Raw genomic sequence first — 72,089 nt, 5'->3', positions numbered from 1 at the left:
ATCAAACTAGAGATAAAAGGGACCTTTTAAGATGCCATGATCAGTTTGGTTAAAAAAAGTTTTTAATGGGTTGGGAGTGGGGCCATCAATTACAGTTGTGTTGTTGAGCTCTCCTTTTCATAAAATGATGTAATGTGGGATTTAGCCTTGTACCTGGCAAGCTAAGATAACATTATCTCTCCTAAGAGACTCTTAATGCCTTCCAAAGAGGATAACATTACCACATAATGGCTAACTACTCTCAAATATCTTGCATTTCGCGCTCAGTTTGTTTCAATTTACACAGGTATGGCTACTCATGAAACCTGCTTTCTTTCCCTCTCCATACGAAACATTGAATAATTATGAATTCAATTTTACAAATTTTCCAAGTTTACTAAGGTGTTTGATAATCATTTTAATCAGCATCATACATTGCGCTTTATCTTTCTATGACCTGTAAGTGCAATGCAAGAACAAGATTGGTGTCAAATTGATTTTCACGAGGTGGAATCTTTGGCATTATTCTTTTCTGCAAATCAATATTGTCTTCCAACATTTTTACATAGGATGCCAAAACTGAAAGTTCTTATAGTATACAAATACAGTTCCATGCGTGCAAATATTAGTGGGTTGCCAAGATTTTCTTCACCTATTCAAATTAGGTCTTTGCTTCTTCATAAGGTGATTATTACTTCTCCTTTGTATGAGAATTGTAGGTTCTCTGAGAAGTTGGAAAATTTGTTTGTTTGCTTATGTGAGAGCCTTGGGAATAACACTCTAATGGATATGGAACTTGAGCCCTTTAACTTTCCAAACATTATCGAAATTAATATTGATCACTACATTGATTTGGGGGAATTTCCAGTCAAACTATGCAATTTTACTTCCCTCCAGAGGTTATCTGTTACTAATTGTCATTTTATCCAAAACTTACCTGATGACATGGGATGGTTAAAGTCACTTCAGGATTGTCTTCCTGTACAATCTTGTTGACGTTGCCACCTTCCATTTGCAAACTTGGTTAGCTAGAATATTTAGATATTTCACTTTGCAGGATTTTATAGAACCTTCTCACAGAATTTAATCAGCTATCAAAGTTAGAATCATTAGACATGAGGGAGTGTTCAATATTGAATAAATTCCCTACAGTAATACCAATATATTTTAAACATGTAGTCATATTTGATAGCTACAAGCAATGCGAAGCATGGTCATCCATCAAAGCATCTACCCTTCTTAACCTCACAGTTAATGAGGCTCAAGAGATATTTAGTTTGGATAGGCTTGATGATTGAACTTATTTTTCCAAGCTTGGGAATAATTTCATCATGCTTTTCTAAATGTACATTGTTCATGTATTTAAGGGAAAACTATTACTTCAATGCATGTCATCCATGTGAAGATGTAAATTTTATTATACATGGAATAGTATGTACATAATGATGTAAAGTTTATTATACATGGAATAGTCTGTATAGAAAAAAAAAGTATCTGAAGGTGACAAGCAACCTCAAATGTGTCGGGAACGGTGCAAAGGTTGTCCAGTCGAGAATGCTTGCCCATAATCCATATATTCAAGAGTACTTGATGATGTAATGTTCATAGGTTCAAAAGCACATGATGGTGGAATCTCCTTGTATTTATTAAAAATTTCCTTTGTGTTTTCTGACTATGTTATTTTAATATATGGAATTAGTTTGCTAGTAAGAAATGGGATGGCCTACAAAGATTGTCTATGGAATGTTAAAACCTACTTTCTTGCAGATATTCTTGTGCACTGCCACAACAATGACTTATGACTTTGTGTCTTTAATAACTTTTGAATTCAACGATTTAACCCTTTTAAATCAATGAAGAATATGATTGCGGTTATGATGCTTTCTTTACCATAGGCACTCCTAATTGAAACTTACGTTTCTAAAACATTCTTATTAACGAGAAAAACAAAAAATCGAAGGCAATTTTGAACGAATTCATTCATTATTTTATTATTATTATTATTATTATTATTATTATTATTATTATTATTTTAAGGTTTTATGTGCTTTACAGTTCAATGGAAGAAATATTGTCACACATCTCTATATACATGAAGTACATATATATTCAAGAGGCTTACATTACTTAGTCTATGTAGGATTTAGTTTGCATCAAGGTTCAAACTTCATGGCAATTTAGTGGAAGAAATATTGTCACACACTTCTATTTACATGAAGTACATATATATTCATGAGGTTTAGATTAATTGGTTTATGTGAGATTTAGTTCCCATAAATTTTTAGATGGCCACTTCATGGGAGTATTTCTAAGCACTAGCGAAATTGAAATTTGAATTGAGTAAATGGTTTTCCCATTCAACGTTAGGGCCTACACATAAGTGGAGAGATAATTTGAGGGAGATGAAGCTCTGATCACTAGCGAAATTGAAACGGTCTAGATCAATGCCATGGAAAATTGCCCAGGTGATGCTCACGCAGTTTTAATCTAATATTGTCACACATCTCTATATACACGAACCACATATACATTTATGACGTGTAGATTAGTTGGTTTATATGAGATTTAGTACCATCAAATTTTAGGTTCAAACTTCATAGGAGTTGAGGATAAAGCCAAAAACAACATCAAGACCTACTCATAAGTGAGAAAGAAGTTTGAGGGAGATGAAGTTCTGTTAACCAGTGAAATTGAAACAAACCAGATCGATGCCACTAAAAATTGCCCAAGTGAGGCCCACATAGATGAAACCTAAAGATCTGATAGTTTTGGCGATGTGCGGCAGAGGCTGGGTGCTCAGGCCCTTCAACAACATGGATTCTAGGTGACCCATCCAATTCATGCACCTCCAGCATTTCCTCCATGATCCATAATGAACGGACTTGAGTGTGACCACACGTAGAAGAAAGCCATTAATTGGACTACATAAAGATGAGTGAATCACATGAATATATTAATTAACTAGATTATTTCATATACGATTGAAAAACATATTGATATTCAGTTCTTCATCACCTCATCCTTTTCTCATACCTAGGTTTTCAACACAAAGACCAAATGCCAAAACGCGATCATGAAATGAAATGAAATGATATTTTAACGTCCACGAGACTAAAAATAGTCTATGATACCATCAGTTATGTGCTTTCTTCCTTTGTAATTCTATTCTTTTCTTATTCAAATTGATGATGAGTTGGCCCAACCTTCCAACAATCCCCTCACTGAAAAGACAATGCCAAGAAATTTATGGTAACATATCCCCATAACTTTCTCTGATGTCTTTGAAAGTATCACATTCCAAAATGATTTTTTTTTATGATTCCACTACCCCATACATGCAAAATGTACACACACATTCTTCCCAAGCTTCTTTAGGAATTTTCCACCGTCCTGTTTCACACCGAAGTTGATGCGAGTTGGTTCTTAACTGAGCAATAAGAACCTTTTTTGTCCATGAAATGCTAGCTCTAATGAACTCTTTTGTTGTAGATCACACGTAGGGTTGAATTATTGAATGTAGTAATTCTTCTTTCTACCCGACTCTTTTCCCCATACCCATTTATGAAAACTCTCCATAACAAAATTCTTTAGCTCTTTTCTATTTGTGGGACATGCGTTGAGGTAGATATTCCATTTTTGCATCAATGTGTGATTTTGTCTCATCCATGTTTTCTTTCTTTCACTTGTGCCTTCATTGAAGATAACATTAGGCCATCTACCTACTCCCATTTGCTCAATTCCTTTTAGATATCTTATGAGCCGCACCATAGCAATTGCTTCGATGGGAGATGCTCTTCTTTCACTTAACATTATCTCATAAAGTACTGAAATTTTTATTTTGAACTTGGTCATGTCTCTATGATACGGAATTGGATCCATAGAAATACTATCGAGAACCATGACTAAATCAGGTCAAACAATCTCTAAAGAAATCCAAAATAGTATCAAAAACACCCTGAACCAGTGGCCATGGCAGCTGATGTGGAATGACGACGACCTCGGCCAAAGCGCGCTGGCTGAGGCCCATGGAGACCGTGCAAGAGGCCAAAGTAGCCCCTGGGAGCCCCGGAATGGGAAAAGGATGGGGTTTTTGATGCGCGATTAGTGCTTAGCGCTAATCACACATCGCTAGGCGAACAGGGCCCTGAAGGGGAAGCCCGAGCACTCAGTCACATCGGGAGCCAGGAAACCGCAGGAGAAAAAAGCGAAAAATGCTAACATACGCAGGCGGGACCCACACACTAGAAAACCGGTAGTATTTATCAGGGCGCCCTTGAACGGTAAAAGGTTTTGGACAGGAGCGGAGTAATTCCATACACCGATCGACGCGTGGCAAGCGGAGGTGAGAGAAAACTGTCGTTGATCGCACGCTATCGGTCGAGCAAGTCAACCGCACGAAACATGTGTATGACGTCGGATCTGGAGGACTCAGATCAGACGGTTAAGATTGCACCCGATAGAAAGAAGCAGAATCGACAGGGAATTAAGCTGCGTTTGAAGAGATTTGGAATCTGTTTGAACACCATGGTGGAGGAAGAACGCATCCACGGTGTAACTGAAGAAACGAACTGACGAAGCATGCTGGCGCCATTTAGAGGAGGATAAGTGGCCACTCCCTAAGTGTTCATGATGACGCTAAACACAGGGAACTCCAAGCGCAACTGCAGAAGGTGAATCGGCACAGGCGGAAGAGGAACAGAATAGGCATAGGGATCGAATGGCTAAAGCCATGAACAAAGACAGTCGAATCAGTTAGAGTTGGAGTCAGAGTTGAGAAGAGTCCAAGCGACCAAGAGAGACAGTAAACAGTGAACCCTGAGAGGAGGACTGAACACAGAGAATAGTAAAGCTAAGCAAAAGAGACAGAGGGCTGAGCTGACCATAGGCAGCGTCGAGCACTAGAGAGCTTGAAGATTCAAGCCTTCCCATAGAGGAATCTGTCCGAACTGAGCATCACATTTGGCTCTTTCCACTGTAGACCAAGAGGTCACAGAGCTGGTAGGAGGAAGAAAAGTTTGTGTACTCCAAGTGGCTTGGGGAATCCAAGAACCACCCTACCAAGAAAAATCTGTTTCAGGAGAACTCATATTGAGTCCCTGTATCGTAATTTCTCTGCTCAAAGACACAATAAAAACAAGGCCACCATTGAAGGCTGGACTGGAGACGTAGCCATGGAGAATAGGGTGAACTCCTTATTAAAAGTGTTTGTGTCTTTGTGTTGCTTACTGTATTTCTCTTTTGTCTTTCCATTTTATTATTTTTGTATTGGCAATCTGATCGATCTGTTGTTTCAATAACACAGAACACACACCAGCACATGAGTCTGTAATACCTTAGTTTAATAAATCTTCAACTGATGTCACTCATAGGGTGAATATCAAATCAAGTGGTATCAGAGCTCTAGGTTGTAAGGTTAGACAAGCTTGTGTTGGTATAGCTGTGAATGCTCACAAGATCAAAGCTCAAATTAAGAGAAGGAGAGTTGGTGGAAACTAATCTTGAAATTGGGAGAGTCTATCCTCGAAAGACCATGTCAGAAGAAAGTTCTATGGGGCCAGACCCTCAATTCATAGAGAGTTTCCTAGCTTTAAAGTCTATGGTTGAAGAACTGTATAGAGACTTTAGAAAGCAAAAGGTGGAAGATGCATCAGGCTCTAAGCAAGAGAAAGAAGAAGATAAATCTCACTTCCATGACAACTCCAAAGGAAATGGGAAAGAGGAAAACTTTCTCACACCTCCTAATAGCCTTGTACATAATAAGAAAGCATCTTTGATTAAGTTAGATGTTAAATTTTATTTGCCTATATATGATGGAGAGCTAAATGTTGAAAAATTGGACAATTGGATTAGACAAATTGATGTGTATTTCAGGGTACAAAATATAAACTCGGACAAGAGTAAGATTCAACTAGTAAACCTACACCTAGGAGGCACTGCCTTGCTTTGGTGGGAAGGTAGAAACCAATCTGACATGAAAAGACATGGCAAGACCATCTCTGTGAGGAGTGACTTTTTTTCTGCAATCAAAAAGCAGTTCTATCCATTGGCCTACATGCAACAATCCATGATGAGTTGGAAAAATCTTTAGCAGTTGAAGGGGAAAAGTGTACAAGGGTATACTCAAGAGTTCAGAAAGAGAGCATTGACATTGGGTATCTCATTAGACTCACTAGAGACTCTTTTGGAGTACATTGGTGGTCTACACAGCTACATGAGGCATACCATCCTCATGTTTAATGCCACTAGTATAGATGAGGTATCTGTACAAGCTACTCATCTAGAGGCAAGAGGAAAGAATGGCAACCCAAAAGTTGGGGGACCATCCCAACCCACTGTAAGCAAGAGCAAGGAGAAAAGAAAACAGAAGTGGAAAGCAAGGAAGGCTAACATTGCACAGAGAGCCAAAGCTTCATGCACTCACTGTAAAAAGGAGGGGCATGATGATGAGCATTGTTGTATTATGCATCCAAAGCTGAGACCTAAGAAGTCCGAGGAAAGAAGAAGAAGACAGCTGCAGCTATTCAGAGAGATTTGGGGTCAAACTCAGAAGATGAAACAACTACAGCAGCCACAGGTATAAAAGATAAGAATTCTGAAGCATCTACTAGTAATTCTACTCAATCTGTTATTGATGAAGAAAATGAGAGAAAAAGACATGAGCTTTTCCGTATTTGAGTTATTTCCAAAAATCAAAAGATTGATACTTTGTTTGATAGTGGCTCTCAAGTAAATTTGATTTCTGAAGCAATTGTAAAGAAATTGGGATTAGAAACTACACCTCACAAGAAACCATACCCATTAGGATCGTTGAATGATAAAGCACAACTACAAGTGACTAGACAGTGCAAACTCAAGTTTTCTTTTGGGTTAGCATTTGTAGATGAGGTTGAGTTAGACATAATTCCTTTGGATATATGTGGAATTATTTTAGGAAGTCTTTACTTGTATGATAGAAAGGCTATTTTCTATAGAGCTGAGAACAAGTATCTACTGGTTAAAGATGGAATCGAATACTTTGTAAGAGCTCATAAGCTCAAGAATAATTATACTCTCATAAACTCAATACAGATGAAAAGAATGATTAATTCTTGCAAACAATTCTTACTGATGGTTGTAAAGGAAAAGAAACCTGATAAAACCAATGTATTTGAGGGCTGTAATGCTGAACAACAAGCTGATATAGAAAAGGTTGTTTCAGAGTATGATGTCTTGTTTCAAGAACCTAAAGGTCTGCCACCCAAAAAGGGAATATTACATGATATTATTTTGCAGCAAGATGTTCCATTGCCTAACATTGGGATGTACAGGTTGTCTACTTTAGAAATGTTGAAATCAAGAAGCAGGTGCAGGAGTTGCTTGAGAAGGGCTTCATCAGGCCTAGCACATCACCATGTGGATCACCAATTATTTTGGTGAGAAAGAAATATGGCTCCTGGAGAATGTGAATAGATTACCGAGCACTGAATAAGATAACAATCAAAAACCGTTATACCCTTCCTCACATAGATGATCTTATAGATCAATTAAAGGAAGTTGTTTACTTCACCAAGCTGGATTTGCATAGTGGATACCATTAGGTCAGAGTTGCAGAGCAAGATGCATGGAAGACTTCTTTCAAAACAAAGCAGGGATTGTATGAATGGCTAGTTATGCGTTTTGGCTTAACTAAAGCTCCTGCTACTTTCATGAGATTAATGAATGATGTACTCAGACCTTTTCTTGATGATTTTGTTATTGTGTATCTGGATGACATTCTATTTTTTAGTAAAACGTGGGAAGAACATTTAAAGCATGTTAAGCAGACATTAGATGTTAAAAGAGAAAAACTTTATGTTAAACTCTCAAAATGTGAATTTGGCAAAACATCTCTAAACTACTTGGGTCATATAGTAGGGGGAAGTGAATTGAAAATAGATCCCTGTAAAGTGGCAGTCATTGTGAACTGGCCTAAACCGAGGTCTGCTACAGAAGTGAGAAGCTTCTTAGGAGCAGCACAATATTGGAGGAAGTTCATTTCTAACTTCTCCTCAATTGTAGCTCCCTTACATGCTTTAACGGGATTGAATAAGGTGTTTCAATGGGGAGGCAAACATCAGAAAGCCTTCGACACCTTGAAAGAGAAAATTAGTACAGCACTTGTACTAGCACTACCAGATTTACAAAGACCATTTGAGATCCAAACTAATGCCAGTGACTATGCCATGGGAGCAGTGTTGACACAGCATGGCAAACCCATATGTTATCATTCTGATACTTTTAATCCTGCAGTAGTTAACTATCCTACATATGATAAAGAATTGTATGCATTAGTTCAGAGTGTGAAAAAGTGGAAACATTACTTAATGGGCAAAGAGATAGTAATACATACTAATCATCAGCCACTTCAATATCTACACTCCCAATCTAAGTTGCAGCAATCAAGACATTATAGATGGATGGGTTTTTCTACAACAGTTTCACTTAGTCATCAGATATAAAAAGTGCATACATAACAAGGTTGCAGACATGTTATCTAGACCCATTATAAATGCATCTACCATACTTAAGCATAATTCTATGCTACATGAAAGCTACATAGAACAATATGCTCAGGATATGGATTTTAAATATGTATATGCAACTTTGAGTCAAGGCAAAAGAGTAGAAGAATTGGACTATCATATAAAGGACCGACTCTTATACCATTGTGGAAAACTCTACGTTCCACAAACTGAGAGGATAAAGATAATTAGGGAAGCACATACTTCTGTGATATCAGGTCACTTTGGGGTAAGCAAAACAGTTGCACAACTGCAAAGATTCTGCTATTGGCCGAAAATGAATGAGATAGTTTATAGATATGTAAGAGGGTGTACTATGTGTGCTAAAAGCAAGCCTAGCAAAAGAAAACTAGGCTTGTACACTCCATTTCCAGTTCCTTCTCACCCTTGGGAAAGTGTTTCCATGGATTTTGTTGGAGGACTCCCTAAATCTAGGAAAGGTCATGATTACCTATATGTTGTTGTGGATAGATTCAGAAAAATGTGCATTTTGATACCTTGTAGTAAATAGATCACAACTGAACAGACTGCAAAATTTTTCTTTGAACATGTATGCATTCATTTTGGATTACCCACTTCCATTGTATCTGATCGAGACACCTGATTTGTGGGGAAGTTTTGGTCTAGTCTGTGGGAACTGATGAACACCAAGTTAAAGAAAAGCACAACTTTTCATCCACAAATAGATGGTCAGACAGAAGTAGTAAATAGGACTATGATCCAGTTACTGAGAGGTTATTGCAATAAACATCCTAAGCTTTGGGATGAACACTTGTGTTATGTGCAGCATGCTTACAACGGAGCCAAACACTCTTCTACACAGAGAACTCGTTTTGAGACCTGCTTTGGTTTCACACCAAGGTCTCCTTTGGATTTTGTCTTTGGTAAAGATACCATGGTTGATGGACACAGTTATGTGGACAAGGAAACTAGGTTCATTGAACAGATCCAGGAGATCCATCAGGCAGTACAGGAACAGCTAGAAAAGAGCGAGGCCAAGTACAAAGCTAGGCATGATAAGCATCGGATGGAGCATAGTTTTCAAGTTGGAGACCAAGTCTGGTTGTATATCAACAAGGACAGGATGCAAGGTGAAGGTAAAAAGCTAAAGCCTATCAGGTATGGACCTTTTAGAGTACTTGAAAAGATTGGTGAAATTCTTTTCGCCTTGATCTACCAGCTTACATGCAAATCTACTCAGTCGTAAATGCAGAATGTTTGAGATTGTTTGAACCTTCAATGGTTGAGGACCCTGAAGAGAAAATTCAATTGCCTTCTATTGATGACCTGCTACCTGAATACCTCAATGAGTTGCAGGAAGACACAGTGCTGGACAGGAAGGTGAGGACAACGCGCAGGGGAGAAGTTGAGTACCTCAGGATTGGGCTCAAAGGTTCAAAGTCGATCAGTGCAAAGTGGATTGAGATTGGACAAGTGAAGAAACAGTATCCTCACTTAGTTGATGCTTGAAAACCAAATTTTGGTGTTCCAAAAGCTTTTCAGTAGGGAGGCCGTGATCCGGAATTGGATCCATAGAAAGACTGTCAAGAACCATGACTGAATCAAGTCGAACAAATCTCTAAAGAAATCCAAAATAGTATCAAAGACATCCTGAAACAGAGGCCATGGCAGCCGATGTGGAACGATGAGGGCCTCAGTCAAAGTGCGTTGACCGAGGCCCATGGAGACCACACAGGAGGCCAAAGTAGCCCTGGGAGCCCCGGAATGGGAAAAGGATGAGGATTAGCACGTCACTAAGAGAACAGGGCCCTAAAGGGGAAGCCTGAGCACTCGGTCACATCGGGAGCCAGGAAACTGCAGGTGGAAAAAGTGAAAAATGCTAACGTACGAAAGCGGGACTCGCGCACTGGAAAACTAGCGGTATTGATTGGGGAACCCTTGAACGGTAAGATATTTTGGACAGGAGCGGAGCGATTCCATACACTGATCGACGCGTGGCAGGAGGAGGTGAGAGAAAACCATCGTTGATCGTGCTCTATCGGTCGAGCAAGTCAACTGCGTGAAACGTGCGTATGATGTTGGATCTGGAGGACTCAAATCGGACGACTGAGATTGCACCCGATGGAGAGAAGCGGAATCAACAGGGAATTAAGCCACGTTTGAAGAGATTTGGAATCTATTTGACCACCACGGTGGAGGAAGAACGTATCCACGATGTAACTGAAGAAATGAACCGACGAAGCATGCCGGCGCCATTTAGAGGAGGACAAGTGGCCACTCCCTGAGCGTTCATGATGACGCCAAACACAAGGAACTCCAAGCGCAGCTGCAGAAGGTGAATCGGCATAGGCGGAAGAGGAAAATAACATGCGTAGGGATCGAATGGCTAAAGCCATGAACAGAGACAGTCAAATCAGCTAGAGTTGGAGTCAGAGTTGAGAAGAGTCCAAGCGAACAAGAGAGACAGCAAACAATAAAGCTAAGCAGAAGAGACAGAGGGGAGAGCTGACCATAGGCAGCGTCGAACACCAGAGAGCTTGAAGATTCAAGCCTTCTCATTGAGGAATATGTTTAGACTAAGCATCACATTTAGCTCTTTCCACTGTAGACCAAGAGGTCGCAGAGCTGGTAGGAGGAAGAAGAGTCTGTGTACTCCAAGTGGCTTGGGGAATCCAAGAACCACCCTGCCAAGCAAAATCTATTTTAGGAGAACTCATATTGAGTCCCTATATTGTAATTTCTCTGCTTAAAGACACAATAAAAACAAGGCCACCATTGAAATCTGGACCGGAGACGTAGCCCTGGAGAATAAGGTGAACTCCTTATTAAAAATGTTTGTGTCTTTGTGTTGCTTACTGTATTTCTCTGTTGTCTTTCCATTTTATCGTTTGTGTATTAGAAATCTGATCGATCCGTTGTTTCAATAACACATAACACACACCATCACATGAGTCTGTAATACCTTAGTTTAATAAATCTTAAACTGATGTCACTCATAGGGTGAATATCAAATCACTCTACGAGAAGATTCAAAACCAAAACCTCAAAATAAGCTAGCAGTAATTGATTCTTTAATCATTTAAGAGTAAAATCTAATGAGGTTTTAACTTGGTAATTTTGGGATTTATTTATATGATTAATAATGTACTTTGATTCCATTGCCAAAGTGTAGAAATCAAAACCTTGAGAATTTTTTTAATAATTAATAAGAATAATACTAATTATTATTAGAATAAGCAATCAATAATAAATATAATTTTAATTATTATAAAATAGTCAGTAAATATGATAAAAAACACATTAATAATTATGTTGAAGGTGTTCTCTCTACGGGCTTTGTATGTTCAAACACTGTTCATTGCATACAATTAAAATCACTCGTTTTCATCCTCCTTCATCGAGTAGGAAACTTACACGTTGGCTAACATGACTGCTCCTCACACAAGCTTGATGCTTATGCTCTATAGAAGGTCCTCTCTGCTTTACACACTCATGTGTTGTTCCATGCTCCATTTTCTAATGCTACTCAAATAACACTTCACTATTTTTTCGACGCTCCACCAGCCCTTCACTTTATAGGCCACACAATCCATGGCTCAATTTGAAAATAGGTTCGCCACACCACAATTACACCATAGCCGCAAAATGAAAACCCACAACCACCAGATTACGTCTTCGATATTGAAGACCGCTCCCTATTGTTGCAGAATTCAACTGTCATAGCCAAGATCCTTCACTCCACAGACTATTGACTACTCGCCAGAATGCTGGAGATGTTGGAAACCAACCAAAACACAGTTGGCACGCTCTCATGGTGGAACGACATGCTCTTCACCCCCCAACGATTCTGCCATCACGTGTCAACATATGGAAGTGTTAGGACTCCTAACTTTCTTGGACGACCATTGCATCTTTTTCTACATGACCAGTAGTGGTGGCCTCTACATAGCATCGTAGAACCAACCCACTGCTTTCCACATTCCGCATTCACTGCCTACATGAGCACTCTTCTTCGTCATGCCCTCTGCATATCTAGCCATTCAATGTCTAAATGCCACCATTCTTGGTGAATCCATATCACTCTTCAGAATGTCGCCTCTTGTAGGCTCTCTTGATGCCCTCCCCTCTACCTGTGCATTACTATGCATCTACTATTCATGCTTTGCCACAATTTTTTGGTGGTGTCCTCGGTGCCTTTACATAAACCTCAGGTTCTAGATCAAATCAAGTAGTAGATCCACCTCTTCTCAACTTGATTGGTTCGTCACTTTGTCAAGGTCTTTCTTGTACTACCCTTGATTGTATTTTTTTCTATTTTTCCTTTGAGGTTTTTATATTGAAACTACGGGTCACTTTCTAAGATTCGAGACCATTTGATAAAGGGCTGCTACAATAAATGAAGAACTAGACATTCTTGAAAGAAAACGATGCAGAGAGGAATCAAAGTATTAATGTAGGATCGTGCAAGTTCCAAAAGAAAAAAAAGCTTGGCTTGAGGGAGACTCCTATGGGCCAAAATGGATCCGTCTCCATGGTGGCCTGTACAAATTGTGGACAAGAGAACTATAAGTTGAAACTTTGTTTTTAACGACCAAATTAAGGGCGGTGTTCTAGCTCGCTTTTATTGGAGCTGCATTTATGCTTGGGAAGATCCATTTGTACAACCTGAGGAAAGTTTTAAGGGTTCTAATCATTGTTCTTTTGAAAAGGCCTTGGAAGAGGAGATGTTGCTTTAGAGTAAGATTATGAAATCTTTCGTGGAGCTAATTGGAAAACCTAATCCAGAAAATTCATCTGAACATAATAAGCCTAGTGGTGAGGGGCTTAAAATAAAAATTTATACTCATAAGAGAACAAAACGAGAAGAGCTCGAGTGAATACGTAATCAAGGGAAAGAGAAAGTCACTTCCAATGAATAGGATGTTATGGCAGATGGTTCTGGGGAAAATGCGGCCCAAATAAGAGTCATGCATCATCTTGGTCTTGTTGCTCCACCTCATTCCCCTTTTAATGCCACCTCTCCGCTCAAAAGTGTTGCATGAGTTATGCCATGATACATATTCGCTATTTTTTTGGTTTTCATCTAGCGTGTAGTTTCTGGCAAATAATATGGTTAGTCAAAACCTAAAGGAAATCGTCAATGCAACCTACTAAATCTAAAGATATTAAACTTTTCCCTCTAGTTTATGCTAAAAAATAATTGCCTGGTTTACAGGATAGTGCAATTGATTATCAGTTTAAGTGTCCAGGAACAGTCAAAATCCTAGGATACATTTTATATTTATCACATTTATTCTCCGAGATATCATTTAACTTTAAAGATGTCAACCAGACAAAGAAAAGTGAACTTAAAATTTTGTCTTTGTCAATTGAATAGTGCAATGCAGATCTGCTTATTTACGTTATCCTACTTAGTGTGGGTAGAAATACTTTGTGCGAACGCATGTTGAGAAACGCATTGAATTCACGAGGGAGCTGGGGGACGAGATTCTTGTTAATACTTTTGTGTAGTTGGAGCCAAAATAAGTCTAACACATGGAGAGATTTGGTGTTGGAGGGAAGCCCTTTTGGGAAATTAGGTTGAAAATTGATCTCTCCAGGAATAACGAAATACAGAGGACTTGGGACACCAAGATTATGGAGTGATTGGCCAGAAAACACCACAATACATCGTCTACGTCATGTTTGGATGAGAGTCGTATATTTCTCAGAAGCAGGTGAAAGAGCTGGTACTGGGCCTGGACGCAAGTAGGCAGCTCTTCAACCCTTCTTGTGGGTGTTGCGCCCTTCAGACTCAAAACGCATCATAGAATCCTCTTCAATGGTCAAGTATTGGGGAGAGGAAGTGTTGTTGGATGGTTATGAAAAACCACTTGGGGCTTACTTGATTATTACCTTCCACATTCTCCATTCCTCCTTTCGACATTCCTTTGCACCTCTTGGTGCAATTTCTAGTGTACTTGTTATCAATCCAGCTATACGTGTAGCTAACACCAATTAAAGTAGTCGTCACTAGAGGCTTTGAAGAAAATGTGGAAAGCTAAAAGTTTGAAGTCCAAACCTCTCACCTTATTTCATCGCCAAAGGCTTTGAAGAAAATGTGGAAAACTTAAAGTTTGAAGTCCAAATCTCTCACCTTATTTCGTCGCCACAGGCTTTGAAGAAAATGTGGAAAGCTAAAAGTTTGAAGTCCAAACCTCTCACCTTATTGATAGTTCTAGTATGGAAACATATGTTATTATTGATAATTCTAGTATGGAAAAGTATGCTATTAAGTGACTTAACATATTAAATGATCGAGTATTATTAATAGTTGAAATATTTCATTAGGAGTTAAATGTATCATTGAGGCATTGGAATTTGGATCAATATGATCATAATAATTATTCTTCTATATATCAACAATTAACATATATTAAAAAAATTAATAAATGTTTTTGGAAATTAATTTTTAAAATATATTTGATTTATTTTCTAAAAAAAAAAGCATATTTTTATTTTTTATTTTGAAAATATATTGCTTACATCTATCTCTATCTTTATCTTTATCTTTATTTTATTTTAAATATGAATTATTTATTTTTAATTTAGAGTTTTTTTTTTGTTTTTTTTTCATATGATGGTAATAATATCATAGATAAATGTCTTTCAGATTAATCACATCATTAGGATTAATGTGATTCATCCAAAGAACATTTATCTACAATATGGATCACAAAAGTTTCAGATCTAGGTAATAATATCAATTATCTTTATTTTTATTTTATTTTAAATATGAATTATTTATTTTTAATTTGGATTTTTTGGTTTTTTTTTTCATTTGATGGTAATAATATCAAGTTAAGAGTTTGAAAATGGTTTAATTTAAATTTAAAAAGAGAGAATGACATTAATAAATTTGTAGGTGATTTTTATAATTTGATCCAAAGATATTGATTTTCAATGTTATGTTTTTAATGATGTTGTAATTTTAATGGAGTTATCTTTAGTGCTACTTTTTAGACTTTACTAGAAAAATTTGAGGTGAAATCCTGATTTGTGTTATTTAAATTGGTTTTTTGAGTGTATATATTGATTCAATTCCCTAAAAAACCCAACGACACTTCTATTTTGCAGAGGTTACCCATCAAGCCGAAAAACCCACCAGAAAAGCTTCCAAAATGTCTCACTAAAACAACTCAAATTTTAATTTTGAAAATAAACATGTGTTATAATAAGTAATTTTAATTTTAATTTTAATTTTAAAAAATAAATGACATGTTATTAATATTATTTCTCAATTTGAAATTTAATTTTAAATTGTACTAATAATATAAAAGTATTATTAACACTATTATCAATTTTACAAAATATATAAATAATTATATATTTTTTTAATTAAAAAAAAACCTTCAAATCAATTACAATTAAAACAATATTGTTCAAAAATATTAAAACACTTCTAAATATTTATTAACCCAATATATATTTGTATATATTCATTTAAATATGAAAAGTAGAAATATCGCGTCAAGAAAACAATACATGTTATTGGACCTAATGGTTAAGAGGATGTGTTTCCTCTTAGGAGGTTATAGGTTCAAAAATTGAGCGGAGGTGAGTCCCTTGTCCCACAAACAAAGGGGTCACATACACCAATTTGAATTTGGTGTCTAACTTGGTAGTGACCTTGAAAATAGATAATAATAATAATAATTAACTAAATTACTTAAACTTTCTCATGTTTTTATAGGATGAAAATTGTTTCCAACCCTACTTCCTACATATTATGTTTTACAAAAATAATATATAAATTAAGTAAAAAGATCAGAAAAATTGGCATGTTTGTTACTAAATATAATTTTTTCCACTTTAAAAATCTTATCCGCTTGCGCTTCTCTTTACGCCTTTTCAGACAATAGCGAGTGTATAATGTCATTGCAAAGCTCTATACATTTTCTCTTGAGTGTTGCTGGAATGATGAAAATCAGTCATTTAATTATAATGAATTTTAAACATTCATTTAACCACGTAAATATGAAGTGTATAATGTCATTCCAAAGCTCTATACATTTTCTCTGGAGTGTTGCAGGTATACATTTTCTTGAGTGTTGCTGGAATGATGAAAATCAGTGATTTAATTATAATGAAGGTTAAGCATTCGTTTAACCACGTAAATATGAAAAAATAGTCCAAATTGGTGCTGACGACCTTTTAACACTAAGTTTTGGTGCCACGTCGACGGTTCCTGCCAGCTCCAACTCATCAAAATGTGCACCAACCACAAAGGATCCATACCAAAGGCAAATTGTATCGAATGCAAATTAATGCAATTACCTGCAAATACAAGTAGTGACCAGTATCGCTGGTGTTGTGCAGAGTGGCTTACCTTCTAACGACCTCTAGACAAAAATAAAATTCTTCGTATGCCCAGACTCCATGAGTTTTGTGCGGAATTTTCACGGTGTAAAGGAAGTTTTCTCTATGTAATAAAAGCTCCGCAGAAACAAATATCTGCACAAGAAAGAAGAAAGTTTTATATAATGAAACATAATAATATTAATTGTAGATTTGTTCAATCTTTTTTCTAGGCTTTGTTTATTTACAATAGTGTCAGTCATTGAATGCATAGTGTTAGTGTCAATGTCAAAGCACTCACAGATAACTCATTAAAATAATTTTTTTTTAAAATGAATTATCAGGCATTGACTGAAAATAAAATACCCTCCACTATAGGAATTATGTCCAATAATGGATTGTTCTGTCAATTTAAAATTAGAAATAATAATTCTAGAAAAGTAAAAAATTATTTTTGAATTTGGGAGAAAACAAAAATATTAATCATTTTCCAAAAATTTTTGTTAAAAGTGCAATAACACAGCAAAAATATGCAAAGTCAATACACTTTGACCATTAAACAGATGCTATAGTCCGTAAAGACATGGAAACTAAAAACATAAAAATTATTTAATTATGTTAAGACACCACACTAATATAAAACTTTATAATTTCAAAAATATATTTTAAAAAAATATAAAAATAACATTATAAAGTTTAAAAACAACCTTACACAAACCATGTTTTATACCATTCTAAAAAAAGTTGTTAAAAAATTACATCATTTAGTTACTCAACATATGCACTAATAAAAATATATGAATGAAATATAATATATTACTATTATAAAAACTAAAATTTAATATAATTATAAATAAAGTTATATTTTTGAAAATTTAATTAAATTAGATATCATTTTGGGATTCCCTGGGTTAAGTAAGTCATTCACGTATGATTGTTTCCATGAGAGGTAGTCTTAATTGACTAATTTCTCATGATTTTTGAATAGTTCACTTAACAGTCATTGCATCCGGTGATGCTCACAAGGGTGAAAAAGTTAGTTTGAAACTAGTGAAATGAATCACATAGCGTCAATCATCACTTGAGCTTGAAACTAGTGAAATGAATCACATAGCGTCAATCATCACTTTCGGGGCTTGTACCGGGTAACTAGGACTTCCCAGGAGGTCACCCATCCTAGATGGCTTCTGGGTCAAGGGTGCTTAACTGTGGATTTTTCCCCACAATCAAGCCCACTTAGCTTGCTACCCCATTTGCAAGCTAAGTGGGCTTCATTGTGGGGAAAAATCCACAGTTAAGCACGCTTGAGCCAGAGGCTATCTAGGATGGGTGACCTCCCAGGAAGCCTGATTACCGGGTGCAAGCCCTCGAAATGATGATTGACGCTATGTGATTCATTTCACTAGTTTCAATCTCACTTCTTCACCCCTGTGAGCATCAACCAATGCAATGAGTGCTAAGAGAACTATTCAAAAATCATGAGAAATTAGTCAGTTAAGACTACCTCTCATGGAAATGGTTATACGTGAATGACTTACTTAAAGTAGTTGAATCCCAAAATGATATCTAATATAATGCACTGCATAAACCCATACTTAAATTCATATGCACTAATACAAATATATAGATGAAATATAATATATTACTATTATAAAAACTAAAATTTAATATAATTATAAATAAAATTATATTTTTGAAAATTTAATTAAATTTTCTAAATTTCATGTTGCTAAACCATAATCAAATTCATTATAAAAGTATATTGTTTTCCTACATTTATGTTACTGGTTTTTTTGATATTTACATTATTACTAAAACCTCATAAAATATCAGGACTAAGTTTCAACCACCCTATATAATTTTTAGGGAACACCCTATTTTACTGGAAGGTGTCAATCTCATTCAACTGTTTTGAATCACTCGTATTTTTACTATCCATCCTATATTATTTTTATTACCCACCCTATTTTATTGGAAGGTGTCAATCACGTGTCGTTCTCCAAACTTTGCTATTTTCATTCACTCAGCTCTATTCCCGATATTTTGGCCTCCATGTGATAAATTTTCTTGGCAGTGAACCTTTTTTGAAGACATCCTAGTTGCCAATTTATATTCTGCTTTCCATTATCTTTGTTGTTTAACGCACGAAGCAATGGCCTGGGTAAAGAAGAGATAGGCTTTTAGGTTGGCTTGGAAATTTCATAGCTACAGTTCCTCATACCGTTAGTAGACTGGTCTCTCGATCATTCACCTTTATTCTTTCCTACAATTGGCATGACACGATAGCATGTAAGAGGTGGTTGGGGTGGCACGCGATATTAGTTTTGTGCTATATTGCGATGGATAAAATTATTGACTTGTTTTTAAGTGTGATTTTTTGAAAAAAAATAATTGGTGAATTTTTCGATCTAATTTTTTATAATTTGATAGAGATTTATTGAAATTAAAAGTTTGATCTTGTGAAGGTTAAACTCTGCACAATCGAAGTGTCTTAATAGTTTTTCACGATGTTGAATTTATATATGTAGTTAATAAACCAGTATAAACAACAGAAACCAATATTTCACTACAAATTTTTCCATCTAATTCAGGCTAGAAATCAACCAAAAACTCTAAAAAGTCACACTTAAAACTATAATGTTGCTTAAACAAATCCAATTACAGTTAGTTGACATAGAGAGAAACCTTACCCGGATTGAAGTGGGCCCTATTTGTCACATCAACATCAAGGAAGTAGCCAAATGGAATCATCACTCTCCTCTTAAATTCCTATATGTTTATCTTAACTTTGAGCTTGTATGTTTTATATGGAACTTGTTTCTATGATAAATTTAGGTTTTGTAGGAGTGTTCACAAGAACTAGATAGCTTGTAAACAATATAGTTTGAAAAGTTCAATTTTGGCTTTGAAATTGCATTGTTTTTTTTATACTTATCAATAAAAAATAAACTTTAAATAATAATAATAATAATAATAATAATTTAATTTTTTTAATGTGAAACTAAATTAATTTTATTGGGATTTTTTTTCAAAAACTAAATTAGTTTTATTGGTTTTTTTCAAAACATGAAATGTCATAAAAAAAATTATGTAATAAAATTAATGCACAATTAAAATGTTAAAATAATCAAATTTTAATTTCATGCGTGGTGAAAAACATTTTTATAAATTTCACTTAATTTTAAATCAATTCAAATCATCCAAATTAACTAAAAGTCTAGATTGATAAGCTTTACCAGTAGGTCAATTGGTTATGGCCATGAAAATAAAATCTTCTATATGAGAAGGTTTAAGTTTCGAATCTCTTCTATTCACTTGTGTTTATAGAAAAAGCTTAAGCACTTAAAATTTATAAATAAGAAAAAATAAAAGAAAAAAAAAACTAAATTAATAAGTCAACTTACTCTATCAAATTGAATTTAAAATCTCACGCAAAAATGTCAATAACTCTTATATTCTTTAACCTACAAAACACTTTCACACCTTTGGACATGCAAAACACCTTCACACCTTTGAGTGTGACTTTTAAATAGTAATAAATATTTTTAGCTTAAACTAAGCTTATGATTAATATATCTCTCTTTTATTTAAATTTATCTCAATTTAATATTTATTATAATGATTATTACAAATTTTTTATTATAATCTATTTTTATTTTTTTATTTATAAATAATCTGTATAAAATTATTTATTAAATTTTGAATATAAATTTTAGAATAACATATTGAAAATAGAAATCAATTATCAAAAATAAAAACCATTTTAGAAAATAAATTATAATTACGCCGTAAGGCGTTTCCCTCTGAGATCAACTCCCCTATCTGCCTACCTGTCAACTTGTAAGCCACAGGATTATATGTTAGACGATTGCAACAATTTCAGCCGTTGATCGGGGTTGCCCAAACGGTTTGGGCGTTTCATCTAATAGTTTCATCCGGACAGCAGGGTTTGTACCTCAAATCAAACGCTTGCCCTCGCAGATCAACACTTGCCCTCGCTCTGGATTTGGTTTCAGGCTCGCTGTTCTTGGCGGTCTTCGTATTTTTCCTCTGCGTAACTCCACTGGAAGATTCGTTAGCTGCATCGGGGGAGACAAGCATTGCTGCTGAGCTGGGGAAGGGACAGAGATGGAGATCCCCAGGACAGATAACGCTTTGACGGAGTGGTTGAATCAGGGGAGGCAGGCCTGCCCCCTGAAATCCGTCGATTTTGCAGAAGAAAACTCCTGTTAAGTTTCTCCGCTTCCTTTCTTGAAGATTCTACCCATTTCCTGGTATTTGTATAAATGCTCTCCTGTCCGTCCAAAAACTTCAGCAAATTCATCTCTCCAGGTCTGTGAAGGAGGTCTCACATTCAAGATCGACATTCTTTCAGTCATTTCGTCCGCAGAAGATCCAGTGTTCTTGATCCCTTCTCAATGGATTTTCGTGATCCTTTGGAATCTGAGAATTTTCCATTTCAGGGGACATGCGGCATCGTGCAAGGAAGGAGTCAACATTAATAACCAACATTCAATGCCACTAGAAACTTCTGATGCTTACACCTTCAAGGTTGATCCTCTAGGTATTCATCATACATATTACAGGGTTTTTGTTCCTTTAGTTTTCTGGATTTGTTAATATTTAGGGCCTGGTGTTTATCGGTTGGTCTTGGCAGGTAAGGAAACTTCTGTCACATACACCTTCGAAGCAAAAAAAAAGAGTTTCCCTGACCACAGGTCTCACTTCAAAAAGATCCCATTTTTTTAATCGTTTGCCTGTAGTTTCGTCGTTTCTTTTGTTAGTTTCCAATTCGCAGCCAGAAGGAGATGGTGCAGTTGTTAGACAAAGTATTTCTGGAATTTTTTAGGTTTTTTCTTTTTCTTTTCAAAGGTCTTGTGTTTCGATTTCATCATATTTTTGGATATCGATATGCATGCAGGCCTGAATTGAAGAATTTGGATCTTTTCCTGGGTGAATTTTCAGGTTAATTTTATTACAGGGTTTTTGTTCCTTTAGTTTTCTGGATTTGTTAATATTTAGGGCCTGGTGTTTATCGGTTGGTCTTGGCAGGTAAGGAAACTTCTGTCACATACACCTTCGAAGCAAAAAAAGAGTTTCCCTGACCACAGGTCTCACTTCAAAAAGATCCCATTTTTTTAATCGTTTGCCTGTCGTTTCGTCGTTTCTTTTGTTAGTTTCCAATTCGCAGCCTGAAGGAGATGGTGCAGTTGTTAGACAAAGTATTTCTGGAATTTTTTAGGTTTTTTCTTTTTCTTTTTCAAAGGTCTTGTGTTTCGATTTCATCATATTTTTGGATATCGATATGCATGCAGGCCTGAATTGAAGAATTTGGATCTTTTCCTGGGCGAATTTTCAGGTTAATTTTATTATTCGACACTGTCCTTGGCGGTGAAGCTGTCCTTGCTTGGCGACGATGGAAAACCGGGATTGCATTGCGGAAATGAGGAGATCCCTCCCTTCTGGTTGATGGTAGTCTATCTTAATTGTATATGGATGGATGGATGGGATAGATATTTCTTTTATATGGATGGGATAGATATAGGCGTAGCCTGAAGGAGATGTTGCAGTTGTTAGACGATGTATTTCTGGAATTTTTTAGGTTTTTTTCTTTTTCTTTTCAAAAGTCTTGTGTTTCGATTTCATCATATTTTTGGATATCGATATGCATGCAAGCCTGAATTGAAGAATTTGGATGTTTTCCTGGACAAATTTTTAGGTTAATTTTCTTATTCGAGACTGTCCTTGGCGGTGAAGCTGTCCTTGCTTGACGAGGATGGAAAACCGGGATTGCATTGCGGAAATGAGGAGATCCCTCCCTTCGGGCTGATGGTAGTGTATCTTAATTGTATATGGATGGATGGATGGGATAGATATTTCTTTTATATGGATGGGATAGATATAGGTATTTCTTGATATTTGTAGATAGATTTTCTCCAGCAAAATAGATTAAGGTAGGCCAAACCTAACCAAGACCTTCACGGATCATTGTGAACTGGGGGGAAAGGATTACAGAGCAATCCTAGATAAGCGATAATTATGGAAGGGGTGGAATCAAATGACTACACCGTCTAAGTATTTTTGGAATTTTTTAGTTTTTTTTCTTTTTCTTTTCAAAAGTCTTGTGTTTTGATTTCATCATATTTTCGGATATCGATATGCATGTAGTTGTATATGATTATTGATTGGGATTTTGAAGATGCATTTGATGATTTGGCAATACTGTACACTTGTCATTGTTTTTATTGAGAATTTTTTCAGTTTCAATTCATCACATCATTGGTTGTATTGAGAAATTTAAAAAAATTAATTCCCAATTGCAAAACTTAATTCATCATTAATTGAATTAAGAATGAGAAGAAAGGATTTTGGGATTGAATAATAATTACCCTCGTCCTGCCATTGTAATATGAAGAAAGGATTTAGGAATTGAATAATAATTACCCTCGTCCTGCCATTGTAATATGTATATGATTTAACCAGTAAAATGATTTGAGCCACTACCGAACACATTGCAATTACATTTCTCTGAATGAGATATTTTAAACTAAACTCTCCCACTCATCCAAAGAACCCCAAACAACCAACATCCTTATCATCGAAGGCAAAGAGCTTCTTTCATTGCCAGAATTATGATTTATGAGATTGCTGTAATTTTCTTTGTGCTCATGAGTGGCATGTAGGTGTATATGAATATTGGGATTTTGAAGATGCGTTTGATGATTTGGGACTACTGTCCACTCGTCATTGCTTTTATTGAGAATTTTTTCAGTTTCAATTCGTCATATCATTAATTGTATTGGGAAATTAAAAAAAATTATTTGCCAACTGCAAAAGTCATCATTAATTGAATTAAGAATGGGAAGAAAGGATTTAGGGATTATAATATCTGAAGATTGTTATCTTTAAAGTATTATAAAATGAGTTTAGATATTTATATAGCAATAATAATATTAAGTGACTTTGAATAGTAGTAATTGTCTCAAATTTTGAGATTTTTGTAACCATTTATTCATCAATTGCAGCAGAAATGGGTTACAGGCCTACTGTTAAAAGGTTTGTGTGTATAATTCTTGCTACTATGCTGTCTGTTGATCATCAGTTTGTGTTGGGTGAGTTTGACTACAAAGTTGCTTTGCATAAATCTATTCGGTTTCTGGAGGCTCAACGTACTGTCCAGCAGTTTCTGGAGGCTCAACGTACTGTCCAGCAGTAGCAAGAGGATAAGGTGGAGAGGAGATTCTGCTCTCACAGATGGACAAATCCAAAATGTAATAACAATATTTTCTCATTTTGGTATTACCATTTATTCCTAAATGTTTTAGAAATGTTGTTTCCTGACTAGATCCGGTAAATCCTTCTGCTTCGGCCATCAAATATCAGAGAGTAGCCCAGTCAAAAGTTGCTTGTATTTCTACAATGGCACGCATTTCTTACAAGCTTACTCTGCAAGCCGTCTTTCTGTTCTGGCTTTTCACATCCTTCCCCTTGTTTGCTGCAGTTAAGTGGGCTTGTATTCTTCTGTTCTTAATTGCTTGCTTTTGATGTATCCCTCGAGAATCAGGGTGCTCTGCCCCTGGGGTGTAAGCAGATTTTTAAGTGTTCTATAGTCCTGGGCTATGTCACTAGGTTGAAAGCCAGAGGATAGGGTGGGTATGTTCCTGCAAGGCTTTCCGACCATTAACTCAATTGTATTACTATGCACTTTTTCCTGCAGGAGCAAGGCATGCTAGGATATTCAAATCACAGGTTCAAATCCTTATCATGGCAGTCTGTCTGTGTAAGGTTTTTTGAAGAGTAAAACTCTATGAATTGTTGTTGTGGTTGCGGGAGGGCAAAGGCTATGGTGTATAGCTAAACCTTTATCTTATGAGAGTGACTTGATGGTGAATATCAACTATGCATGTTCCCAGTTTGGAGTAGACTGCTCAGCGCTGCAGAATGGAAATCCATTCTATTACCCCAATACTCCAGTATCACATGCAGTTGTTGCAATGAATTTGTAGTTCCAACACTATAGACGTAATTACTGGAATTGCTACTTCGACAACTGGACTTGTGGTACTCACCAGTCCAAGTAAGTATTATTCTTTAATGCCAAAAGCCATGCCAGTTTTTCTTTGAATAACTTACCATAGATTTTGCCTCTGCAAGGATCTGCAAATCTCTACCACACAGATTGTAGAGCACTTTCTCTTGCCATAATCATTCTACATACATACTTTCATAATTCTGGGCAGCTACAACAGAGGATATTCTCTCAATACTGGAGAATTTCTTTGTTCAGTAGGGTTAATTGAGAGTGTTTTTTTAGTGTGCAAGTTCTGAAAACTGTGAATATATATCGCAGTGAGTGATGAGTGGGAGATTGTTACAAAAGCTTTGAGATTGGTTATATCCACATCTCCAATAAATAAATGTCAGCAAATTCAGATTCCAAATTAAGAAATTCAACAATAGTGATTTTAATGTGTTTATAAAGATAAACCGGAGATTTTTTCCAAAAATCTTGGAGTGCATTATCAGCATTTAGCATCTTTAGTAAGGAAATTCAACGATAATGCTATTGATATGTTTACAAGGAAATACAGTGTTTCTATATGGGTCGTTTGGTGAGTATTATTGTATGTGACTACGTAAATTATGTACAAGCCCACGATGTGTATCAATGCTCCTCTCGTGGGAGTCCTAGCTAAGCTCCATAGCAACAACATGGAATCACAGTTTGAATTCAAAAAGTTATGATAGTTTTCACAATGAAAATAACGAATTTAATGATGCTAATTGTTGGAAGTTGTCTTAAATTTTGAGATTTTTGTAGCCATTTATTGATCAATTGCAGGAGAAATGGGTTACAGGTCTATTGTTTATTGCAGGAAAAATGGGTTACAGGTCTACTGTTGAAAGGTTTGTGTTTATAATTCTTGCTACTGTGTTGTCTGCTGATCACCTCGGGACTGAGTTGAAGCAGCTACACAAGATTTTGACGGTAATTCCTAGGATACGTTGGATTTTATTGAGTGTGAGAGTGACTGCCATTATTTCATTTCAGAACGCATTTAGACAACTATCCCCCTCAAACTCCTTTGATGGCACTCTTACCTGGGGCCGAAGACGATGCGGTTGATATAGTGGAGAGAATTCTTAGATTCAACACCTGGTGTGGTTCTACTGGAGCTTATTACGCTTCTTACTGGTAGGCAGCCCATTGAATTGGAAACCCTTAATCATGTTTCATTCACAGACGGTGATTGGTCAAAGGCATTTATCGCGGGAAGGTCATATGTTCGATCCCACAAATAAATAAAGAATGGCTCCTCTTAACACGGTGTACATTGAGTACCCTGTTCAGCTCGGTCACAACCCTGCAATTAGAGAAGAGAAATGGAGGAAAAGGGCAAACAAAAGTTGTAGAGAAGCCTTCTATTTGGGCACCAGCAGTTGCAGTGTTGTTAAGTTTTTTTGGTTTCTGGATTGATCCATAAACTCCTTTTCTGCTGCATCACAAAGACGAGAACACCCACTTGGGAAGTTATAGCTTTCTTCATCTTTCACAGTTTGTGCATGTCCATTGAAGTCGGTATTAGCGAAGCGTCGGCTTGTCTCATGATTCCAAATTCAAAATAGATTGAGCTTTCATGTAACACAGAAACGTAATCATGAATTTATACAAATTATACTGATGTATGAAGAAAGCATGAAAACTTCGTATTTTCATTCGACTAATATCATGTGCTACTATTTTAAACGTGAAAGAAATAACCTTTCCTATTTATAGATTCAAAATTTTGTTTTAAAAATTCAATTCAAATACCTCTAGTCTAGTTTAACATATAGTCTAGTTTAGTTTAACATATAGTCTAGTTTAGTTTATAGATGCCTCTTGAGGAACAAAAAAATCAAATCTTCATATACCTAGTTATCTTTTTAGGAAAAGAGATGCCAAAAAAAATCTCAAAAACTTAACCGCTGTGTAACGTAACCTGTTCTTACAGTCATGAGCTTGACCAGCAATGCCCTTAGCATGGTAGATGCTCTGGATACATACGGACAGAATATGGTCCTATGGAGGCCTCCAAAAACAGAGAGATCATCCAATTCCTCTAGTACTGCAGATTATTACCATCATTATAATCAAATTTGGGATGTATTAGAGGTTGATAAATTGGTTCCCGATGTGATTGTGTCCAAGGATGAATCCTCTATGAGTATTCAACAGGCGGTGAACAGTGCACCGGATAAATCTGAGCGGAGATTCGTGATACATATAAAGGCTGGGGTGTATAAGGAGATTGTTAGGGTTCCTCCCAGTAAAACTAATCTTATGTTTGTGGGTGATGGCATGGGGAAGACTGTGATCACGGGGTCTATGCGTGTGTCATCCCTGCCTGGTGTTCCAAGTACATATGGCTCTGCAACTGTTGGTAATGCTCATCATTGTTCCTCTTCCTCTTCATATTAAGTTGGAATTTATTTCTTTGCCTGAGTTTGGTTTTGTTATTGTGTTTGATCATGGTGTGGTTCCTGGCAGATTTGAGATGCCTTGAATTGAAATTGGAAAATCTGCTCTTCCAACATGTTTTGATCATTACACATGGTTCTTGCGGACCACATCCCTCTGTGATTTTTCGGGTCAACCTTAGTCCATATTCTCTCCTCTCTCACCTTTTGTCACTAATTCACCCCAAGAGACATTAAAAGAGTTGTTAGGATCTTGAGCACTAGCAAAGAAGTAGATGAGTAAGGTCTGCAAGTTGAATTTGCATTGGCTTTCCCTCTTCATGGTCTCAAAATATCATCCACCCCATCTTCCAATTGAAGGATATTTCTGATAGAAATAATTACAGGAATATTATGATTGGGCGTGCCTTTGTCGAACTCTATGTTATGGGCGTGAACGTGTGGCTTTCTCAACATATAGAGAGGAACAAATTCAAAGCTATGGGGCAACCAAGTCTTAGAAGAGATTATGAAACTAGTGACCACATTTTTAGCCTGTGTGCTATTATCAAGGAAGCTGACGTCCCTCATCTAAAGTCCTGTTGCTTTGTGGATTTTCAGAAGGCTTTTGGACTCTGTTCCAAGGGAATTATCGTTCTGGAGACTACGTGAAATTGGCATCTTTGAGTGTCTCATAGTTGCTTTCATGAAATTCCATGGGATATACATTAATGGGTTAGAGCATAACCGAGCGAGTACTTCCACAAGGGAGATGTTTACGTTTTACACCATGTTTTGTTTACCTTATTCTTATTTGCAGAGGATCTGATCCTTTTAGCCTCCTCCCCTAGGGACATTCAGAGATAGCTTGATGCCCCTGCCAATGTGATGGTCATAGAATGATGGTGGTGAACCTTAGTGAAACTGAGGCTGTGATTTAAATATCCAAGAGCACCCTAACAAACTTCCACTTCTTCTTCAAAGGAAGCGAGGTGGAGATTACCATTGCTTATACATCTATGGGATCTGATCCATAGCCCTTAGGTTTAGCTTAAGGCATGTCTTTCAACCCAAACTTAGAAAGGGTTATAGGTCTCTCTCCATGCTTGACCGACAATACTTCCATATGCATTTTCAGAACATCTCTTCTGAGATGCATTTTTTGACACAATTAACAGACCTATAGTACTATATGGTGTTGAAATCTTGGGGCCTACCTCGTTACCACCTGACTGCGCACAGGTTGAGACAGTCCAATTCCTCATGCTACAGTGTATGATTTAGCATAAACAAACAGTTCCATAACCCATTGTACAAACAGTTTGGCATTCATCCCTTTTTCCTTGAGAGCATTTTTGGACTTGTCTTCTTTCTTCACGGGAAACTCCTATCTGGCCCTTTGCCTTTTTTAGATTGCCTCCACAGGCCCCTTTGTCTACCGAATGTGCTGTTTTTTTAAAGGCGTCTTCAGTTCTTCAAAGAGTGCCTCCCTCCTTTTAGCTATTCTCTAGATGCCCTAGTGACATCCTAGCCCCTGAATGGAGATAAACATGGATATCAAAGAGGACGTCTATCTACAGTAAATTCAGGTCACTTGGATTGAATCCCACAACGGTTTCACAATCAAATGACCTTCTACTATGATCACTTATTGTACAAGTATGATCTAGGAAGCAATTCTCTTTGATACATTTGCAGATTTTTATGGGTCTTCTTGCAGAACCCAAAGGGCTTTAAACGCTTGTTCAATTCTGTGGCCAAGGAATCCACTACCATTGCTTCCAATTCCTTCTGCATGGACATAAAGTGTGACCTTTCTGCCATGTTGCTAAGAACTACTGGATAAAAATGCCAAACCACAACACTGAGGGCCTGCATGCTGGTTAAACTTAAAAGCCTGAGGAAAGGTAGAGATTTGGCTGACAAGACTTCTTTGGAGACAATCAATTGTGAAAATGACCATCCAATTAATGAGAGAGAAATTTTCTACTTGAGTTCAACCCAGATTAATTCCCTTGCAAAGGAATGCTGATCTAGAAAGCATCAACAAAATACAAATGAGAGGAGAAGGAAACAATCAAAATCCAGTAGTGCTTGGAATGCAATCCGTCATTTGCAAGGGAAGCAATAATGCTTTTCTTCATATTGTAGGTTGCTGAAAAGAAGAGAGCAATAACATTTATTTTTGCAGATTCTGCACTTCTTTCATCCTATTAAAGCAGCAAAAAAATTAATTATCGTTTTACATTTTAAGAATAAGATATTTGGAACCCTTTCATATGATAGGTGTAATGTCTTTCAACATGCATTGGGGTTTGTAAGTTTGAGAAATTTCAATGGGCATATGCTAAAATCGGATCCTTTGTTTATTCTGATAACTAGATAAATATGTGTATGCTATTTCTAAACAAAGACGGAATTTAATACTTACAATTACCATCGTTCTTTGGTTTTGAACTCTTATCAAAGGAAAATTCAATCAATCCATATTCCTCGATCCCACTAAATCTTGTTTTAGATGTTGAGGATTGCTAATTTATTTGTTTTCACAATTGCAGCTGTAAATGCTGATGGCTTCTTAGCACGGGATATAACATTCGAAAATGCAGTAGGCCAGGTAGTCAACAAGCGGTAGCCCTAAGAGTAGATAGTGATCACTCTGCCTTCTACAACTGTGCCTTTCTTGGCCACCAGGATACATTGTACACTCATATTCTTCGTCAGTTCTATAGAAACTGCAGAATAGAAGGCACTGTTGACTTCATATTTGGAGACTCGGCAGCCATCTTTGAAAACTGTCTCATTCTGTTGCGTCCTCGTCAAATAAACTCAGACAAAGGATCATCAGATCCTGTCACTGCACAGGGTCGAACAGATCCAGCCGAGCCCACAGGATTTGTTTTCCATAACTGCACTATCAATGGAACTGAAGAATATATGAGGGCTTACTATGCCAACCCAAAAACTTACAAAGGCTATTTGGGTCAGCCATGGAAGATGTACTCTAGAGCAATCTGCATAAATTCATATTTGGGAGAGGCCATTAGCCCTGAGGGATGGATGCCGTGGATAGAGGACTTTGCTCTTAACACGCTTTACTATGGGGAATACCAGAATTATGGGCCGGGGGCTAAGGTTTCTGGAAGAACGCCATGGTCTAATCCGATACCTGAGACAAATGTAGGAATGTATACTGTTGGAAACTTTATACAGGGAGACGAATGGCTGCCAGATACAATCAATAAATTCAAAAACAAAGGTTGGTTACTATGCAATCTTCTAATGCGTGATTTTCTTCTACATTGTTGTTGTTCCCTGATGATGATGAAGAATTCAACGGGAAGCAATGGGACTAAAAATTCTCAGACAGTTGCAACCCAAAAATCCATGAGCCACATTGTTTCCTTCTATCACTGTTTCATCTGTCTTTGGAGTATTGCAATTTCAATCTGCTATGAAGGAGCCACTTGCTTTTCATTGGAGGAAAATGTTATTTGTACTTGTCTGCAATTTTTGCTGCACTATTTTGATCGACATTGATGACCAAAATGGCAGAATAATTTTGTACCTGGTGCAGAGGAAAGTTGTTTTGTTACTGGGAAAGTTTCAACGCAGCACTGTTTTGTGATTGGGCGAATCCTCCCGCAGTTATGTTTGAAGCATGGGATAAAACTTTTGGAAAAATGTTATGAACTCTAAAGGTTTGGGTGTCTGTATTTGTTGTTTTTTTTTTTTAAATCACGAAAATTGGTTGAATGAAAATTACAGGGATTTATTGAACCACCAACATAATATTGACTCTCAAGTTTTAAGTAGATATCATTCAAGTTCTCAATATGTTCTTAATATAAAAAAAAACATGCAACTTCTTATACAGGCTGACTGTAAGTGCAGAGCGATTTGGTGAACAGAAGCAAAAACCAGTCTATCGGTCAGCTTTCTGGTTATAGAGGACTCTACGACAACATTACAGCATACTTTTTAAACTAACCAAAAGACTTTTAAAAGGCTTGAAATAAAAACCGGACCTAGAAAGTTATAAAAGTCTGACCTTCCTGGTATAAGATACAAACTATTATTAACACCAGAAATAAAAAGACAACCACAATGAAGAATAATTTAAACATCGTTGGAACTAATAGATTCTAGAACAATATAAGTTTGGATAATACTTTGATCATTTGAAGAATAAGGTACTTAATTTTTAACAGCATGTTATTCTCGACAACGTGATGGCTTATTCTGTGTGACAATTTGCATACACTCTCTTTGATTTTTCCAAGGAGTGATGTTATTCAAAATATATCTCCCTGTGGGTGTCCTTATGCTGCACACAAGCAATGATGCATTCACTTTTTTCAACTTTATGTATGTTTATCATTTCCATCCATATGATTGTCTTCCCATGATTTCTAAGATGTAATTGAGTTTATATCCATCCAATTGTATTATAGGCTCCTAAACCAATGGTAAGATCAATTATTTTAGATTTGCTGACAGGACTAGATAGACACGTGGGATAAATCTTATATTTATAGTATACTCCTCTTTAACATTATGAGTTTGTACACATGTTTTAACACTTTCTCAGCTCTCAATAAAAATCAGAACATTGTGGAATTCTTTTAGGATCAGAAGCAACGGTAGGGTTGGAAAAAGCATGTAGCACTTATAATGTATCAAACTTAAAATAAGCCAGAAGTCTCCATTTTATCTGGGATTCCTCTTTGTTCATCCCTTGTCTGACACTAAGGTATATAATGTTCTGAAAAGTCTCATTGTGACATCCACTCATACATGCTAGACAGTAAGGCACACCTCTGTGTTGAGATTCAATTCTAGAACCATAATTGTTTTTGACTTTTATTGATTTTTCTTTGTCAAAAATGTTGATTAGCATTGCCTCGAATTGGCCATTTGTTGATGATAAAAAATAAACACTGGTAAAGAAACAAAATTGCATAAAATTTTGACTTCTTTCTTCTATGCTGTTGTTTCTTATGTCATTTGCATAAACTTTTGACTTCTCTCTTCTATGCTATTGTTTTTCATATCATTGCCTTACGGCGTTTCTTTTGCAACATGTGGTGCAAATGCTAGTTACACTCATAATTAAACGAATCGATTTTGAATTTCCATTAGTGACTACAATCCTGATAACAATACTATAATTAAACGAATCAATTTTGGATTTAAAGTGACTCCAACCTAAATCAACTTAAACCTAAGAAAAACCTCATTTCCATTTTATATTGATCGTATTCCAAGGTCACAGACTTGATGAGTTTGCTTTTTGGTGGAAACTGATCGGAATCGATGCTTCCGAGAAGGAGCAGGTTTGGTCGGTTTGATGCCACCTACGCTATAGTGCCATTAATTTCTTTTTCATTTACGGAAGGGATGGGACAATATACCAAACATAAACATCGTGGTAGGTTCACATAGAGTACACGTAATTGAAATCCAGAAGAAGTACACTATGTGAAAGAAGAGATAGGCTTTTAGGTTGGCGTCGGAAATTTCATAGCTACAGTTCCTCATACCGTTAGTAGACTGGTGTCTCGATCATTCACCTTTATTCTTTCTACAATTGGCATGACACGATAGCATGTAAGAGGTCGTTGGGGGTGGTTGGGGGTGGCACGCGATATTAAGAGGTAGCATGTAAGAGGTAGTTGGGGGTGGTTGGGGGTGGAAACTTGAAATGTTTTTTGAAAAGGTTTTTCCAGAATGCTATATTGCGATGGATAAAATTATTGACTTGTTTTTAAGTTTGATTTTTTCAAAAAAAGTATTGGTGAATAAAAAAATTTAATAGAGATTTATTGAAATTAAAAGTTTGACTTTGTGAATTTTGCATAATCGAAGTGTCTTAATAATTTTTCAGGGTGTTGAATTTATATATATAGTTAATAAACCAGTATAAAAAACACAAATCAATATTTCACTACAAAATTTTCCATCTAATTCAGGCTAGAAATCAACCAAAAACTCTAAAAAGTCACACTTAAAACTATAATGTTGCTTAAACAAATCCAATTACAGTGAATTGACATAGAGAGAAACCTTACCGGTATTGAAGTGGGCCCTATTTGTCACATCAACATCAAGGAAGTAGCCAAATGGAATCATCACTTTCCTCTTAAATTCCTATATGTTTATCTTAACTTTGAGCTTGTATGTTTTATATGGAACTTGTTTCTATGATAAATTTAGGTTTTGTAGGAGTGTTCACAAGAACTAGATAGCTTGTAAACAATATAGTTTGAAAAGTTCAATTTTGGCTTTGAAATTGCATTGTTTTTTTTATATTTATCAATAAAAAATTAACTTTAAATAATAATAATTATTATAATAATTTAATTTTTTTAATGTGAAACTAAATTAATTTTATTGGGATTTTTTTTTCAAAAACTAAATTAGTTTTATTGGTTTTTTCAAAACATCAAATGTCATAAAAAAATTATATAATAAAATTAATGCACAATTAAAATGTTAAAATAATCAAATTTTAATTAAATGCATGGTGAAAAACATTTTTATAAATTTCACTTAATTTTAAATCAATTTAAATCATCCAAATTAACTAAAAGTCTAGATTGATAAGCTTTACCAGTAGGTAAATTGGTTATGGCCATGAAAATAAAATCTTCTATATGAGAAGGTTTAAGTGTCGAATCTCTTCTATTCACTTGTGTTTATAGAAAAGGGTTAAGCACTTAAAATTTATAAATAAGAAAAAATAAAAGAAAAAAATAAAATCTAAATTAATAAATCAACTTACTTTATCAAATTGAATTTAAAATCTCACGCAAAAATATCAATAACTCTTATATTCTTTAACATACAAAACACCTTCACACCTTTGGACATGCAAAACACCTTCACACCTTTGAGTGTGACTTTTAAATAGTAATAAATATTTTTAACTTAAACTAAGCTTAGGATTAATATATCCCTCTTTTATTTAAATTTATCTCAATTTAATATTTATTATAATGATTATTATTAATTTTTTATTATAATCAATTTTTATTTTTTTTATTTATAAATAATCTGTATAAAATTATTTATTAAATTTTGAATATAAATTTTAGAATAACATATTGAAAATAGAAATCAATTATCAAAAATAAAAACCATTTTATAAAATAAATTATAATTACACTCATAATTAAACGAATCGATTTTGAATTTCCATTAGTGACTACAATCCTGATAACAATACTATAATTAAACGAATCAATTTTGGATTTAAAGTGACTCCAACCTAAATCAATTTAAACCTAAGAAAAACCTATCGTATTCCAAGGTCACAGACTTGATGAGTTTGCTTTTTTGTGGAAACTGATCGGAATCGATGCTTCCCAGAAGGAGCAGGTTTGGTCGGTTTGATGCCACCTACGCTATAGTGCCATTAATTTCTTTTTCATTTACGGAGGGATGGGACAATATACCAAACATAAACATCGTGGTAGGTTCACATAGAGTACACGTAATTGAAATCCATAAGAAGTACACGGTGTGAAATTGTTTCGGTTTTTTTTATTTATGGTACAAAATTAGGTAAGAAGTCAAGAATAGGTTTACTATCAATTTTTTAATATAGTAATTTTATTTAATAAATGGTATGGAAGAGTGTATTATAATTAATTAAATTGTTGATGGTGAAAGTTGATATATTATTATTTATACAATATTTTCAAAATAAATTATATATAGAAGTTACTTTGAATATATAGTTATATGAAGATAATTATTTATATGGTATGAACGTAACTACAATAAAAATTTACAAAATTGAAATCAATAACTAAAAATCAAAGAGAAAAAGGGAGATTAAATTTCCATGCCTTATCATGAGACTTACCCCACTAAGGTAATTATGTGATCTTGTTATGATGAAAGTCTGGGCCCGGGATCAACCAACATATCGTGGGCCATTGACCCATTAATGGGGTCAACCAATATATCCTGGGCCAGATGTTCAAGAGTTATTATTATATTTGTCGTACATTGGCTATATGGTTTCCTTTGAGCCACTCAATAAGGCTTCTTTTAAGGTGAGGTAGAAATTTCACATATAAAGCCTTTGTTAAATTTTTGTAATTTTAATTTTATTTATTTTTTTCGATTTTTATTTTTATGTTAATTATTTTTATTAAAAAATATTTAGATTTAAGTTATTGTTATTATTTTTGTTTTTTAATTATATATTTTGGTAGATTTTGTGGGAAAAATTGGAATAATAAATCTGAATTATGAAATTTATAAATTTAAATGTTTCATGAATTTAAAAATGTTAAATTTATTTTTAAGTTTGAAAACATAGTTTAAACCATAAATTTTTTAAAATAATTCGTAAAATAATCTAAATGGTTGGACTTTAACGCTCATTTCGTATCGAACACGGAATGCCATTACTCGTCTCGAACACGGAATGCCATTATTTAAAAACCCTGAGGCATAAGCGATATGGGGCAGAAGAAGAGTAGTTTAGCGTTGAGTAACTTTTCCCTGCAACTCAACTCAATTCAGAAAAAGAAGGGAAGAATGTATCGCTCCGCATGGACCGCTGGACTCTGTGGCTGCGGTGATGATTGTAGCAGTTGTACGTATATTTTCATTTCTGGCCACACTCAATTTTGTAGAGTTGTTTTATGATTTATTGAATAGTAAGTATTTAGTATATATGGTTTAATAGCTAAGTGGGAAAGTTTAGTATATGATTGCATCTCTAACAAAATTATGTATGCGAATAATTACTCCAAACACAATTTCTTCTATTAAAAATATATATATATTTAATAATATACCCTCCATTATTAACTGGATATTATTGTAGGTTGTCTCACATGTTGGTGTCCCTGCATAACATTCGGGCAGATTGCCGAGATAGTTGATAGTGGTTCCTGTAAGTAATTCATTTCTTCTGCTATTAATTTAAATTGATATTATTTTGAAGATGAATCTTCATTTAGATTGGGAAGAATGTGTTATCATCCCATTCATGATTTTATTAACACTAACAAATGGCAGTCGGGCTATTTTTCTTCTCCTCCATATTTTCATATTATCTTCTTCCATTGCAGCTTGCGGTGTTAGTGGAACTCTGTACGTTTTGTTAACGGGCTGCGCCTGCTGTTATTCGTGTTTTTACAGAAAGATACTCCGCTCCAAATTCAATTTGGAAGAGAAGCCTTGTGGAGACTGCCTTGTTCATTTCTTTTGCGAGTGTTGTGCTCTGTGCCAGGAATACAGAGAACTCAAAATCAGAGGCTTTGATCCCTCTCTCGGTACGTCATCTTCTATTTATTTCCATAGTTCATGGGATAACTGTACATGGGACTTGGTTTTATTGTTTCTTATGTTGTAAATCTGGATCTGGACACGCAGGGTGGGCGGGAAATCTGGAAAAGCAGAATCAATCAGTATCCGAGGCAAGGATTTCCACAGCGCCTCCTCAGAGTCAAGCTATGGACAAATAGTTGATGATATCTAATCGGTCAAACTACAAGAAGTAAATGATAATATCCCATCTATCCAGCGGGATGTGGTGCTTATTATGTATGTGAAATTATATAATTAAGTTATTAATATCTGACTTACCTGCTTTAATATTTCGAATAATTTATAAGGAACAGGGTAAATGTGTGGAAATGGGATTTAGAAGGATTAAGGATTAATTAGTTTTTTTAAGGTGGTTGAGTCCAATGATTATTATTTTCTTTATTTTGATATAAATCTTTGTTAGTGATATCATGAGTTGTGGTAGTTTTATGTATTTTGTCGTAATGGTTTCCAGATTATTTAGTTTTTTTAAGGTGGTCGAGTCCAATGATTATTATTTTCTTTATTTTGATATAAAATTTTGTTAGTGATATCATGAGTTGCGGTCGTTTTATGTATTTTGTTGAAATGGTTTCCAGCGGATTTCCTTTTGCTGGCTAGAAAAGAAAAATAATATATATAAAGGTTTAAAGATTTCTCAATAGTTTATTGCAATCTTACTCTTGCTTTCCGGTACAGTAATATTTATTGGGTTTATTGTGGAGAGATAGATATATTTTTTTGGAAAATAACAAACATTTATTGGGTTATGAGTTTTGAATAGTTTATTGTTGAATGTTATATTAGTTTAGGGAATAGTCTAGATAAAATGATTTTTTCATCATAATAGGGTGACACAATTTCAAGTAAGATTGTGATTTCTTCTTGTTTAAAAAATATTTTTGAATACATAAATGATTCAACATCTTAAAAAACCTCTTTGACATTGGAATTGTACAAATTATCTAAAAAAATCCTCTTAAACACTCAAATTGTATACATTAAACAACTTAAACTCAAATTTATGAAAATTTCTATTAAATTTTAGTTAGTTAAAATTGATCAAAAAAAAACTAAAAAAAATCATTTTGTTTATGAATTATAATATACCTTATTTTAAATACAAAATTGTAAAAAAAATCAATCTTTAAAAAACAAAAAATATAAAAACTAAAAATTCTATTTTATTTTATTTTATTAAATATACAAATAATTAAAAATTAAATTTTAATTAAAAATTAAAATGATGTTTAAATATATAATTTTCTTTTATTTATAAATATATAATTTTATGTTAAAATTTGAATTTGAATACAATAAAGTTAGGCTCAAACTTTTTCATATGCACCCGTTTATGAGAGGGAAATGGCATATGCACTTTATACTATGTATTCATTATGAATAGTAATTTTAAAAAAATATTGTTTTCCATATGCCTCCATTTATTAGAGGAAAGTATCATATACATTTTATATTATGTATTTATTATGAATAATTATTTTAAATAAAAAATAGTTTTTGTTAAATTAGTTTAATAAAAATTATATAGAATTATTTTTAGTGTAATTTATTAGATTTTTTGGTGTTTTGTGGAAAAAAATGAGGTCAAATCTTGATTTTTGTTATTTAAACTAGTTTTTTTATTTTATATATGGATTCAGCACCTTGAAAAACCCTTGGGGCACTTGGAAACCCTTGGGGCACTTGGATTGTGCAAGGGTTACCCATCAAACTTGTGATTTCAATAAATTTCTACCAGGTTTTAAAGAAATTAGACGAGAAAAAAACTTCTAAAAAATCTAAAACAACTCAAGTCTATACTATTAAACTAAATAAATCATATTAAATATTAAATCATACAAAAATAACTATATATAAATTACAAAAATAACTATATATAAATAACATAGGTCAAATAAAAAACAAGAATTTAGTCCAAAACAACATCCTTAAGGTAAATCTCCCTAAATAAAATATATGGGATACCATTTTTTTGTGACAACAAAGCAAACAATAAGATTTATATTAATTTTCACTACAACGCTTGAACTTCTATGACCAACATTTTTTTAAGCACTTGGAGAAAGCAATACTTGGAATTTGGATTTGCTTCACATTTCTCAAAAAAATGTACTCATTAAAAGAATGTGTTTTTCAAAGCATTTAAGGTGTACATTTTCAAGGATGGGAAACATTTATCTTATTAAATAACTTCATCTATTATTACTAAACAAGGTTGCATAGCTAGCGTTTCCCTGCCACTTAGTTCAATTATTGAATTTTGACATGTATGAACTAACTATTGTATTTGAACAAGGGCTACTTTGTAGATATTCTTGCTTATTTTAAGTATCCTTAAATTAGAGTAAGAAACAAATAAGACATAAATGAATGAATAAAGTGTTTTTAGTAGCCATAAAATATTGCTAATAACCTAAGACTTAGTACTTCAAAGTTGAAACCAAAATTCTAGAACCATACTTCCAAACAAAAAAATGTTTCTACCAAAAGTGGTAAAAAAAATTCTAGAACCATATTTCCAAAAAAAATGCTTCTACGGAAAGTGGTAAAAAAAATATTGATATGAACGTTGAAACCAAAATTCTAGAACCATACTTCCAAACCAAAAATGTTTCTATCAATAATAGTAAAAAAAATATTGTTATCTTGCACTGGAAATCTGCTAACTAAAACTACTAACATATACATATATATAACCTCTCATCAAATTCTATGTTTACACAATATTACATTTGTTCAAATACATATGAATATGCTCAAGATAAACATCACAAATATATATGAATATACTAAATATGACAAAAAAGTATATGTTCTACAGAAGTGAAACGAACACTCAATTAGAGATTTTTATCAAACACAATAGATATATTTTTTTGGGAAAAGCACAAACATTTATTGGGTTAAGGGTTTTGAATAGTTTATTGCTGAGTGTTATATTAGTCTAGGGCATCGCCTAGTTGATAGACAAAATGATCCTTTCATCATAATAGGGTGATACAATCTCAAGCAAGATTGCGATTTTTTGTTATTTAAAATAAATTTTTGAGTACATAAATGATTCAACACCTTAAAAAACCTCTTGGACATTGGAATTGTACAAATTACCTAAAAAACCCTCTTAGACATTCAAATTGTATAAATTAAATAACTTAAACTAAAATTTATAAAAATTTCTATTAAATTTTGATTAATTAAAATTGATTAAAAAATACTAAAAAACATTTTGTTTATAAATATAACATACCTTAATTTATAGCTTATTTTAAATACAAAATTCTAAAAAATTCAATCATTAAAAAATAAATAATATAAAAATTATAATTAAAATTTTTATTTTATTTTATTAAATATACAACATAATTAAAAATTATATTTTAATTAAAAAAGTTAAATTTATGTTTAAATATATAAGTTCCTTTTATTTATAAATATATAATTTTATGTTAAAATTTGAATGTGAATACAATAAAGTTAGGCTCAAACTTTTTCATATGCACCCGTTTAGGAGAGGGAAATGGCATATGCACTTTATACTATGTATTCATTATGAATAGTCATTTTAAAAAAATATTGTTTTGCATATGCATCCATTTATTAGAGGAAAGTATCCTATACATTTTATATTATGTATTTATTATGAATAATTATTTTAAATAAAAATATTTTTTGTTAAATTATTTTAATAAAAATCGCAGTGGACCAGAGTTCTCAGTATTGAATTCAATTGGAAGTCGAACGATTAAAAGCAGTTTTCCTATCATTCTCCTGTTGTATTCCTTCTGCCCTTACGAGCTGCTTAGTTTATTCCTCATTAAGTTCGTCATTTCGACCTTTTACGCGCCATCTCATTCGCCCAATCTCAGGTTCTCGCTCACTAATTTTCGATTCAAAGGTTTTATCAGATCTTTCCACCGCTGTTTGCAGGGCATTTCAAGTTCTCAAGGCGGAATTCGACCTGTCTGTTATCCGTCAAGTTGGAATTAGCTAACCCTTTACCCACATTTTTCGGATCTACAAAAAGCCTTTTTAAATTTCTGTATTTCAGGCTCTGAATTGATCACGGTAGAACAATTTAGCGGTTAATTCTTCTCGGCCTTTACAGTCTGTAGCAGTAGGTTTTAGGGTTTTATTTTATGAAAAACATCTAATGCATTTTATCTTTAAATACTTGAAATCTTGTGTTGCTTTTATCGCTTAAGTGTTTGGAGTAAGTCTGTTCTCTGTTACATTTGTTTTACATTTCCTGTGCTAAAACGTGATGCAGATTCCTTCATTTTATATATTTAATCAGGCTTTACGGGGATTACTTCTGGGTTTATGTGTCATCTCCAGACATGTGGTTCTCCCTCCGGAAATTGCCAAATTGCTTCCCAAGAACCGACTTCTCAATGAAGTAAGCACCACATTTTTGTTCTCAAATGCTCTTTTTAATGGAAATGCATTTGTTTTGCCAACTTCCCAATGTGGTAATCAGCACCTAATTTGTTTTCAAATGCCATTTTTAATGCAAATGCATCTCATGTTTTGCCAACTTCCCAATGTGGTAATAAGCACCTAATTTGTTTTCAAATGCCATTTTTAATGCGATAATCTGTTTGTTTGTTTTATTTTTTATTTTTATTATTATAAACATATTAATAATTTTAACCAAATTGATATTCTTTTTGGTCCAGAACGAATTGTGAGCCATTGGAGTTCAGCGGTCTCGTGGATGGGTGCACTATGCCATTCATCGTCCTGAGCCACACATCATGTTATTCAGAAGACCTTTGAATTACCAGCAAAACCAGCAGCAACAGGCTGGGGCTCAATCTCAACCTATGGGTCTGAAAGCCTAGTGAGTTTATCAACACTATCAAACCGTGTTAGTGATGCCTGTCATGAATTAACATGTATTCTTAGTCGTAGAATAGGCCTTAAGCCAGGGGCAAACCTTGCATCCAATTTTGAGCTTTTCATTCTTTGTTGGACAAGCCTTTGTTTTTAGACCTACTTGATTTTTGTCAAGTGAAAATAAGAACCCCACAGTAATATATATAAAAGGATGTAATGTCAAATATCTTAATAAAATTGAAGGAATCGTTGCCCATGATATCTGGAATTTATTAAGAAATTTGCTTTTGCCGAGCTTAAGGATCGACGACCGTTCTAATCCCGCAATCATATATATGTTAACTTCAAAATCTCCTTATAAGATGTATTAGAAATTCTCTGTCATCATGGCCCTCCACCCAAGACAACCTATTGATGTCTAGATTGAAGTTTTTCCATGAATTTATGTAGGTCCCTTTAAAGTTAGAATGTCAGGTAATTAAATAAATGTAGAGAAGGAGACGATGTGTCCACGTTGTTCTTACATCGCAAATCATTTCCTGGAAGTTTGGACATATATTAAATAAATGCCCGATAACTGCTTTTGGTCAACTACAATCAGATGCATATCAAAGTTTCTTTGAGATAATGCATATCAAAGTTTCTTTGAGATATTTATAGTTTTATCTTTGAGTGTGGGTATGCTTGATTGCTAGCTGTCTAGGTGGTGAGTTGAATATATGTAATTAGGGTTTTATTTCACCCAAATGGATTATTTTGATGATTGGGCGATATGTGTCATCTCCATACATGTGGTTCTCCCTCCGGAAATTGCCAAATTGCTTCCCAAGAACCGACTTGTCAATGAAGTAAGCACCGCATTTTTGTTCTCAAATGCTATTTTTAATGCAAATGCATCTGTTTTTCCAACTTCCCAATGTGGTAATCAACACCTAATTTGTTTTCAAATGCCATTTTTAATGCGATAATCTGTTTGTTTGTTTTATTTTTTATTTTTATTATTATAAACATATTAATAATTTTAACCAAATTGATATTCTTTTTGGTCGAGAACGAATGGCGAGCCATTGGAGTTCAGCAGTCTCGTGGATGGGTGCACTATGCCATTCATCGTCCTGAGCCACACATCATGTTATTCAGAAGACCTTTGAATTACCAGCAAAACCAGCGGCAACACGTTGGGGCTCAATCTCAACCTATGGGTCTGAAAGCCCAGTGAGTTTATCAACACTATCAAACCGTGTTAGCGATGCCTGTCATGAATTAACATGTATTCTTAGTCGTAGAATAAGCCTTAAGCGAGGGGCAGACCCTGCGTCCAATTTTGAGCTTTTCATTCTTTGTTGGACAAGCCTTTGTTTTTAGACCTGCTTGAAGGGAGTTGCATTGGAATATCGACAAAATTAATTCAAACACAAACAATGGAAAACAAATAACTCAAAGCTCTCTTAAAATTTTCCAAAGGTGCAAATATCTGGATATATAAAGAATGCCTCGAGGCTGGAAGAATCGAGTTTGACTTATATATAAAATTTTGCAGAGACAGAGCAAGAAATAGAATTTTGCTCAGGTACATGTTTTGAATCTTTTCTATCTTAAAAAAAAAGTAAAAACATTGCCAAAATAATTGGGTATGTTATGCACACTATAAAAATCATGAGACATAAATGTTTGCCCTAGATAAAGAAATGATATCTCAATGCATTTTTTAAAGATTAAAATGTTTGAAATTGCAGTAATGTTTGTTCACACTAATTGTCCGCAAACGAAGAAAAAGAAAAAAAAAATATTCATTCGAAAAAAGGTGACTGAAAGTATGAAAATGCATGATTGAATTTGCTAAGAAGCTTCTGCTCCTTTTCACAGAGACAGGGAGCACATACATCCTTGATAGAGGCCACGTATACTAATTGTTTATGTAATATGGACCTCATTGTAATGACATGGAGGAGCGTATTGCCCAAGGCACGTATGGCAAAGAAGACCAATCCTTGCACACCGATGGCGTCACATTGTTTTTTTCCCAGGACAACGTAGTCTCAAAGGCTCCCATGGATGAGGGTTAGGTTAGATATTCACGATTTTAGGGTTTTACTAATAAAAATCATGTAACAAACCCTCATTAATCTTAATTAAAATTGTAATCAAAGAAAAACTGACTTCAAAATTAAGTAACCCCTCACTAAATATTTGGCAAGGAAAAATACATATTTCTTTGACTAAAATATGATAGTGCTCATCGTATAAATAAAAGTGGAGTTTAAACCATTTTAAAACAAATAGAGTTCCCACCTTTGCATGAGAAACCATGAGTAAAGATTATAATGATTCGTGAGAATGCATGTTAATCTTGGATCTTTGAAGGAGGTGTTAGGTGTTATGTGCCCAAGGATTAACCTGGAAGGCTCACACTATAATGTGCAAGGAGACAAAGTGAAAAACTTGATTCTGGAACAAAAGATACTTAAACATTTTGACATAACCCTCATTTTTTTTCATGCAGCTAGACTTGCAATTTTATGAGCAAGAAAAAATATATTATTAAGTCTCGGTGCATTTGTTCGAATTCTGACCCAGAGAAAAAATTTCAGACCAAATGCAAATTCCTCTGCCTAACCTTGATGGGAATATCTCTTCTCCAGGTTCTGGTATTCAGTATATTTTACAGCGTCCCATGCAACAAATTCTGCAAATGTCTAGACCTGTAGATTCATGTGTTGGCTACAGAAAAGTTGTTTAGTTTATTAATGTGGACTAAAGATCCATTTTATTGCAATTATGATGTAATACAGGAACAAATGATCAAAAGCGGAAGAACCCCGAGGATCAACCAACAGAGCAGGATGTTTCCACTTCTGGTGGTAAATTGTCTTCTATGCAAATTCCTCTGCCTAACCTTGATGGGAATATCTCTTCTCCAGGTACTAGTATTCAGTCTACTTTGCGAGCCAGGTAATTAAATAAATGCAGAGAATGAGACGATGTGTCCACGTTGTTCTTACATTGCAAATCATTTCCTGGAAGTTTGGACATATATTAAATAAATGCCAGATAACTACTTTTGGTCAGTTACAATTAGATGCATATCAAAGTTTCTTTGAGATAATGCATATCAAAGTTTCTTTGAGATATTTATAGTTTTATCTTTGAGTGTGGGTATGCTTGATTGCTAGCTGTCTAGGTGGTGAGTTGAATATCTGTAATTAGGGTTTTATTTCACCCAAATGGATTATTTTGATGATTGGGCATTATGTGTCATCTCTAGACATGTGGTTCTCCCTCCGGAAACTGCCAAATTACTTCCCAAGAACCGACTGCTCAATGAATTAAGCACCGCATTTTTGTTCTCAAATGCTATTTTTAATGCAAATGCATCTGTTTTGCCAACTTCCCAATGTGGTAATCAACACCTAATTTGTTTTCAAATGCCATTTTTAATGCAAATGCATCTGTTTTGCCAACTTCCCAATGTGGTAATCAGCACCTAATTTGTTTTCAAATGCCATTTTTAATGAGATAATCTGTTTGTTTGTTTTATTTTTTATTTTTATTATTATAAACATATTAATAATTTTCACCAAATTGATATTCTTTTTGGTCCAGAACGAATGGCGAGCCATTGGAGTTCAGCAGTCTCGTGGATGGGTGCACTATGCCATTCATCGTCCTGAGCCACACATCATGTTATTCAGAAAACCTTTGAATTACCAGCAAAACCAGCAACAACGGGCTGGGGCTCAATCTCAACCTATGGGTCTGAAAGCCCAGTGAGTTTATCAATACTATCAAACCGTGTTAGTGATGCCTGTCATGAATTAACATGTATTCTTAGTCGTAGAATAGGCCTTAAGCCAGGGGCAGACCCTGCATCCAATTTTGAGCTTTTCATTCTTTGTTGGACAAACCTTTGTTTTTAGACCTGCTTGAAGGGAGTTGCATTGGAAGATCGACAAAATTAATTCAAACACAAACAATGAAAAACAAATAACTCAAAACTCTCTTAAAATTTTCCAGAGGTGCAAATATCTGGATATATAAAGAATGCCTCGTAGGCTGGAAGAATCGAGTTTTACTTATATATATAATTTTGCAGAGACAAAGCAAGAAATAAAATTTTGCTCAGGTACATGTTTTGAATCTTTTCTATTTTAAAAAAAGTAAAAACATTGCCAAAATAAATGGGTATGTTATGCACACTATAAAAATCATGAGACATAAATGTTTGCCCTGGATAAAGAAATGATGTCTCAATGCGCTTTTTAGAGATTAAAATGTTTGAAATTGCAGTAATGTTTGTTCACACTAATTGTCCGCAAACGAAGAAAAAGGAAAAAAAATTATTCATTCAACCTATTGATGTCTAGATTGAAGGTTTTCCATGAATTTATGTAGGTCCCTTTAAAGTTAGAATGCCAGGTAATTAAATAAATGCAGAGAAGGAGACGATGTGTCCACTTTTTTCTTACATTGCAAATCATTTCCTGGAAGTTTGGACATATATTAAATAAATTCCCGATAAATGCTTTTGGTCAGTTACAATCAGATGCATATTGCTTCCCAAGAACCGACTTCTCAATGAAATAAGCACCGCATTTTTGTTCTCAAATGCTATTTTTAATGCAAATGCATCTGTTTTGCCAACTTCCCAATGTGGTAATCAGCACCTAATTTGTTTTCAAATGCCATTTTTAATGCAAATGCATCTGTTTTTCCAACTTCCCAATGTGGTAATCAGCACCAAATTTGTTTTCAAATGCCATTTTTAATGCGATAATCTGTTTGTTTGTTTTATTTTTTATTTTTATTATTATAAACATATTAATAATTTTAACCAAATTGATATTCTTTTTGGTCCAAAACAAATGGCGAGCCATTGGAGTTCAGCAGTCTCGTGGATGGGTGCACTATGCCATTCATCGTCCTGAGCCACACATCATGTTATTCAGAAGATCTGTGAATTACCAGCAAAACCAACAGCAATACGTTGGGGCTCAATCTCAACCTATGGGTCTGAAAGCCCAGTGTGTTTATCAACACTATCAAACCGTGTTAGTGATGCCTATCATGAATTAACATGTATTCTTAGTCGTAGAATAGGCCTTAAGCCAGGGGGCAGACCCTGCATCCAATTTTGAGCTTTTCATTCTTTGTTGGACAAGCCTTTGTTTTTAGACCTGCTTGATTTATGTCTAGTGAAAATAAGAACCTCACAGTCAGTATATAAAAGGATGTAATGTCAAATATCTTAATAAAATTTAAGGAATCATTGCCCATGATATATGGAATTTATTAACAAATTTTATTTTTCCGAGCTGAAGGATCGACGACCATTCCAATCCCACAATCATATCTGTTAACTTCAAAATATCCTTATAAGATGTATTCGAAATTCTCTGTCATCATGGCCCTCCACCCAAGACAACCTATTGATGTCTAGATTGAAGGTTTTCCATGAATTTATGTAGGTCCCTTTAAAGTTAGAATGCCAGGTAATTAAATAAATGCAGAGAAGGAGACGATGTTTCCACGTTGTTCTTACATTGCAAATCATTTCCTGGATGTTTGGACATATATTAAATAAATGCCCGATAACTTCTTTTGGTCAGTTACAATCAGATGCATATCAAAGTTTCTTTGAGAAAATGCATATCAAAGTTTCTTTGAGATATTGATAGTTTTATCTTTGAGTGTGGGTATGCTTCATTGCTGGTTGTCTAGGTGGTGAGTTGAATATCTGTAATTAGGGTTTTATTTCACCCAAATGGATTATTTTGATGATTGGGAGTTATGTGTCATCTCCAAACATGTGGTTCTCCCTCCGGAAACTACCAAATTGCTTCCCAAGAACCGATTTGTCAATGAAGTAAGCACCACATTTTTGTTCTCAAATGATATTTTTAATGCAAATGCATCTATTTTGCCAACTTCCCAATGTGGTAATCAGCACCTAATTTGTTTTCAAATGCCATTTTTAATGTGATAATCTGTTTGTTTGTTTTATTTTTTATTTTTATTATTATAAACATATTAATAATTTTAACCAAATTGGTATTCCTTTTGGTCCAGAATGAATGGCAAGCCATTGGATTTCAGCAGTCTCATGGATGGGTGCACTATGCCATTCATCGTCCTGAGCCACACATCATGTTATTCAGAAGACCTTTGAATTACCAGCAAAACTAGCAACAACACGCTGGGGCTCAATCTCAACCTATGGGTCTGAAAGCCCAGTGAGTTTATCAACACTATCAAACCGTGTTAGTGATGCCTGTCATGAATTAACAGGTATTCTTAGTCGTAGAATAGGCCTTAACCCAGGGTAGACCCTGCATCCAATTTTGAGCTTTTCATTCTTTGTTGGACAAGCCTTTGTTTTAGACCTACTTGAAGGGAGTCGCATTGGAAGATTGACAAAATTAATTCAAACACAAACAATGAAAAACAAATAACTCGAAGCTCTCTTAAAAGTTTCCAGAGGTGCAAATATCTAGATATGTAAAGAATGCCTCAGAGGCTGGAAGAATCGAGTTTGACTTATATATATAATTTTGCAGAGACAAAGCAAGAAATAGAATTTTGCTCAGGTACATGTTTTGAATATTTTCTATCTTAAAAAAAGTAAAAACATTGCCAAAATAAATGGGTATGTTATGCACACTATAAAAATCATGAGACATAAATGTTTGCCTTGGATAAAGAAATTATATCTCAATGCGTTTTTTTAGAGATTAAAATGTTTGAAATTGCAGTAATGTTTGTTCACGCTAATTGTTCGCAAACGAAGAAAAAGAAAAAAAAATATTCATTTGAAAAAAGGTGACTAAAAGTATGAAAATGCATGATTGAATTTGCTAAGCAGCTTCTGCTCCTTTTCACAGAGACAGGGAGCACATACATCCTTGACAGAGGCCACGTATACTAATTGTTTATGTAATATGGACCTCATTGTAATGACATGGAGGAGTGTATTGCCCAAGGCACGTATGGCAAAGAAGACCAATCCTTGCACACCGATGGCGTCACATAGTTTTTTTCCCAGGAAAACGCAGTCTCAAAGGCTCCCATGGATGAGGGTTAGGTTAGATATTCACAATTTTAGGGTTTTACTAATAAAAATCATGTAACAAACCCTTATTAATTTTAATTAAAATTTTAATGAATGAAAAACTGACTTCAAAATTAAGTAACCCCTCACTAGATATTTGGCAAGGAAAAATACATATTTCTTTGACTAAAATATGATATTGCTCATCGTATGAATAAAAGTGGAGTTTAAACCATTTTAAAACAAATAGAGTTCCCACCTTTGCATGAGAAACCATGAGTAAAGATTATAATGATTCGTGAGAATGCATGTTAATCTTGGATCTTTGAAGGAGGTGTGTTCTGTGCCCAAGGATTAACCTGGAAGGCTCACACTATAATGTGCAAGGAGACAAAGTGAAAAACTTGATTCTGGAATAAAAGATACTACATTTTGACATAACCCTCATTTTTTTCATGCAGCCAGACTTGCAATTTTATGAGCAAGAAAAAATATATTATTAAGTCTCGGTGCATTTGTTCGAATTCCGAGTCAGAGAAAGAATTTTAGACCAAATGAAAATTCCTCTGCCTAACCTTGATGGGAATATCTCTTCTCCAGGTACTGGTATTCAGTATATTTTACAGCATCCCATGCAACAAATTCTGCAAATGTCTAGACTTGTAGATTCATGTGTTGGCTGCAGAAAAGTTGTTTAGTTTATTAATGTGGACTAAGATCCTTTTTATTGCAATTATGATGTAATATAAGAATAAATGCTCGAAAGCGGAAGAGCCCAGAGGATCAAGCAACAGAGCAGGATGTTTCCACTTCTAGTGGTAAATTGTCTTCTATGCAAATTCCTCTGCCTAACCTTGATGGGAATATCTCTTCTCCAGGTACTGGTATTCAGTCTACTTTGCAGGCCAGGTAGTTAAATAAATGCAGAGAAGGAGACGATGTGCCCACATTGTTCTTACATTGCAAATCATTTCCTAGAAGTTTGGACATATATTAAATAAATGCTCGATAACTGCTTTTGGTCAGTTACAATCAGATGCATATCAAAGTTTCTTTGAGATAATGCATATCAAAGTTTCTTTGAGATATTTATAGTTTTATCTTTGAGTGTGGGTATGCTTGATTGCTCGCTGTCTAGGTGGTGAGTTGAATATCTGTAATTAGGGTTTTATTTCACCCAAATGGATTATTTTGATGATTGAGCGTTCTGTGTCATCTCCAAACATGTGGTTCTCCCTCCAGAAACTACCAAATTGCTTCCCAAGAACCGACTTCTCAATGAAGTAGGCACCGCATTTTTGTTCGCAAATGCTATTTTTAATGCAAATGCATCTGTTTTGCCAACTTCCCAATGTGGTAATCAGCACCTAATTTGTTTTCAAATGTCATTTTTAATGCGATAATCTGTTTGTTTGTTTTATTTTTTATTTTTATTATTATAAACATATTAATAATTTTAACCAAATTGATATTCTTTTTGGTCCAGAATGAATGGCGAGCCATTGGAGTTCAGCAGTCTCGTGGATGGGTGCACTATGCCATTCATCGTCCTGAGCCACACATCATGTTATTCGAAAACCTTTGAATTACCAGCGAAACCAGTAGCAACAGGCTGGAGCGCAATCTCAACCTATGGGTTTGAAAGCCGAGTGAGTTTTATTGTGGGCAAAGCGGGGGCTCAATCTCAACCTATGGATCTGAAAGCCCAGTGAGTTTTATTGTGGGCAAAGCGGACTGGCCTGCCCTGATGTGCCTAATTTTTAATGATTGATTGGATTTTATTATATAAATAATTGAGAGAAACGAAGAATAGTAATTTGTATAATTTTGATTAAGGATTTATTTTATTTTGGGCAATTTATTGACTAGGTTTAGCTTGAATGATAATTTGTATAATTTTGACTAAGGATTTATTTTATTTTGGGGAATTTATTGACTAGGTTTAGTTTGAATGATTGAATTATTATAATATTTATTATTTTGAACCAAAATACAATTCTTTCAATTTAACATTTCTATCGGCCTCTCTTTGCACCTTTTGGGGCAATTGCTAGTTATATTAAGTTACTTGAAAAATTGGTCTCCTACGATGTATTTTAAGTATCAGAGGAGGGAAACGGTTATTTCCATTGATTGAGGAATCATTTAGGCAATTTAAGTCTTGTCAAAGCTTTTTGGTTGTCATCTAATTAATGAATGCATTAGGTTGACCATAACAAAATATCCATTTTCAGAATACACATTATCATCCACCCTTGCTTTCAACAATGTCCATTCACATGTCGCTATTCTTCCCCACTCTATGCCTTACCACCCTATGCCTTACCGTGTTTCCTTTGCAACATAAGGTGCAAATGCTAGTTATGTTAAGATCCCACACTAATATAAAACTTTATAATTTCAAAAATGTAATCACTACCATAATTTTTAAAAAAATATAAAAATAACATTATAAAGTTTAAAAACAATCTTACACAAAAACATGTTTTATACAATTCTAAAAAAAATTGTTAAAAAATTACATCATTTAGTTACTCAACATATGCACTAATAAAAATATATGAATGAAATATAATATATTACTATTATAAAAACTAAAATTTAATATAATTATAAATAAAGTTATATTTTTGAAAATTTAATTAAATTTTCTAAATTTCATATGCACTAATATCATTTTGGGATTCAATTGTGTTAAGTCATTCACGTATGATCATTTCCAAGAGAGGTAGTCTTAATGATCCAGATTTAAGCAGGAACGCAACAAATTACAGAGATAACCATATACACAAAGATGCAGCGGAAATAATACTTCATTTCATTAATGGAAAATACTGACATATGCTTACAAACAGAAATGGCAATAAACTAGCTAGGGCGATGGTAGCTTATCTCTGAGAAGAGATGTGATGGCTACATGCCTCTGAACTGTTCTGAACTCTATTACAATGAGGCTCGAAGGCCTATTTATTGTTGAGAAACAATGGAAAACCCTTCACATACCGAAACCTAACCCTAGAAGATGAAACGCCAAATTGTGGGCCCCGTTTGGGTAAATTGGTACATCAATTTCCCGGGGTCGTAACTTTGGCATACGATCTCCGTTTGACGCGTACGATAGCTCGTTAGAAAGATCTATCCGAGTACTACCACTTTGGGAGGCAACATAGGGCTTGATCGCCCCAGAATTCCAAAAAAACGCCGTTTAGGGCCTCAAAACGGCTCCGGAAGTTCAGGACCCGAAAAAACTGCTAAAAATAGTAAACTGTGCTACAATTAAGGAAACTGAAAATGCTGAGAAAGACAATGGTGGGGGTCCAGGTGGACCTGGCAGGTGGCCACCAATATCCACCTGGATCATTCCTCCCCCCTTAGGAAGCAATGGTCCCCATTGCGTTGAGCTCCTCCATGAGATGAGGAAACCTCTGCTGAACTTGTTCCCTGGTGAGCCACTTGCCCTGCTGAAGGAGTTGGCCTGCTTTGACAACTCGATACAGTTGGATATGCTGTTGGCGAGTGTTCTTGATCTGTGTGTCCATGATCCGATCAGTTGCAGCTTGTTCCATGCAATCTGGATTTAATTCTGTGGGTTTGAGCTGTTCTGCAATGTCGGATGTGTCTAGCAATGGTGGAAAGTATGGCCGAAGGCGGTCCACATTGAACACTGGGTGCAGCCCAAGGAATGGGGGAATGCTGAGCTCAAATGCATTGTCTCCCATAGCCTTAGTAATGGTGTAAGGACCATATCGAAGTGGTCTCAATTTCCGATAGGCTCCAGTAAGGCGTTCCTTTTGCAAATGCAACCAGACTTTGTCGCCCACCTGAAACTTGTGTGGCACCCGGTGTTGATCATGTCGCTGCTTGTACTTGGCATTTGATTTCTCAAGAATGTCATGGACCTGCTGGCGAATATGTTGGATGCGCTCAATGAAGCTGGTGGCCTTATCTGTTTCGGACTGGACATGAGCTGAATTCATGTGAGTAGCTGCAAGTGGCATGGCCACATCAATGGGGCATAGTGGCTGGAATCCTAAACCCACCTGAAAAGGGCTATGGCCAGTGGAGCTGTGAAGAGCTCGGTTGTAGCTGTGCTGAACATAGGGGAGGCTCTCGTCCCATGTGCGTGGATGCTTTGAGTTATACATGCGCAGAATGTGCACAATCATCCTGTTGACAACCTCTGTCTGGCCATCAGTTTGAGGATGGAAGGCTGTGGACTTCGTGAGTTTGGTGTCCAGCATTGACCAGAAACTGGACCAAAATGTGCTGAGAAACCGACTGTCCCGATCTGAGATGATAGACTGTGGGATCCCAAAGTGCACCCACACTCGTTCAAAGAAGAGTTTAGCAGTGGCTTCTGCTGTGATATTCTTCTTGCAGGCCATCATAATGGCCATCTTTGAGAACCTGTCGACGACCACAAAAACACAGTCATTTCCATGCTTAGTGGAAGGAAGGCCTGACATGTAATCCATGGAGATGGATTCCCAAGGTCGACTAGGGGTAGGCAACGGGGTATAGAGGCCTTGCTTCTTAATGGTCGGTTTGGCAATGGCACAGGCAGTACATGATCGGATGTACTTCCCAACATCCTGTCGAAGATTCGGCCAATAGAAATAGTTTTGCAGTACTGCCACTGTTTTCTCGACCCCGAAATGCCCAGCAGCCCGACTGTAGTGTGCTTCCCAAATCATCTTGGCACGCTCGCTTGAAGGAACACAAAGGTGACCGAGGTGGCATAATAGGGCATCCTGGAGGTGAAAATCTGCAACCTGCCGACCCTCCAAGAGTGTCTGGTATGTGTGGCCGAATTCTGGGTCGCTTTTGTAGAGAAGTGGCCAATCAGAAGTCTCGTGCCCGCAAGAGTTGAGCACGGTGGTTAGCGCCATGATCGGTGGTCGACTGAGGCAATCTGCAACATTATTGGTGCTGCCCTTTTTATACTTGATATTCAAGTGAAACTGTTGCAGGTATGTAGACCACTTCTGATGGCGATCATTCTGCAATTTCCCTTGGGTCTGTATGAATTGCAGAGGTCGGTGGTCTGTGTGGATGACCGTTTCCTTCCCCAAAATGTAATGCTTCCATTGTCGGCAGGCCTGTACAATGGAATACATCTCTTTATCATAAGTGGGGTACTTCCGGACTGTGTCTGAAAGTGTTTCACTGTGATATGCCACTAGATGTCCATGTTGAGTAAGGACTGCCCCAATAGCATAGTCAGAGGCATCTGTCTCGACCTCAAATGGTTGTTGTAAATCTGGTAACGCGAGCACTGGTGCCGTGCAGAGGCGATCCTTCAACTCCCTGAATGCCTTCTGTTGAGATTCAGACCAAAAGAATTTTGCTTTCGCCCCACCCTTGGTGACTTGACTCAAGGGCCAAGAAATATGAGAAAATCCCAACACAAACCTGCGGTAGAAGTTGGCAAGACCTAGAAAGCTGCGGAGCTCTGTTAGAGTGGTTGGAGAGGGCCAATCCCGAATGGCTTGGACCTTGGCTGGATCGACATGCACCCCCTGTTCATCAATGATGTATCCCAGATACTGGACCTCGGTCATGCCAAAAGTGCATTTCTCCAAATTGGCACATAGCTTGTGTTGCCGCAGTGTTTGGAGAACCTGTCGGATGTGGTGGAGGTGCTCTTCCCAACTCTGGCTGAAGATCAGAATGTCATCCAAGTATACTACTACAAAGGAGTTGGTGAATGGCCGCAAGATGTCATCCATTAGCCTCATAAAGGTTGCAGGAGCATTCGTCAATCCGAAAGGCATGACCAACCATTCGAAGAGGCCCTCCTTGGATTTGAAGGCAGTCTTCCACACATCTGAGGGTTCAATTGGTACCTGGTGATATCCTGACTTCAGATCGATCTTGCTGAAATATTTCGCCCCCTTTAGTTGGTCTAGGAGGTCATCAATCCGCGGGATCGGGTACCTATTACGGACAGTGATCTTGTTCAGCGCCCGATAGTCAATACAGAGTCTCCACGTCCCATCCTTCTTCTGTACCAACACTATCGGGCTCCCACAGGGCGAAGAACTCGGACGGATGTGACCTTTCTGTAGGAGCTCCTGAATCTGCCTCTTGATTTCATTGTTCTCCAGAACGGAGCGCCGATAAATTGGTCCATTGGGTAGCGGCGCACCTGGGGTCAGATCAATGGAGTGCTTGACTTGACAGTGCAGAGGAACCCCTGCCGGGGAGGTGAAGATGTCTTTGTACTCCTCCACAATCTTGTCCATTTGTAGCTGCCGTGCAGAGGGACCTCGTTTGGAGGCCGCGGCCACTGTCTTCTTCTTCCCTTGAGGGCGTATCATCAGGAAAAAAAATTTCCTGGTTTTGGAAATGATCTTACTGCATTGTTTTGCAGTAATCAAAGAGATGGCGGCAGGTGGTGGTACCTCTGGTATCCTGAACAACTTATTTCCCAATGTAATAATAACAGCACGGGGCCTTGATTCATACACAGCATGTCGCTTCCACAAGTATGGTTGTCCTAGTAATACATCACAAACTTCAAGGGGAGCAATGTCACACAATACCTCATCCGTGAAGGGCTTGATGTTGTATGGAAGGCGACACTGCTGGCTCACGCGAAGATCTCGCCCTTGGTAAAGCCACCCAATGGTGTATGGTTGTGGATGTGCTGTGGTCGGTAAGCCCAACCGCTTCACGACCTCTGCCGAAATGAGGTTCTTTTGACTCCCGCTATCAACAATGAACTGTATCGGGGAGCCCTTGACCCACATCTGGGAGTGGAAGAGACGCTCCTCCTCCTCTGGATCTTCGGGTTCATTTTTCTGGATCTTTGCGGTAGCAACAGTGGCGCTGGGATCCGCATCAATGATCTGCTTCCCTTTTTCATACCCCTTATCGGGTTCTGACTCAGAGTCGAAACATGCATCTGATTCTGAAACCTTTAGCTCAGCCACCAGTGACTGTTTGGCCCGACACTCACTTGTGTTGTGAGTGGAGCTCTTATGGAACTCGCACCATTTTCCAGTGTCCTTTCTCGGCGTTGCTCTTTGCTTGCAGCTTCAGCTGGTTGTCTTGGGCTGTCCCGCCTTGGCTTTGTCCTTTGTTCTGTGGTTTAGGGGCACCTTTCCCCTGCTTTGGATTCGCAGATCCAAAGTCTCGCTTCTTTTGTTTAAACTTCTGCTCGACTTTGACGGCATACCGGTATGCTGCGCCGAGCGAGGGGATGTTTAGGAACTGTATTTCTTCCTGGATGTACTTGTGCAGGCAGCCACGGTATTTGAGTATCAAATGTTGCTCCGAATCCTTGATACCCAACTTTGTGCGAAGGGTATGGAAAAGATTGGTGAACTCCGGCACATCTTGGTCCCTTCCCTGCCGCAGCGTGGTCCACTTTATGTATTCATCCTCATAGCTTCCGACAGGGTAGTACTGCTCCTTGATGGCATCCCGGAACGAATCCCAAGTGGGTGCGGCTGAAAATAGTGAGCCAGTACTTTCATCCTTCTGCTCGCAGTAGGTTTCCCACCAGTCCTTGACGTGGGGGGCTGCTTTGAGAAGAGCAAAAACAATCTTTTCTCGACTCGAAAATTCATGAACAGAAAAATAACCCTCTAGCAGATTTAACCATTTATCTACGGCATCGGCGTCTATCTGACCCTCGAATATGGGGATTTCAAAATTAACTTGTACCTTAAAGGGTGTGGCGTTTCCAGAGGAGCTGCTGGAAGCCGATGCGCCGCTTCTGGGTAGCCGCTGAAGGATCTGCGCAAAGCTGTCCATCATCGCGTTCCGTTGTCGCTCGAGCGCTTCTTCGAGCAAGATTTTGATGGGATCTCCTGCCCCCTCGTCTTTCTTCTCGTCCGCCATGGGAGGCCGTCGGGATTTGCGAGGCTGGTCTTGCAAAGGTTCAACCAGTTCAAGCCCTAACTCCTTATATCCCGACCTTGTTGGGGACATGCAAAGAAAAACAGAGAAAAAGCAGACCGCTCTGATACCACTGATCCAGATTTAAGCAGGAACGCAACAAATTACAGAGATAACCATATACACAAAGATGCAGCGGAAATAATACTTCATTTCATTAATGGAAAATACTGACATATGCTTACAAACAGAAATGGCAATAAACTAGCTAGGGCGATGGTAGCTTATCTCTGAGAAGAGATGTGATGGCTACATGCCTCTGAACTGTTCTGAACTCTATTACAATGAGGCTCAAAGGCCTATTTATTGTTGAGAAACAATGGAAAACCCTTCACATACCGAAACCTAACCCTAGAAGATGAAACGCCAAATTGTGGGCCCCGTTTGGGTAAATTGGTACATCAATTTCCCGGGGTCGTAACTTTGGCATACGATCTCCGTTTGACGCGTACGATAGCTCGTTAGAAAGATCTATCCGAGTACTACCACTTTGGGAGACAACATAAAGCTCGATCGCCCCAGAATTCCAAAAAAACGTCGTTTAGGGCCTCAAAACGGCTCCGGAAGTTCAGGACCCGAAAAAACTGCTAAAAATAGTAAACTGTGCTACAATTAAGGAAACTGAAAATGCTAAGAAAGACAATGGTGGGGGTCCAGGTGGACCTGGCAGGTGGCCACCAATATCCACCTGGATCACTTAACTAACTAATTTCTCATGATGTTTGAATAGTTCATTTAGCACTCATTGTATCGGGTGATGCTCACAAGGGTGAAGAAGTGAGATTGAAACTTGTGAAATGAATCACATAGCATCAATCATCACTTCGGTAACCAGGACTTCGTGGGAGGTCACCCATCCTAGATCGCCTCTGGCTCAAGCGTGCTTAACTGTGGAGTTTTCCCCACAATCAAGCCCACTTAGCTTGCTACCCCATTTGCAAGCTAAGTGGGCTTGATTGTGGGGAGAACTCCACAGTTAAGCAAGCTTGAGCCAAAGGCCATTTGGGATGGGTGACCTCCTGGGAAGTCCTGGTTACCAGGCCAGAAATATACGTAAATGACTTACTTAAAGTAGTTGAATCCCAAAATAATATCTAATATAATGCACTGCGTAAACCCCATACTTAAAGTCATATATACTAATAAAAATATATGGATGAAATATAATATATTACTATTATAAAAACTAAAATTTAATATAATTATAAATAAAATTATATTTTTGAAAATTTAATTAAATTTTCTAAATTTCATATGGTTAAACCATAATCAAATTCATTATAAAAGTACACTGTTTCCTACATTTATATTATTTATATTTACATTATTACTAAAACCTCATAAAATATCAGGATTAAGTTTCACCCACCCTATTTTATTTTTATTGCCCACCCTATTTTATTGGAAGGTGTCAATCTCATTCAACTGTTTTGAATCACTCGTATTTTTGCTATCCATCCTATATTATTTTCATTACCCACCCTATTTTATTGGAAGGTGTCAATCACGTGTCGTTCTCCAAACTTTGCTATTTTCATTCACTCTGCTCTATTCCCGATATTTTGGCCTTCATGTGTTAATTTTTCTTGGCAGTGAACTTTTTTTGAAGACATCCTAGTTGCCAATTTCTATTCACCTTTCCATTATCTTTGTTGTTTAACGCACGAAGCATTGGCCTGGGTAAAGAAGAGATAGGCTTTTAGGTTGGCGTCGGAAATTTCATAGCTACAGTTCCTCATACCGTTAGTAGACTGGTCTCTCGATCCTTCACCTTTATTCCTTCCTACAATTGGCATGACACGATAGCATGTAAGAGGTCGTTGGGGGTGAGGCTTTCTAGGTGGCACGCGATATTAGTTTTGTGCTATATTTGGCACTCGCACGAAAAACGGAATCAATATTTCACACAATTGATTTATATGGGAAACTTGAAATGTTTTTTGAAAAGGTTTTTCTAGAGTGCTATATTGTGATGGATAAAATTATTGACTTGTTTTAAGTGTGATTTTTTAATAAAAAATTATGAATTTTTCGATCTAATTTTTTTACAATTTGATAGAGATTTATTGAAATTGAAAGTTTGACTCTGTGAATTCTGCACAATCGAAGTGTCTCAATAGTTTTTCAGGGTGTTGAACCTATATATGTAGTTAATAAACCAATGTAAACAACACAAATCAATATTTCACTACAAATTTTTCCATCTAATTCAGTCTACAAATCAATCAAAAACTCTAAAAAGTCACACTTACAACTATGATGTTGCCTAAACAAATCCAATTACGAGAGAAACCTTACCCGTATTGAAGCGGGCCCTATTTGTCACATCAACATCAAGGAAGTAGCCAAATGGAATCATCACTCTCCTCTTAATTGCTATATGTTTATCTTAACTTTGAGCTTGTATGTTTTATATGGAACTTGTTTCTATGATAAATTTAGGTTTTGTATAAGTGTTCACAAGAACTAGATAGCTTGTAAACAATATAGTTTGAAAAGTTCAATTTTGGCCTTGAAGTTGCATTGTTTTTTGATATTTATCAATAGAAATTTAACTTTAAATAACAATAATAATTACAATACTTTAAATTTTTTAATGTGAAACTAGATTAATTCTATTGGTTTTTTTTTTCAAAGCATCAAATGTGATAAAAAAATTGTATAATAAAATTAATGCACAATTATAATGTTAAAATAATCAGATTTTAATTTCATATATGGTGAAAAATATTTTTACAAATTTCACTTAATTTTAAATTAATTTAAATCATCCAAATTAGCTAAAAGTCTAGATTGATAAACTCCACCCAGTAAGTCAATTAGCTATGGCCATGAAAATAAAATCTTCTATATGAGAAGGTTTAAGGTTCAAATCCCTTCTATTCACTTCTGTGAAAAAATAAAGGAGAAAAAAATAAACATCTCAATTGATAAATCAACCTGCTTTATCAAATTCAATGATTTATCAATTTACTTTATCAAATGCAATGAAAAGTCTCAATAGACAAGGAACTATGCCCCATTTTTTTATCTCACACAAAAATGTCAATAACTTTTATATTCTTTAAGATGCAAAAAACATTCACACTTTGAGACATGCATAACACCTCCACATCTTTGAGACCTTCACATCTTTGAGACACATCTTTGAGCCCTTCACACGTTTCAGACATGCAAAACACCTTCCCACTTTTGAGTGTGACTTTTAGATAGTAATAAATATTTTTAACTTAAACTAAGCTTGTGATTAATATATCCTTCTTTTATTTAAATTTATCTCAATTTAATATTTACTAGCAATTGTCCCAAAAGGTACAAAGAGAGGCCGATAGGATTATTAAATTAGAGTTGTTGAATTTCTCTATAGTAAATATTAGTGGATCTAAGTTAAGTTTATAACAAACAAACATTCTTTCACGACCTAAATTTGATAAGAATATTCCAAGTAGACGACTAAATTTTTTCTCTCATATATTAATAAAATGATTAAACAAATAAAATGACAGAACAAATTTTGAAAGAGTTTTACTTTTTAAGTTTTATAGGTTAAAGTTTTATGAAAATTTATTTATTTATTAAAATATTTAAAAAAATATATTTTTATTAATTAAATAAAATTATAACAATATTTAACATATAAATACTTATTACTTTTATAATTACAAATTAATAAATTTATGAATATAAATTAATATATTTATTATTTTAAATTTAAAATGAATTTAATAATTCTGGATCTCTCAAACACTGAAAAAGGATCAGATCTCTATATACAAATTTTTCTTCAAATTTTACACTCAAAAAAAAATTACGCTGAAATTTGATCCCTCCCAACGATTAATAAATCTCAAATTAAAATAAATCTACTTAACCTTTTAATCATTTTTACCAATAAAATATCAGACACTGCTTCAAATATTAATATAGAAAAATTTCTCTATAGTAAATAATACTATAATAGTGGATCTAAGTTAAGTTTATAACAAACAAACATTCTTTCACGACGTAAATTTGATAAGAATATTCCAAGTAGACGACTAAATTTTTTCTCTCATATATTAATAAAATGATTAAACAAATAAAATGACAGAACAAATTTTGAAAGGGTTTTACTTTTTAAGTTTTATAGGTTAAAGTTTTATGAAAATTTATTTATTTATTAAAATATTTAAAAAATTATAGTTTTTATTAATTAAATAAAATTATAACAATATTTAACATATAAATACTTATTACTTTTATAATTACAAATTAATAAATTTATGAATATAAATTAATATATTTATTATTTTTAATTTAAAATGAATTTAATAATTCTGGATCTCTCAAATACTGAAAAGGATCAGATCTCTATATACAAATTTTTCTTCAAATTTTACACTCAAAAAAAATTTACTCTGAAATTTGATCCCTCCCAGCGATTAATAAATCTCAAATTAAAATAAATCTAACGTAATTATAATAAACTTAACCTTTTAATCATTTTTACCAATAAAATATCAGACACTGCTTCAAATATTAATATAGAAAAAATCTAAACTAATTATAATAAAATTAACATTTTAATGACTTTTACCAACAAAATATCAAACACTACTTCAAATATTAATATAGTCCATAGGCTTTAGCACCCTCCCAATTATTGGTAAAAGTCAAATGCAGAAAATTAGTGAGTTATTGGACCGTTTCACAAACGGCTATATTACTTATAAAGGGTCTCATGCACCCATCAATATTGTATGCTAAATTAACGCTTAACGGGTGGGTGACTCGTTACACCAGTCGCTTTGTCCCATCTACAGAGCAGTACCTGATATTTCCAATGTTATGCACAGAGTATTGTCTCTGACATGTTCACAAACTACAGTTTTTTTATCATAGTGCAAATGAACAGTTGTGTAAGGCCTTAGCCTCATTGTACTTTTGCAGTGTTTATTAGTCCCTCATTGCATTTTGTATGGCTGCCATTGTCAACTCCCCTGTATTGGGTTCCTGCAGATCCCCTTCACTGCAGTGAAGTGGAATCAAGAAAAGTGAAGTGGAATCAGGAAAAGAGATGCATGCAGGGTCACCAGTGATGATATCTCCATTGAGCAATGTTACAGTTTCTCCAAGCCTGTCTCAGGCAGCAAGTTCAGGAGAATCTGGGCTTGAGCAGTGCCAACCATGGTCTTTCACCTTCAAGGAGCTCTATACTGACATCTCGGCTTCGTTCTAATCGTGATGAGGATCACCCACCAATGCTTCAGTGCTTCAGTGTTAGATATATTTATAACTTCTTGTTAGAACAAAACAGTCAATTGAATTAGCTCTCCTATATACAAAACTCAACTCATGGTGTATCCAACCATGACAACCTATTAAAAACATCCAACGAATTACACAAATCTAAGAATGGGAATTTTATTATCATACATCAAATGTGCCAACACTGGTCCCTTTGTTTCTTATTTTTTCCTGTTATTCTCAATTTCTTTTTCCTCTTACCGCCTGACTTTGAACCAGTCCAACCTGTTGGATTTGTAATAACAATATGACTAGTGAATCAGCTTCAGGGATGGAATTGAGGGCCAATATAGTTAAAAAATTTGCAAAATCTTCCAAATCTTTTGTTGAAAATGTGAAGATAGGTGGGGTTGTGTGAGAACCGTCAAATTTGACAAATGGTTTTGTTTTGAAATTCCAACCATGATCAGCTTAGCAGAGGGTCTTTGACATGGGGTATGTGCAAGATGGTGTTGAAAATGGTGCATTAAGCGAACATTTGGGCTCCTCTTACATCAGCCACTTGGGCAGAAATGCCTGAGGTCAACAATCATTACACTAATGTCATCTCGTGTGCCTCTAGCTGCAGAAAGCTCCACAAGCTCTTTGCATGCTGCCATGGGACGCCGCAAAGGCATGTACTGCAACCCGGGGCTTTTTGTATTCTCTTTGAAATATTTGTCATAGCATCCCATAGTGTTAAAGTTGCCATCTCATAGACTCCTGACTTTCATGACCTTAGGTACGTCTCCCAAAGAAATTTTCCTTGCCTTAGGTGGTGGGCTAGCATCTTCATTCCATGCTTCTCCTCCTTCGAAATGTTCAGGAGGACTAATAGCTCTTTGCTTTTTTTCTGTGCAAACAGTCCTGACAATGTCTACTGCCTCCTGATTAGTGACCTGATAGAAGTATTAGGGGAAACAGAATCAGCTGATTGAAACAGTCATGCTTACAATTTAGATGAAGAAATACATTTAAAAAGTTCACTGTTTATGAAAGTACAGAATTCAGAGGAAAAAAAATAATTTTTTGTGAAGTGCTCAAGTCCACTACAGAATTCAGGGGAAGAAGATACAAGGGACTCCATATTGCGAGTATGTGAAGATAAAATTAACGTGTAAACACAATCCATGAGCTTAGATGATGAACAAACATTACTAAAAGAGAAAGCACGGAAACAGGCAGGATACTTTCCTACAGTGCCCTGATTATGCAAATATACAGAATTAATGGAGAAATGTGTCAGTTCTAACAAATTTGTTGGTTTGAGCTGGTGAAACTCAGGGTTCAAAGGTAGCTTCGTGCTTACTGGGAACGCATGTTCCCATCAAGATCTTAGATGGAGAATGTGCAATACTAGGTGCCCTGCCTAAGAAGTACAAAAGGCAGCTAGAGTTCATAGACAATTAATGGAGAAACGTGTCAGTTCTGACACAACTTTGTTTTGGTTTTGAGCTGGTGAAGACTCAGGGTTTCAAAGGTAGCTCATGTTACTGGGAACCCATGTTCCCATCAAGATTTAGATGAATAATGTGCATTACTAAAGTGCCCTGCCTACGAAGAACAAAATTCAGCTAAAATTCACACAGAATTAATGGAGAAATGTGTCAGTTCTGATACAATTTTTTTGGTTTTTTGGTGGCGCAACTCTGTTCAAAGGAATCCATGCTTACTAGGAAGTTGGGAAACCACGTTCCCTCCAAGTGCCAGTTTTGAAAAAGCTCCATGAGCTCCTATTTCTAAATTGGTCCCTTTTGAATGTATGCAAAATCAAAATTACAGAGAGTCTGTTCTTAAAAATCCACTTGCAGTGTTTGACAATTTTGTTTCTTCATAGAAAATTCATAAGAGTGCAAACTTTGAGGCCGGATTAACAAGCTTTCATGTGCCTTGAAATTGAAACATAAGTGTGAAAGCAATTTGAAAAACTTAAGCATACCTTCTCCCAAAGTCCATCAGATGCCATTATTAAAAATTCAGAGTCAGATGTAATGGGCAGCTTTCTAATCTCCGGTTCTGCTGATATCCACCGTTTCAAGTGTATATCTCCTATACTTCTCGACACAGCTAAGGTTCCCTGTACTCGCGAAGCTCCCCCGTGAATATCCACGTAACCACCCTGCCACAGCCCCAAAAGTATATTAGTAAACCCGTTAAAGAATGGACGAATAGATTAATGATGCGTCTAGCATTTGGTTGAGTCATAACCAGATTTTCAATCCTCTCCCTCTCTTCCTGCCTTCCAGGTCTATGATCACAGGTAATTGATTCAGCGTTACCATTCCTGCTGAGAACTGCCCGGCAGTCACCCGCATTGGCCACAACTAAGCAACCATTTTTTATCAAGGCAGTCACACAACAAGCCCCACTGCTTACACCCTGTGTCAAATAACTCAGTCAGATTCAATTCATAACAAGAAACTCATGGCTTCCAAAATTGCAAGCCTGAGGATTTTGTTAAGTCAACGAGATTCAATCCTAAAAAATAAGTTTTTCCTATTTAGGCCTAAGAAATTTCCTTGCCCAACTTGTCAAGCGATGAAATAAACATAAAGAATCATTAAAAAAAAATGTCAGCATATTTAATGCATCAAATGGTTAGAATACCAAATTGTCCACCAATCAAATAAGCTTTAAACAAGAACCCATACTACACTCAAATATTGCAACCTCTATGACTTTACCTGCTCCAAAAATTCTTTATCTGTTTCCAAGTACCCAGCTTTAACTGCCTGCTCTTTCTCACAATCTTCTTTTTCTGACTTGAGCATCAAATCCACAATCTGTTGTCCAAGTTTCTCAGCAACAAAATCAGCAGCTCTACGACCTCCGTGTCCGTCATACACACCAAAGAAAGCCTGAAAAACCCAACAGTACCCCAAAATAGAAACCATTTAGGTTCGTCTCAAAACAGTTAAAAGCCAATCTGAAATATCTTTGATTGTGAATGGTCGACCTGCAAATGTGGTTCTATCTATCTAAATATTATTTCATAAACATTTCTCAACAGAATTTATTCAATTTGACCATATATGATACCAATACATCATGACAATAGACCTGTCAAAGTTCATAAGTAGGTATCTATCCCCTGGACCTAACAGATGTCCAATCACTAATAAATCATCAGCTGTAATTTCAATTTCATGAACCACTAGCACTATGTATTAAAGTAAAAGCAGTTTTATCTTCACAGAGAGAATTCCTCTTTCTCCTGCCCTTCATATATGTAGAAAGATTAACAAGCAGCAGCATCCTATTATAAAATGCCGTATCCCACATTGCATGCTGTAGTTCGAACTTCTTACATATTTGCTTTCATTTTAAGGCGAGCTGCTATCTTCTGACCCAATGATTTGTCACACTGCACCAATCCATGTGATTAATAATTAATATCAATAATAGGTTATTCCAACGGATGTATAAAAAGGATCACAATCATAGTAGCTCAAACGAAATATAAAGAGTCTGAATGGCAAACCTGTGACCAGTAAGATATCCAAATACTGCAGATTTAATGGGTGACCCTAGGATCTGACAAAGCTGCCACCCATCGCTTCACAAAACGCTCTTGCCTGCAATTTAAAATCATCACTGTAATTTCTATCCATATAACAAAAACAATGAATTGACTAGTAGAAATCAAGCCAACCTACCGTTGTGGTGCAAATGAACGATATCGCTCTCCAGGTTGTTTGAAATTATTCTCCTTCTCTATCACGCACTGCAAATACCAAAAAATATCCAATATTTCTTAGACTTGCACATTTCTCTTTTGGCAATCTTTACTTCCCCAATTTGTAAACGATGAATTTGACTGATGACAAGGCAAAGCCCTTCCTAACTATTCAAGCTATGTAAATGCTATAACTGAAATCTATTGAAGCTATGGAGGAAAATGAAACCCTGGGGCAAATGAAATAGAAAGCTTAAAAAACAACCGTTTAAAGTCTAGATTTACCTGTGTAGGGCAGAACTCGGCTACAAAGATGATGGCTGGGAGAATTGCATGCCAAGGTCCGCTAGATTAAACCCCAGAGTCGAAATCTCGGTAGGTGAAACCCTTCAGCCGAAGCGCTCACGAGTAGATAGAATTGCAAACGAAACCCTGGAGCGGTAGTCCGGACATGTGTCTGTACCTATGGAGATTCACATGCACCTGTATATATTTTTCATGGCATACAACCTGCATGTATCTGCAAAGGGTACAACTGGGCTGCAAAGATGGTGGGCAGTGGAATTGCAAGCCAAAGACAGCCAAATGAAACCCCAGAGTCAAAAGCTCGGGAGGTGAAACCCTTGAGCCGAAGCGGTCACAAGTATATATTACAGATTCTTGCGCTCCATTTTCACAAGACAAATCACCAGGCAGGCTGTGGCGCTGACAAGAAACAGTGCCCCGCATGCCACAGTTATGGCGATTAACAGTATAGCTCGCTTTCCATGCTGATGATGGTGATGCTCATAATGACGATGTTGGCAAGTGGTGTTGAGAGGCATGCCGCAGAGCAAAGGATTGAAAGCAAACGAAGACGCATTGAAGCGTGCTGCGAGGGTTGCAACAGAAAGCACGACAGATGCCCGCCGAATATGGACGCAATGAACAGAAATTGCAGAATTTCCCGCTAAATGTGTGGACGCCTGTCAGCACGAGAGATTGCAGAACTCCAGGATAGAGTGACGCGACGTGTCAGCATGAGGGACAAAGGGACGACGAAAGTCCCTTTCCAAGGAAGGCCTATCAGCTTAATTAATCAACCTACTCTATCAAATTCAATGAAAAGTCTCAATAGGCAAGGACCTATGCCCCATTTTTTTATCTCCCACAAAAATGTCAATAACTTTTATATTCTTTAACACGCAGAACACCTTCACACATTTGAGACATGCAGAACACCTTTACACCTTTGAGTGTGACTTTTAGATAGTAATAAATATTTTTAACTTAAACTAATCTTGTGATTAATATATCCCTCTTTTATTTAAATTTATCTCAATTTAATATTTATTATTATGATTATTATTAATTTTTTATTTAATTTTTATTTTACTATTTATGAATAATTTGTATAAAATTATTTATTAAATTTTAAATATAAATTTTAGAATAACCTATTGAAAATAGAAATCAATTATCAAAAATAAAAACCATTTTATAAAATAAATTATAATTACGCTCATAATTCAACGAATCGATTTTGAATTTGCATTAGTGACTACAACCCAGGTTTACTTGGACCTAAAAACAAACCTCGTTTTAAAAGACTCCACCTAAATCAACTTAAACCTTAAAAAAAAACGTCACCTTTATTCTGTACGAAAAGTATTATAAAGTCATAGAGTTAGCTTTTTCGTGGAAACCGATCGGAATCGTTAAGTATAGAGATGATTTTATAAAAAAGTTGTACAAATTCTTACACAATCATGATAACAATACTCATAATTAAACGAATCAATTTTGAATTTAGAGTGACTCCAACCTAAATCAACTTAAACCTAAGAAAAACCTCATTTCCATTTTATATTGATAGTATTCCAAGCTCATAGATTTGGTGAGTTTGGTTTTTTGTGGAAACTGATCGGAATCGATGTTTCCGTGAAGGAGCAGGTTTGGTCGGTTTGATGCCATTAATTTCTTTTTCATTTACAGAAGGGATGGGACAATCTACCAAACATAAACATCGTAGTAGGTTCACATAGAGTACACGTAATTGAAATCCAGAAGAAGTATTTATTTATTTATTTATTTATTGATGGTACAAAAATTGGGTCAGAAGTCAATAATATGTTTACTATCAATTTTTTAATATAGTATTTTTATTTAATAAATGGTATGGAAGAGTATATTATAATTGATTATATAGTTGATGGTGAAAGTTTATATATTATTATTTATAGGATATTTTTAAAATAAATTATATATAGAAGTTACTTTAAAGTATGATGATCAATGATAATTATAGTTATATGAAGATAATTATTTATATGGTATGAATATAACTACAATAAAAATTTACAAAATTGAAATCAATAACTAAAAATCAAAGAGGAAAGGGGAGATTAAATTTCCATGCCTTATCATGAGACTTACCCCACTGAGGTAACTATGTGATCTTGTTATGATGAAAGCCTGGGCCCGGGATCAACCAATATATCGTGGGCCATTGACCCATTAATGGGGTCAACCAATATATCCTGGCCAAAGATGTTCAACCGTTATTATTATATTTGTCGTACATTGGCTATATGGTTTCCTTAGAGCCACTCAATGAGGCTTCTTTTAAGGTAAGGTAGAAATTTCAAATATAAAGCATTTGTTAAATGTTTGTAATTTTAATTTTATTTATATTTACGATTTTTATTTTTATGTTAATTATTTTTATTAAAAATATTTAGATTTAAGTAATTTAAATATTGTTATTATTTTTGTTTTTTAATTATATATTTTGGTAGATTTTGTGGGAAAATTTGGAATAATAAATCTGAATTATGAAATTTATAAATTTAAATGTTTCATGAATTTAAAAATGTTAAATTTATTTATAAGTTTGAAAACATAGTTTAAACCATAAATTTTTTAAAAGAATTCGTAAAATAATCTAAATGGTTGGACTTTAACGCTCATTTCGTCACCGTTTAGTCGTTGCAACTCTAATGCTAGTTTCAATTATTTGAAGGGAAAAAAGAGACGACATTTAGATTATCTTAACAAAGAATGTAAGAATATGGAGTTGCAAAGCAAAAAAGTTTAAATGATTTCAACAGTTTCAATTACTTCAACGAAACATAACATTTAGATTATCTTAAAAAAGAAGAAGAATAATGTTGACGTGCAAGGTAATTTCTTTTTATTATCTTTAACAAAGAAGTTTGACTTGAAAGGAATTTTTTTTTAAATCCGTATTTAATGAGCGAACCAGACGGTGACGGACAATATTTTCCGCAAAAGTCGACCCCCGGCTTACTTCCCTAATTTCAGTCAAATTGAGCGCCCTCCTCCGCGTGAAACTTCAACGTCAGTTTACTTCCCTAATTTCAGTCAAATTGAGAGCCCTCCTCCGCGTGAAACTTCAACGTCAGTTTACTTCCCTAATTTCAGTCAAATTGAGCGCCCTCCTCCGCGTGAAACTTCAACGTCAGTGAGCCAATAATTGAACCTCAGTCAAATAATTTCTCTCCTTCCTCGTATCGAACACGGAATGCCATTATTTAAAAACCCTGAGGCATAAGCGATATGGGGCAGAAGAAGAGTAGTTTAGCGTTGAGTAACTTTTCCCTGCAACTCAACTCAATTCAACTCAATTCAGAAAAGAAGGGAAGAATGTATCCCTCCGTTGATGGACAGCCTAAGCATGCAGGTGGATCTCATAATTATCAGAATCCTTCCCACCCAATTCATGGGTACCCGCAACCCGCAGCAGCTGTTGGTGTTCCGGCTTACGATGCGTACAATAATACTAATAATTACCCTCAAATGCCTCAAATTCCTCAGCAGCAGCAGCAGCGGCTGGGACATCCCTCCGCATGGACCGCTGGACTCTGTGGCTGCGGTGATGATTGTAGCAGTTGTACGTATATTTTCATTTCTCGCCACACTCAATTTTGTGGAGTTGTTTTATGATTTATTGAATAGTAAGTATTTAGTATATATGGTTTAATAGTTAAGTACGAAAGTTTGGTATATGATTCAATCTTTAACAAAATTATGTATGCGATTAATTACTCCAAACACAATTTCTTCTATTAAAAATATATATATATTTAATAATATAACCCCCATAATTATTAACTGGATAATTATTGTAGGTTGTCTCACATGTTGGTGTCCCTGCATAACATTCGGGCAGATTGCCGAGATAGTTGATAGTGGTTCTACATGTAAGTAATTCATTTCTTCTGCTATTAATTTAAATTGATATTATTTTGAAGATGAATCTTCATTTAGAGTGGGAAGAATGTGTTATCATCCCATTCATGATTTTGTTAACACTAAAAAATAGCAGTTGGGCTATTTTTCTTCTCCTCCATATTTTCATATTATCTTCTTCCATTGCAGCTTGCTGTGTTAGTGGAACTCTGTACGCTTTGTTACTCCATTTTACGGGCTGCGCCTGCTGTTATTCGTGTTTTTACAGAAAGAGACTCCGCTCCAAATTCAATTTGGAAGAGAAGCCTTGTGGAGACTGCCTTGTTCACTTTTGTTGCGAGTCCTGTGCTCTGTGCCAGGAATACAGAGAACTCAAAAGCAGAGGCTTTGATCCCTCTCTCGGTACGTCATCTTCTATTTATTTCCATAGTTCATGGGATAACTGTAGATGGGACTTGGTTTTATTGTTTCTTATGTTGTAAATATGGATCTGGACACGCAGGGTGGGCGGGAAATCTGGAAAAGCAGAATCAATCAGTATCCCAGGCAAGGATTTCCACAGCGCCTCCTCTGAGTCAAGCTATGGACAAATAGTTGATGATATCTGATCGGTCAAACTACAAGAAGTAAATGATAATATCCCATCTATCCAGCGGGATGTGGTGCTTATTATGTATGTGAAATTATATAATTAAGTTACTAATATCTGCCTTACCTGCTTTAATATTTCGAATAAATGGGATTTTGCGGAGATATTTTATACCATTTAGAAGGGCTAAGGATTAATTACTTTTTTTAACGTCGTTGAGTCCAATGATTATTATTTTCTTTATTTTGATATAAATCTTTGTTAGTGATATCATGAGTTGTGGTAGTTTTATGTATTTTGTTGTAATGGTTACAAGATTAATTAGTTTTTTTAAGGTGGTCGAGTCCCATGATTATTATTTTCTTTATTTTGATATTGATTATTATTTTCTTTATTTTGATATAAATTTTTGTTAGTGATATCATGAGTTATTTCGTTGAAATGGTTTCCAGCGGATTTCTTTTTGCTTTCTTTTTGCTGGCTAGAAAAGAAAATATATATATATATATATAAAGGTTTAAAGATCTCTCAATAGTTTATTGCAATCTTACTTTTGCTTTCCGGTAAAGAGTAATATTTATTGGGTTTATTGCGGAGAGATACATATATGTTTTTGGAAAAGAACAAACATTTATTGGGTTATGAATTTTGAATAGTTTATTGTTGAATGTTATATTAGTTTAGGGAATAGTCTAGTTTATAAACAAAATGATTTTTTCATCATAATAGGGTGATACAATCTCAAGTAAGATTGTAATTTTTTTGTTGTTTAAAATACATTTTTGAATACGTAATTGATTCAACATTTTAAAAAGCCTCTTGGACATTGGAATTGTACAAATTACCTAAAAAAATCCTCTTAAACACTCAAATGTATAGATTAAACAACTTAAACTCAAATTTATGAAAATTTCTATTAAATTTTGGTTAGTTAAAATTGATAAAAAAAAATACTCAAAAAAATCATTTTGTTTATAAATTATAATATACCTTATTTTAAATACAAAATTGTAAAAAAATCAATCTTTAAAAAACAAATAATATAAAAATTAAAAATTCTATTTTATTTTATTTTATTAAATATACAACATAATTAAAAAATTAAATTGAGTTTAAATATGTAATTTTCTTTTATTCATAAATATATAATTTTATGTTAAAATTTGAATTTGAATACAATAAAGTTAAGTTAGGCTCAAACTTTTTCATATGCACCCGTTTATGAGAGGGAAATGGCATATGCACTTTATACTATGTATTCATTATGAATAGTAATTTTAAAAAAATATTGTTTTCCATATGCCTCCATTTATTAGAGGAAAGTATCATATACATTTTATATTATGTATTTATTATGAATAATTACTTTAAACAAAAATAGTTTTTATCAAATTAGTTTAATAAAAATTATATGGAATTGTTTTTAGTGTAATTTATTAGATTTTTTGGTGTTTTGGTGGAAAAAAAATGAGGTCAAATCTTGATTTTTGTTATTTAAACTAGTTTTTTTATTTTATATATGGATTCAGCACCGTGAAAAACTCTTAGGGCACTTCGAATGTGCAAGGGTTACCCATCAAACTTGTGATTTCAATAAATTTCTGCCAGATTTTAAAGAAATTAGACGAGAAAAAGACTTCCAAGAAAACTTCTAAAAAATCTAAAACAACTTAAGTCTATACTATTAAACTAAATAAATCAGATTAAATATTAAATCATACAAAAATAAGTATATATAAATTACAAAAATAACTATATATAAATAACATAGGTCAAATAAAAAATAAGAATTTAGTCCAAAGCAACATCCTTAAGGTAAATCTCCCTAAATAAAATATATTGGATACCATTTTTTTTGTGACAACAAAGCAACCAATAAGATTTATATTAATTTTCACTACAACGCTTGAACTTCTATACCAACATTTTCTTAAGCACTTGGAGAAAGCAATACTTGGAATTTGGATTTGTTTC

At 35.3% G+C, this 72,089-nt stretch overlaps 3 protein-coding genes and 3 pseudogenes across 5 annotated transcripts; 5 read left to right on the top strand and 1 right to left on the bottom strand.

The window, feature by feature from the left end:
- Positions 1-1,277, top strand: part of LOC149157873 (putative disease resistance protein At5g47280) — a 3,508-nt pseudogene extending 2,231 nt beyond the window's left edge.
- Positions 1,278-26,799: 25,522 nt separating this feature from the next.
- LOC149157872 (putative pectinesterase/pectinesterase inhibitor 51 pseudogene) lies at positions 26,800-31,207 on the top strand (annotated as a pseudogene).
- Positions 31,208-35,715: 4,508 nt separating this feature from the next.
- Positions 35,716-41,004, top strand: LOC149157871 (protein PLANT CADMIUM RESISTANCE 7-like). 2 transcript variants are annotated; one of them, XR_016261648.1, is made up of 5 exons: positions 35,716-35,868; positions 36,103-36,171; positions 36,350-36,553; positions 36,654-36,824; positions 40,876-41,004. XR_016261648.1 is itself a non-coding variant. In XM_089436038.1 (4 exons), exons 1-4 carry the CDS (start codon positions 35,733-35,735, stop codon positions 36,743-36,745), a joined length of 501 nt encoding a protein of 166 aa, XP_089292164.1. In that variant the 5' UTR covers positions 35,716-35,732; the 3' UTR covers positions 36,746-37,249. The 2 variants fall into 2 exon arrangements, 1 of the variants encoding a protein (XP_089292164.1); XM_089436038.1 differs by lacking the exon at positions 40,876-41,004 and having other exon boundaries at positions 36,654-37,249.
- Positions 41,005-42,190: 1,186 nt separating this feature from the next.
- LOC149157870 (cyclin-dependent kinases regulatory subunit 2-like) lies at positions 42,191-45,556 on the top strand. The gene is made up of 2 exons (XM_089436039.1): positions 42,191-42,292; positions 42,496-45,556. Exons 1-2 carry the CDS (start codon positions 42,191-42,193, stop codon positions 42,661-42,663), a joined length of 270 nt encoding a protein of 89 aa, XP_089292165.1. The 3' UTR covers positions 42,664-45,556.
- Positions 45,557-61,772: 16,216 nt separating this feature from the next.
- Positions 61,773-66,064, bottom strand: LOC149157869 (putative protein phosphatase 2C 14; annotated as a pseudogene). The gene is made up of 7 exons (XR_016261222.1): positions 65,846-66,064; positions 65,316-65,383; positions 65,186-65,234; positions 64,344-64,517; positions 63,868-64,038; positions 63,599-63,778; positions 61,773-62,558 (listed from the first exon to the last, which is right to left on the bottom strand). The product of XR_016261222.1 is annotated as a putative protein phosphatase 2C 14 (transcript).
- A 2,828-nt stretch (positions 66,065-68,892) lies between these two features.
- On the top strand, positions 68,893-70,383 carry LOC149157868 (protein PLANT CADMIUM RESISTANCE 2-like). The gene is made up of 4 exons (XM_089436037.1): positions 68,893-69,227; positions 69,466-69,537; positions 69,716-69,928; positions 70,029-70,383. Exons 1-4 carry the CDS (start codon positions 68,894-68,896, stop codon positions 70,118-70,120), a joined length of 711 nt encoding a protein of 236 aa, XP_089292163.1. The 5' UTR covers position 68,893; the 3' UTR covers positions 70,121-70,383.
- The last annotated feature ends 1,706 nt before the right edge of the window (positions 70,384-72,089 follow it).

This window comes from Pinus tabuliformis, chromosome 5_2, assembly GCF_031772625.1.
Source record: "Pinus tabuliformis cultivar Carrire ecotype Pingquan chromosome 5_2, CPIR1, whole genome shotgun sequence".
Lineage (NCBI taxonomy): Eukaryota > Viridiplantae > Streptophyta > Pinopsida > Pinales > Pinaceae > Pinus > Pinus tabuliformis.
The sequence above is the reverse complement of the archived record's forward strand: the minus strand, read 5'-3'. Positions and strand labels throughout refer to the sequence as shown.

Excerpts from the sequence above, each read along its gene's own strand:
- LOC149157870 (XM_089436039.1), top strand. The coding sequence starts at position 42,191 with ATGGATTATTTTGATGATTGGGCGATATGTGTCATCTCCATACATGTG. Across the intron at positions 42,293-42,495 it reads AGAACCGACTTGTCAATGAA|AACGAATGGCGAGCCATTGG; the intron begins GTAAGCACCGCA and ends TTTTTGGTCGAG.
- LOC149157868 (XM_089436037.1), top strand. The coding sequence starts at position 68,894 with ATGGGGCAGAAGAAGAGTAGTTTAGCGTTGAGTAACTTTTCCCTGCAA. Across the intron at positions 69,228-69,465 it reads CGGTGATGATTGTAGCAGTT|GTTGTCTCACATGTTGGTGT; the intron begins GTACGTATATTT and ends TAATTATTGTAG. Across the intron at positions 69,929-70,028 it reads AGGCTTTGATCCCTCTCTCG|GGTGGGCGGGAAATCTGGAA; the intron begins GTACGTCATCTT and ends CTGGACACGCAG.
- LOC149157871 (XM_089436038.1), top strand. The coding sequence starts at position 35,733 with ATGGGGCAGAAGAAGAGTAGTTTAGCGTTGAGTAACTTTTCCCTGCAA. Across the intron at positions 35,869-36,102 it reads CGGTGATGATTGTAGCAGTT|GTTGTCTCACATGTTGGTGT; the intron begins GTACGTATATTT and ends ATATTATTGTAG. Across the intron at positions 36,554-36,653 it reads AGGCTTTGATCCCTCTCTCG|GGTGGGCGGGAAATCTGGAA; the intron begins GTACGTCATCTT and ends CTGGACACGCAG.